The sequence below is a fragment of the Argopecten irradians genome, chromosome 16 (genome assembly GCF_041381155.1).
Source record: "Argopecten irradians isolate NY chromosome 16, Ai_NY, whole genome shotgun sequence".
Taxonomy (NCBI): domain Eukaryota; kingdom Metazoa; phylum Mollusca; class Bivalvia; order Pectinida; family Pectinidae; genus Argopecten; species Argopecten irradians.
Window position 1 is genome coordinate 17,198,690 of NC_091149.1, and position 59,059 is coordinate 17,257,748.

Genomic DNA, 59,059 nt, shown 5'->3' on the forward strand with positions numbered 1-59,059 from the left:
TTGAAACCAACTTTAAAATAGCCCCATGGATGTGTTTGTTTGATTAAGTGATGTCCTATAAATAGCCAGTGCCATATAAGGACGGCCTCCCATGAATGTGGTGTGTTGTGTGTTTGTAGTAAGAGGTGCGTGTTTAGGGAGACTGTATATAGAGGAACTGTTGCACTTTTATAGTGCTCTATCACTGAAGCATGCCGCCGAAGAAACCAAGCAACACAACCCACCCGGTCACATTATTCTGACAACGTGCGAACCAGTCGTCCAGTTACTCCCTGTATTCGGAGTGCTAAAATGGTTAGGGTTTAAAATTGGTTTTATTGTTCGTAAGCCCTTGGCCTAACAAGAGGCCCATGGGCCTTAACGGTCATCTGACTCATGGCACAAAACAACAAAGTCACAGTATAAAGTATTGGTTAACGATTAATATAAACAATACAAGGAACTCCTTAGTTGAATATGTAAGTTTCTGAAAAAGGTAAATGTCATTTGTTGAACAAACTTGGTAGCCCTTCATCCAAATATGGTCAAAACCCATTCAAGGATTAATATAAGGAGGAGTCAGATTTAAAAGCCAAATTTCAGCAAAGCTCCCATTTTGGACCTCGGCCATACTATCCCCATGGGTCTTACCTTGGTCCTTTATAAAATATGATTGTCCTTACCTAAAGTTCCCCCTTCTGAATCAACTAAAACCCCTATAGACCAATTTTCATTTTCATTGAGGTCGGGAGACTGAAACTTTAAAACAGGAAGTGGGCCAGCGGCCATCTTGGAATAACAAAATCTTTACAATTATGTTTGCATGTTGTTCGGGCATCAATTAAAACCCCTATAGACCAATTTTCATTGAGATCGGAGACTGAAACCTTAAAATAGGAAGTGGGCCAGTGGCCATCTTGGAATACCAAAATCTTTACGAAAATGTTTGCATGGTATTCGGCATCAATTAAAACCCCTATAGACTAATTTTCATTGAGATCGGAGACTGAAACCTTAAAACAGGAAGTGGGCCAGCGGCCATCTTGGAATACCAAAATCTTTACGAAAATGTTTGCATGTTGTTCGGCATCAATTAAAACCCCTATAGACCAATTTTCATTGAGATCGGAGACTGAAACCTTAAAACAGGAAGTGGGCCAGCTAAAATTAAGAAAATTTGCCCTTTTGGGGCCCCACCCCTCAGTTCCCAGGGTTCAGACCAGACTCATTTATATAAAATATAATTGTGTTTCCCCAATGATGTTTCACACCAAATATAGATAAAATTCATCCAAGGATGGAGGAGGAGTAGGATTTTAAAGCTAAAATTAAGAAAATTTGCCCATTTGGGGCCCCACCCTCAGCCCCTAGGGGTTGGACCATGCTCATGCATTTACATCAAATATGATTATCCTTCCGCAATAATGTTTTACACTAAATATAGATGAAATCCATCCAAGGATGAAGGAGGAGTAGGATTTTAAAGCTAACTTAAGCAAATATGCCCTTTGGGGGGCCCCACCCCTCAGCCCCTAGGGGTTGGACCACGCTCATTTATATAAAATATGATTGTCCGTCCCCAATGATGTTTCACACCAAATATGGATGAAATCAATCCAAGCATGAAGGAGGAGTAGGATTTCAAAGCTAAAATTAAGAAAATTTGCCTTTTTGGGGCCCCACCCCTCAGCCCCTAGGTGTCGGACCAGGCTCATTTATATAAAATATGATTACCCTTCCCAAATAATGTTTCACACTAAATATAGATGAAATCCATCCAAGGATGCAGAAGGAGTAGGATTTTAGAGCTAAAATTAAGAAAATTTGCCCTTTTGGGGCCCCGCCCCTCAGCCCCTAAGGGTCGGACCAGGCTCATTTATATAAAATATGATAACCCTTCCCAAATAATGTTTCACACTAAATATAGGTGAAATCCATCCAAGGATGAAGAAGGAGTAGGATTTAAGAGCTAAAATTAAGAAAATTTGCCCTTTTGGGGCCCCGCCCCTCTGACCCTAGGGGTCGGACCAAGCTCATTTATATAAAATATAATTGTCCTTCCCTAATGAAGCTTCACACCAAATATTGATGAAATCAACCCAAGGATGAAGGAGGAGTAGGATTTTAAATCTTAAATTAAGAAAATTTGCCTTTTGGGGCCCCACCTCTCAGCCACTAGGGGTCGGACCAGGCTCTTTTATATAAAATATGATTGTCCTTCCCAAATGATGTTTCAAACCAAATATGGATGAAATCCATCCAAGGATGAAGGAGGAGTAGGATTTTAAAGCTAAAATTAAGAAAATTTGCACATTTCGGGGCTCCACCCCTCAGCCCCTAGGGGTCGGACCAGGCTCATTTATATAAAATATGATTGCCTTTCCCAAATAATGTTTCACACTAAATATAGATGAAATCCATCCAAGGATGAAGAAGGAGTAGGATTTTAAAGATAAAATTAAGAAAATTTGCCCTTTTTGGGCCCCGCCCCTCTGACCCTAGGGGTCAGACCAAGCTCATTTATATAAAATATAATTGTCCTTCCCTAATGAAGCTTCACACCAAATATGGATGAAATCAACCCAAGGATGAAGGAGGAGTAGGATTTTAAAGCTTAAATTAAGAAAATTTGCCCTTTTGGGGCCCCACCCCTCAGCCCCTAGGGGTCGGACCAGGCTCATTTATATAAAATATGATTGTCCTTCCCCAATGATGTTTCAAACCAAATATGGATGAAATCCATCCAAGGATGAAGGAGGAGTAGGCTTTTGTATAAATAGTCTTACGCACGACGCACGGCGGACGGCGGACGGCGCACGGCGCACGGCGCACGGCGGACGGCGCACGACGACGGACAAAACACGATGACAATAGGTCATCCTGACCTTCGGTAAGCCCTTGGCCTAAAAATGTAATCCATGTTTTAGACTATTAGAGTAAAATTTAGGAAGTAATTTAGTGATGTAGATTCCTTTTAAGTGTGAACAAGAACATGGAAAGTTGTCTGTGGCATACCTGCTGTCTAGGTATCAATCATTAAACATGATATCTTACCAAACATAGAAAAATATTCCCTAGCTATTTGCAACATGATAAATAATTGGGTCTCTTTGATCATTTATCATTACGATCGGTTACACAATTGACATACACAGTATACCATTCTGAGCACATGTAAGCCAAGCTAATATTAATATTATATTATTAACACAATAACAGAGACTGAGACACCTTCCATAAAGGGTATCCCATCGAGAATGGAAATTCCATCAGCGAATGGTGTGTGAGCCTAAGAGCAAGTTTTTATGCATTGCAACATTTTAATATTACAGCACTTCACTATATGTATAGCATTGATATTGATAAGTCTATCTGGTGTATAACCGTATACATTTGAAATGTTACTCTTTGCGAGGTGGTAATGGATGATTTGGTTAGAATCTCGAAGTTTAAGAGCGTAAAATCCATATTTATATGTTATATTTTGACATTGGTTCTTCAATTAAATTTGGCCGTACTTACTGATAGTGAGTATAAAGTAGTTACAAAGACTATTATTCAGAATCATGCTAGATCTTTGATATCGACGTCGACTTTGAGTACGAAAATTGGGTGTGCATCGTCTTGCGGGCATACCTCGACATGCCTGTCGTTTTCGTACGAGCCAGCAAAAGGGGAATGTAAAATGTACAGTGATGAGGTGTGCTACCAAGATGATGGGGTGACTTCATCAACGATCACCTACAACACCAGAGTAGTCAACTTCTCCAGTAAGTATACATATTTATCTAATTTAAATGCTCGTAAATGTCAGATATGCTTTGAGTGTTATGATGCAATGTCTGTGTTTTAATTTCATTATTTACCTTCCGGTTACTGTCAATGTATATAAATATGGTGTCAAAACAAGGTGTGATGATATTTGAGTCAGTTGATTACAGTTCGAGTTCATGGTGATGACCTATTCATTTGATTTTTTTATCAAAACTTTCCGAATTGTAACCGTCCATCATTAATTCTGTTTAGTCTGATTTTCGATAATTTTATTGAAAAAAACCAGGTTATTCCGAAACCTAAACATTTTTAGGTCACCTGAGACGAAGTCTCAAGTGACGTATTCTAATCGCCTTCTGTCCGTCGTCATACGTCGTGCGTCGTATGGCCATAAACAATTTACATTTTCGATTTCTTCTCCAAAACTACTGAAGCAATTTCAATAAAATTTTGCACAAACCTTCTATGGCATAAGGCCAATCAAAATTGTGAATTATATGGCCCCATCCCCCAGGGAGCTATGGGAGGGGCCAAAAGGGGTGAAATTGACTAAAATTTCAAAAATCTTCTGCACTCACAGATGTGATGTAATTCAATACTCTTCATAGATAGAAAGGTCCTAAAGTACTTTACAATAATTGTGGATTATATTACCCTGGTGTCTCAGCTTTCCCCCTGGGGAGGGGGTTAAGTTAACTATAGTTAATAAAGGGAAAACAAATTTATGAGCATTTTTTGCTCAATTTTATAGTAAATGAGTCAAACTTGTTCAGTATTATTAGCCTGAGATAACACTTTTAATATCGTATGTATAGTGGTCCTGGTCAACCCCTTCGGGGCAGAGGGGCGGGGTTAAAGGGGGCAAATAGGGTTTGTTTGTTTGAATAATTAACGTCCTACCTGCAGGGCTACAGCTATGGTCATGTAAGGACGGCCTCCCATGCATGCGGTGTGCTGCGCGCATGCCGTGCGAGGTGCGTGTCTCGGGAGACCGCGGTAAATTCATGTTGTGTCTTCTTGTATAGTGGAACTTTTGCCCTTTTTATAGTGCTATATCACTGAAGCATAACAGGTTAAAACTTTAAAAATCTTAAATACTGGAAATGGTAGAATCAAAATGCTCTGCATAAATGGCAAGGTCTTAAAGTCCTTTACAAAAATTGTGAATTATATGACCTTGGGGAGGGGGTCATGTTTTCTTTAGCTAATATAGGAAAAACACATTTATAAACGTTATTTGCCTATTTTTCATAGAAAATATGTCAAACTGGGTTAGAATTATTATACTGAAATAACATTTAACAACATATCTATCCATATTGGTCCTTGTCGACCCCCAGGGGCCAGAGGGGCGGAGCCAAAAGGGGTCAAAATGGTAATTTCAAAAATTGTCTTTTTGAATTCACAGATTAGATGGAACCATGCAGATATTCTTGATAGATTGGAAGGTCTTAAGGCACTTTACAAAAAATGTGAATTTCGTGGCCCTGGGATCTCAGATTGTCCCCTAAATTTACTATAGTTTTCATAGGAAATTAGTCAATCTGGGTAGAATTATTAGCTTGAGATAGCATTTTAACATTATATCCATATTGGTCCTGGCGGACCCCCAGGGGCCAGAGGGGTGGTGCCAAAAGGGATCAAAATGGATAACATTTCGAAAACCTTTTTCTGAATTCACAGATTTGATGGAACCAAATAATCGTCATGGATTAAAAAGTCAAATTTATAAAATCACTGACTTACTTCAAGGGCCTGATGGGCAAATATATAAGTTTTATATGCATGTCTTTGTTTCATTCTGTATCTGAACTCAGGTGACCGTTAAGGCCCATGAACCTCTTGTTAGCTCACCTGGTCCGAAGGACCAAGGTGAGCTTATGCCATACCGTGGCGTCCGGCGTCCGTCGTCCGTCGTCCGTCGTCCGTCGTCCGTCCGTCCGTCCGTCCGTCAACAATCGACTTCTTCTCCATAACCGCTGGTCGGATTTCAACAAAATTTGACTGGTAGCATCCTTATGGGCTACTAACTGAAAATTGTACAAATGATGGGGCTGACCCCCGAGGGGCCTGAGGGCGGGGCCAAAAGGGGTCAATTTGGCTATTTCCATATAAACGACTTCTTCTCTGAAACCAAGCATGGGATAGCACCCATAATGCAATGGTAGCATCCTTATAGGGTGGGGATTCAAAATTGTACAAATGATGGGGCTGACCCCCCAGGGGCCTGAGGGGCGGGGCCAAAAAGGGGTCAATTTGGCTATTTCCATATAAACGACTTCTTCTCTGAAACCAAGCATGGGATAGCATCCATAATGCAATGGTAGCATCCTTATAGGGTGGGGATTCAAAATTGTACAAAATGATGGGGCTGACCCCCCAGGGGCCTGAGGGGCGGGGTCAAATGGGGTCAATTTGGCTATTTCCATATAAACGACTTCTTCTCTGAAACTAAGCATGAGATAGCACTCATAATGCAATGGTAGTATCGTTATAGGGTGGGGATTCAAAATTGTACAAATGATGTGGCTGACCCCCCGGGGGCCTGAGGGGCGGGGTCAAAAGGGGTCAATTTGGCTATTTCCATATAAACAACTTCTTCTCTGAAACCAAGCATGGGATAGCACCCATAATGCAATGGTAGCATCCTTATAGGGTGGGGATTCAAAATTGTACAAATGATGGGGCTGACCCCCCGGGGGCCTGAGGGGCGGGGTCAAATGGGGTCAATTTGGCTATTTCCATATAAACGACTTCTTCTCTGAAACTAAGCATGAGATAGCACTCATAATGCAATGGTAGTATCTTTATAGGTTGGGGATTCAAAATTGTACAAATGATGGGGCTGACCCCCGGGGGGCCTGAGGGGCGGGGTCAAAAGGGGCCAATTTGGCTATTTCCATATAAACGACTTCTTCTCTGAAACTAAGCATGGTATAGCACCCATAATGCAATGGTGGCATCTTTATAGGGTGGGGATTCAAAATTGTGCAAATGATGGGGCTGACCCCCAGGGGGCCTGAGGGGCGGGGTCGAAAGTGGCCAATTTGGCTATTTCCATTTAAACGACTTCTTCTCTGAAACTATGCACGGTATAGCACCCATAATACAATGGAAGTATCCTTATAGTGTGGGGATTCAAAATTGTGCAAATGATAGGGCTGACCCCCCGGGGGCCTGAGGGGCGGGGTCAAAAGTGGTCAATTTCCATATATATATGACTTTTTCTCTGCAACTTAACATGGGATTACGCTCATAATGCAATGGTTACATCCTTATAGGGTTTGGATTCAAAATTTTGCAAATGATGGGGCTGACCCCCCGGGGGCCTGAAGGGTGGGGTCAAAAGGGGTCAATTTAGCTATTTCCATATAAACGACTTCTTCTCTGCAACTAAGAATGGAAGAGCACTTATAGTGCAATGGTAGCATCCTTATAGGGTTGGGATTTGAAATTGTACAAATGATAGGGCTGACCCCCGGGGCCTTAGACGGCAATAGATGCGAGGTCAAAAGGTCAATTAGGCTTCTATTTTCATATAAATTACTTTGTCTCTGAACCTATGTATTGGATAGCATATTTGTATGGTATCAATAGCATCATTGTATGGTTGTGATTCAAAATTAAAACTTTGGGAGTCAATTTTGCTTATTTTTCTAATTGTCAGAGTCTTGTGATAATTACTAACAAAAAACTAGGTGAGCGATACAGGCCCTCTGGGCCTCTTGTTTTTAAATGTAAACGTTAAAGATGGTTGATGATATGTAAAATTTACACAATATTTGTATCATTTGATGAGAAATTTTCTTATTTGTTAAAATTATCGTCCTATAAACAGCCAGTGTTGTTACTGGATGGCTTCCCATATATGCCATAAATTGTGTGTGTACAATGCTTAATTAAACGCTTTTCACACTTTCAAATACTATGTTTTGGTTTCGTTTGTTTGATTAATTAACGTCCTATTAACAGCTATGGTCATGTAAAGACGGCCTTCCATGTATGTGGTGTGTTGCGTGAATGTTGAGCGAGGTGCGTGTTTTGAGAGACTGCGGTATATTCATGTTGTTTCTTCTTGTATAGTGGAACTTTTGTCCTTTTTAAAGTGCTATATCACTGAAGCATGCCGCCGAAGATACCAAGCAACACACCCCACCTGGTCACATTATACTGACAACGGGCGAACCAGTCGTCCCACTCCCTGTATGCTGAGCGTTAAGCAGGAGCAGAAACTACCCACTTTTATAGACTTTGGGTGTGTTCTCGGCCAGGGGACAGGACCCAGAGCCTTCCTCACAGGGGCGAACGCTCAACCCAACTAAATATTCTAGATACTACAAACAGACATTTTATCAGATTCGTTATTTTAGCGCTTTTTGCTCCGTACATTTGTTTGTTTGTTTGTTTGATTTATTAATGTCCTATTAACAGCTATGGTCATGTAAGGACGGCCTCCCATGTATGCGTAGTGTTGCGTGTATGTTGTGCGAGGTGCGTGTTTTGGGAGACTGCGGTATATTCGTGTTGTGTCTTCTTGTATAGTGGAACTATTGCCCTTTTTATAGTGCTATATCACTGAAGCATGCTGCCGAAGACACAAAGCAACACACCCCACCCGGTCACATTATACTGACAACGGGCGAACCAGTCGTCCTTCCTCACAGGGCCGAACGCTCAACTCAAGGCCAAAAGTGAGGCGATGCCAAGGACGGCATTAGGAAAGATAAAGTCAGTTAGGAAGAAGAGAAAAGATAAGATCCTAAATTTAGTCGCCTTTTACGATCATGCAATAGGGGCAGCAGGTACAATTCTAACGCCCTACCTGCAGGACTGGCTCCGTACATATTATTTTGTGCTAAATAAATTCTCTTTATATAGTTTACATACCTTTTATTCCACGATGGTTTTATATGACTCTTGCGCGTTTTTTATTGTGCCAAAATAAGTACAGTTACATTAGATTCCAACAAACACACTAAACGAATACTCCAGCAATGTTTTGATTATTACGTCGTGCCTAACCTCTAACAATCGACACAGGATTCACACGACGAAGAAATGGGCTCTATATAAATACAAAATTTCAGGTTGTGTTTACACTTACCTTTCACATACTGAAAGAATTATCCCAAATCATATTAATTCCGAAATACAAAAAGTCAGTATTGCACTTTTATACTGTCTTTAGACATTTCTTTGCCCCCAACAGTTTTTTAAGTCGAGCCGGTCGCCTTTTTTACTCGGTAGTTACAAATTACGGGATAGTGATGGAAAGTAAAAATATCATTATCTACAAAATATCTTACATATATATACATTAATTTATTTAAACATTTCCAGAATTAACCAGAATTGATAAAAAATACATATTTCCGTGCCTATAAACAACCTTGGTTATCACTGTTATCTTTTCGCTTGATACACCGTGCTTTAACTTCATAAACCGGAAATGACGAAAGTTTGAATATGATCTAACCTAGATTATTCAGTGACGTACATAATTACTATGGGTCACCTATAAAATGTGTGATTATTCCGTGGATTGATATTTTGTCATACCTATTCTTATATCAGGATGTGTTCATGGATAACTACTGATTCCTGCTATACATGTTTTTGACATTCTGGCAAGTTTTTCACTTCGTAATTAAGCGCTAAACTTATGTCCTAGTTCGAGGGCTGAAGTTGCGAAGACTCGTATAGGAGTCTGAAATTAGATATTGCTCCTCAGAAGTTTCCGTCGTCTAATGTTATTATATTAACTGAACGAAAAGTCGTTGAATCCAAATCAATCTATGACCAAATGAATACCAGTCTCAGGGCGTGTGTTGCTTGGTATCTTGGTCGATATGTTTCCATCTAAACATTCAAAATGCAATAAATCAAAAACGTTACAGTGCATAAAGTATGTTCTTGGTATCGTTTGTAAGGCATCAAACATATTTGTCTGACCATATGGGTTTTCAATAAATTACTCGATCTGATGCATATATAACTTCCAAAATTTACATCCGCGAACTTTCTGTTTCTTTTATAATATACTGAAAGATACTATGTAATGTCTAAGAACGTGTGTTTCACTGCTATTACTGTTATTGTTGCCTACATTCAGTATCTTCAATTTCATAGGTATGGTTATTTAAAGTAGGTCCAAGCAACATATTCTAGTGAAAAATCACTATAAAATGGTATTAATTTCTAAATATGCCTTCCAACGTATAGCTACACCCTCAAATCACAACATTTACCCTGACTGTTCATTGAAAGTTTAACAGAATAAACCTTACCTTGTTTGTTTGTTTGATTAATTAACGTCCTATTAACAGCTATGGTCATGTAAGGACGGCCTCCCATGTATGCGGTGTGTTGCGTGTATGTTGTGCGAGATGCGTGTTTTGGGAGACTGCGGTATATTCATGTTGTGTCTTCATGTTTAAAATCCATATTATTTTTTCACCCACAAAAACATGAATATATATAAGTTTGGAATTTTCTCTCAATCAAAACAGGAGAAATGTTTATTTTACATTAGTACCACCATTGAAAGGTTTAAGCTTAGGTTTAATGCTAATGCTTAGTTAAGTTTAGGCCAAAAGTGAGGCGGTGCCAAGGTAGGCATTAGGAAAGATAAAGTCATTAATTAACGTCCTATTAACAGCTATGGTCATGTAAGGACGGCCTCCCATGTATGCGGTGTGTTGCGTGTATGTTGTGCGAGGTGAGTGTACTGGGAGACTGCGGTATGTTCGTGTTGTGTCTTCTTGTATAGTGGAACTGTTGCCCTTTTTATAGTGCTATATCACTGAAGCATGCCGCCGAAGACACCAAGCAACACACCCCACCCGGTCACATTATACTGACAACGGGCGAACCAGTCGTCCCACTCCCTGTATGCTGAGCGCTAAGCAGGAGCAGAAACTACCACTTTTATATACTTTGGTGTGTCTCGGCCAGGGGACAGAACCCAGAGCCTTCCTCACAGGGGCGAACGCTCAACTCAAGGCCAAAAGTGAGGCGGTGCCAAGGGAGGCATTAGGAAAGATAAAGTCAGTTAGGAAGAAGAGAAAAGATAAGATCCTAAATTTAGTCGCCTTTTACGATCATGCAATAGGGGCAGCAGGTACAATTCTAACGCCCTACCTGCAGGCGGTGCCAAGGTAGGCATTAGGAAAGATAAAGTCATTAAGGAAGAAGAGAAAAGATAAGATCCTAAATTAACTTACCTTTTATGATCATGCAATAGGGGCAGCAGGTACATTTCTAACGCCCTACCTGCACGGAAATATCTCAAACGAGTCCGAAAATCAGCTTGATTCGACTATAGTTTTGGAGTTATTGCCCTTAGCACTAATGATTAATATTGGATCTTGTGAACGCGATAACTTGAGTAAATGTGAACTAAGTTTAATGAATTTTCGTGTGTAGACTTGAAAGATCTCAAACGGGTTTGAAAATCAGCTTAATTTGACGTTAAATTACGGAGTTAACTCCCTATGAACTAGTTATTATTAATGGACTTTTTGAACGCGATAATTGTAGTAAATATAAACCGTAAATATAAATGTTACAACACGTATATATTTAAAGTTGTACTTGAATAATTGTTACTTTGACCTTGATGTATTTGGGTTTTATTCCAACTGCGGGGCGTAGGGCATAATGCCATACTTTGCGGCTCCTAGTTCAATATTTATTATTTTGCTTAATATGTATTAATCAAATCATGAGTGGCGCCAATGTTTAGGAATGGCATGTCGCAGCCATACGATTGTTCTAGTTCATTGTTGTATAAACATCGATACATTATTAAAATACTAATAAGCAATAAATGAAAAGCTTCTTTGATTCATGATAAACTATATATTATAAGGGTTGAATGGGTGACTAAACTATCGTCCTATTTCTCGTCGACATGGTAATAACATCTTATCTAATCTAACATCATTTTTCCCGCTAACGTAGGCCAATTTACATAATTTACTACATTTACTTTAAATACGACATTCAGTGCAAATTTGCTATTCATCCATAACGACATTAGATAGTATCTTGTGTTTGCTCCTCGGGGAAATAATCACTTATCATTTCTTCCGTATCACTGTCATGTGTATGTCCCATGACCTGCATGTTTAGTACACCCTCACCTTGTCACCTAACTAGTCGGTTTTGTTCACTGTATGACTAATAATCGCGGTTCACTAATTTTCCCGTTTTACTGGTGACACGACTTATATTGCATTTTTCATTTTAAAAATATTTCAATAAATCAAACGATTCAATTTGGAATTGGCAGCGCGCTTTCCACATGATTACATGTGTGTATATGTTATTATTTGCACTTGACATGATCTTTAAAATACTATTTTACAATTATTTTTAGAATAGAATTGACACAAATGGTACATGTAGAAGCACAATTTGTTTGTTTGATTTATTAACGTCCTATTAACAGAGATTGTCATGTAAGGACGGCCTCCCGTGAATGTGGTGTGTTCTGTGTATGTTATGCAATGTGTGAGTTGTGGGAGACTGCGGTATATTCATGCGTGTCTTCTTGTATAGTGGAACTGTTGCCCTTTGTATAGTGATATATCACTGAGGCATGCCGCCGAAGACACAACGCAAGACACCGGTCACATTATTATACTGACAACGGGCTAACCAGGAGCAGAAACTACCACTTTTATAGACTTTGGCGTGTCACGGCCAGGAAAACATAACCCATAGCGTTCCTCACAGGGGAAAACGCTCATCTCAAAGCCAAAAGTGAGGCGGTGCCAAGGGAGGCATTAGGAAAGATAAAGTCGGTTAGGAAGAAAAGAAAAGATAAGAGCCTTAATTTGGTCGCCTTTTGCGATTATGTAATAAAGGCAGCAGGTACAATTCTAACGCCCTACCTGCAGGTGGAAGGTTTGTGGTATATGTCGAGACATCTTAACAACTCGGTCACTGCGGCCTCTGGGAATTATAGATTTGAATAAGGTTTAAATATTTCCATATCCATATACATGATGTACATGAATGATCTTTGAGTAACCCGACCAATCTATCCAATGCCTTTTTAGGTCACCTGAGACGAAGTCTCAAGTGACCTATTCTAATCGCCTTTTGTCAGTCGTTGTCCGTCGTATGTCCGTAAACAATTTACATTTTCGACTTCTCAAAAACTACCGAAGCAAATTCAATGAAATTTCGCACAAACCTTCTAAGGCATAAGGCAAATCAAAATTGTGAATTATATGGTCCCCACCCCCCAGGGAGCTATGGGAGGGGCCAAAAGGGGTAAAATTGACAAAAAATTCAAAAATCTTCTCGCTCACAGTGTGATGGAATCAAATACTCTTCACAGATAGAAAGGTCTAAAGGTCCTTTACAAAAATTGCGAATCATATGACCCTGGGGTCTCCGGTTTCCCCTTGGGGAGGGGTTAAGTTTTTTTGTTTTTGTTTTTATTTTATTTTCGAACATTTTACTAGTGGTGGGACATCGGTTTGGGATTCAAACCGATCCGATTATCGGATCGGTTAATGTTGCCGATGTCGTTTACCGATTATTTAATCGGTTACAAGAATATCTTCCACAACAAACTGCAGTGTTATTTGATTGCCCTCAAACTATTAAAAGTTGCTTAATTTGCTCTGTGTCCGTGTTTCTCACTTTTTTGCTATCATTTTTTCATATATAGCTTACATCAATCATTATTGATATTGTGTTACTCTGTTACTGTGTATAAACTGTATATCAATATTACTTCACTTTTGTTAATTTAAGTACCACCAGTACTTAAGAACACTTGCATGAACTAGCACACTATATTTGATATAATCCTATAGTACAGTAGTGTTGTGGTAGACTGGTAGTGTAGTACACCAATATCTTGCACATTGCTGTGGTCTCTATCACTGTCTCTGCGTAACTTGCACTAACTTTTAATTTCTATATATGCACCTTTTGGTTCTTAATTACCCTCTGCTTGATGCTAGTGGCTTTGTAACATAAAGCATGGTGAGTGGTGTAGTGCATTATTCATATGAACCATTAACCAGGCTCTGCAAGCACCATGTTAACCTGGGGGTTCCACTAGTATAGATATATTGAAATGTAATTCAAGTTTGGAAGAAAAAACAATGTTCAAATCACCTGAACTTAAGTAAATTTATTTAACAATAACTGATAATCATTAATAACACAGTAATTGATCATACTCTGTATCTCAGAGACAAAAAAATATGATGTAAAAAATACAGTGCAACAAAAATTAAGTATTTAACAACAGGTAAGTGATACAAATTCAATAATACTTGATCTGTTGATCATGACTAGAAGTGATTTCCTTATTACTAGGAAATTGGTAATAACTAATTAGCTTTCTTAAGCTAAAGCTACTGATTCTTCTAGTAGTCTGTCCTCCCTTTGCTCAGTAACTTTTCAGGTAAATATCTACTAATAGTAACTTAGTAAATAATACTATATATACTACTTACTAAATAATACTAATTATATAGTAATGTGCCTTATATATATTTCCAATGGAAATGGTAAAATTCAAATTTATTTCAGCCTTATATGGAGACTGAAATTAAATGAACTTTGACTAGAAATGAAGAGTAAAAATTAAACAAACAAGTTGAACAAGTGTAAACTTTTCACTACAAGCTACTTCTGTCTAGAAATGGAATTCTGAATCACTTATTGCATTAAAACATCTTTAATCTTACATAAACATATCATACTCAAACTTGATAAAAGAAAAAGCTTCACAACCATTGGTTGACTAATGACTAGAGTTAGTCTAATTCAGAGCATAATGCCATGAAAACTTAAATATTTCTAAAAGAACCTTATGTTCTTGTTTAGGAAAATGTACATGTCCACATTATCATGGCTCATTCTGCTGCGTTTCTTGGACACAAGTTCTCCAGCAAGTGAGAGAAAACGCGTTCTGAAGGCACACTGCTTGCCTGTACAGAGAGTATCGCTTTGGCTAGCTTTGAAATCCTTGGAAAGAACATTTCATTCTTTTGCCACCATTGTAGAGTGGTTAGGTTGCTGTCAGAATCATTAACTTGACAGTTCAAATAACTTTTAAATTCTGCTTGCATTTGGTCTTTAGATTCAGTTTTGCTTACCCCTGTGCAAACAACATCTTCCAGCCAATCTTCATAGTCTAAAGATTTAATCTTTTTTTTAGGTGGCTGATCAGTATCAGTAGACTGAGATTCAGTGACGTCAATCAGGTTATGAACCAAGTTTTCCTCTGACGGTTGATCGAGTTGAGGCTCCAGTTCGAGTCTAGGAAGATCAGGCAAAGGTTGTGGTTGTAGTTGTACTGAGTTATTTGGAAGCACCGCTGGGACATTTGTTTCATCAGTTTTTTCTTGTTTAATGCTAATTGTAATGCACTTTAAGTTTGATTTCAGTAACTCTTCTGCTTCTGCCTTTTTTGAAGGACAAAAATCAAAATCTTTTGTGTATGGACTCAAGATGCATCCTAAGAGAGCGATGCTTTGGTCTTCTACCTCGGTTCTGGCATTGAGCTGGTCAGACATTCTTTTCTTCATGGCCTTTATAACTGGTGGGTCATCATTGGCTTCTTCAAGAGACCGCTTTTAACTTTGTGATGGCAGGAAGTACTTTGTTGATAGTTGGGGTTTTCTCTGAACACACAATAGTAGTTACTTTTTGAAAAGGTCTTAACAAAGTAACTATCCTTTCTGCTAGGAGAGACTCCTCAAATGTGAACAAACAGTTCTGAACTGTGGTCTTAATATGCTTTGATGCTGACTCATCTGTTGCCACAGCCATGAGGGCAGGCATCTGCTCCAACAGCCTTTCCAACATGTCTAGGGTGGAATTCCACCGAGTAACCACATCAGTGATTAACTTGTGCCCTATTCCTTTCATTTGCAAAATTTTCTGCTTCTCCATAAGCTTGTCATTTGCACTGGTAGATGTATGGAAAAATGTTACTAGTTTGCGTCCTTTGCCTACTAATCTTCCAACTTCATTTACTTGCAATGCATTTTTTACAATGAGATTTAGTCTATGCCCATAACATCCAAAGCGTTGCCACTTGAGTATCCTAAATGCTTTCTGTTCGTTGGCAGCGTTATCGGTAGTTGCGATGCACACAGGCAAGGCCCACTTTGTCTTAACTTCTGTAAGAGAAGCGGCAATATTTTCAGCAGTGTGCGAACCTTCAACTTTAATTGTTCCCAGAACAGCAGACTGAAGTTCCCAATTATTGTCAATGAAGTGTACGGTTGTTGTGTTAAAACTTTCTGTGGCTAAACTAGTCCAACTGTCGTGAGTTATTGCTACCCCTTCGCAGTTCCTTATTTCCATTGACAGCTTTTGTTCAATTTCATCTTTCTTTTGCATTAGCCAACCCATTAGAGTTCTTCTACTAGGAAGCAAATATCTGAAAATGAAAATAATATTATTTAATGAAAATGAGCAACAATCTGTCAATTTGAATAACAAAATGGACAGAACTTTGAGGCTTTGAGCCCATAATTATTAACTTGAACATGCAATTAAGTGAATGAACTGACCAATGAGTTTTACTTAGAAACTATTCGAAGTTTTTTTAATGTATTATGGTCAGCCCTGGCCGCTCAACAGACTGCTAGGCTGATTTGTGAGTGTTACATTACAGTGATTAATGAATACAGAATTTAAAACACAAATTGAAATTGAAACACATGTACCTTGGTTCTAATGCATGAACAAAGTTTTTGAAGAAAACGTTGTCCACAAGGCTGAAGGGAAGTACTTTGCCTGCCATCATCTTCATTAGAGACTGATCTACTTCCTTTTTCCTTTCAGCTCCAAGCTTGTTGTTAGATTTCATTCCTACCATCTGATGCAAAGTTGTCTGGAATGTCTGCTTGGTTGAACCTGAAGCATCTCTATTGCCTAATTTTGTTAATTTATCTTTTTGTTTGCAGACTCGAGTGTCATGTAGTTTGTGTTCGTTGTCAATATGACTCTGGAAATTTGTTGTGTTTCCTGTAATAAAGAACAAATTTTTTACCGTTGTTTCTACTAATGAGATTTTATTAAAAATGTTTACAAAAATGCTAATAATCCACATTTTTTTTTCTATCACCATGGAACAACAGTGAATATTATGACATGTTAATAATGTATAAGTAGTACTTTTATTACATTATGTAGTATCATTACTGTACTTGATTCATTAGTTTTATGTTGTACAACAGACTAAAGTACCGACGTAATATAAACGCAGGCTAAAAACCCCGTACACGACTACACGTACAACTAGATTATGCCAGTAAATATGTAGGTTCCGTGTGAATAATGAATTCATGAGAGTTAAGTAGTTTCGATAAGTTGAAAGTCTACTATCAAACATTGAACCATATCTAAACCTACCTGTGTTCTTGTACACCTTCCTACAGAGCCGACATATTGCTTGGTTCATGTTGAGATTGCTTTTTGTCGGCGGCAAATTATCAGACATTTTAAGAAATCCGAAGTATTTCCATACTTCGCTTTTGGCTTTACTTCCGGGATGAGGGTATATTGTCTTGTTTTCCAACACTGACAGCAGTTCATTGTCAGCTTTAAGTGGTTTTGTATCATCCTTAGCGCAGTCACCATCCACATGCGCCGCCATTTGCAATGGTTTTAAATGCTTAGAGTAGTCCCCCTTCGGTCGCGTTCGAATAGTTATTCATGGGTGCGTTCGGTTGAACTTTATCCGATTAATCGGTTACGGGAAACAAGAACCGATCATCGACATCGGAAGGCTCTAACAAGTCGTCAATCGATTATATCCGATGATCGACCCACCACTACATTTTACACAGTATATATAAATGGACACTAACACACAAACACTTGCATATGCACTCATTCACAATACTTAAGAACATCAACTTGTACGTTATGAGACATCCATAAAAAACATATATTAACCATTAATAGCAAACCATAACGCACATATATGCATGCTCTCACTCTCTCTCTCACACACATATACACACACTCACATTGAGCGTTCGCCCCTGTGAGGAAGGCTCTGGGTTCTGTCCCCTGGCCGAGACACACCAAAGTCTATAAAAGTGGTAGTTTCTGCTCCTGCTTAGCGCTCAGCATACAGGGAGTGGGACGACTGGTTCGCCCGTTGTCAGTATAATGTGACCGGGTGGGGTGTGTTGCTTGGTGTCTTCGGCAGTATGCTCCAGTGATATAGCACTATAAAAAGGGCAAAAGTTCCACTATACAAGAAGACACAACATGAATATACAGCAGTCTCCCGAAACACGCACCTCGCACAACATACACGCAACACACCGCATACATGGGAGGCCGTCCTTACATGACCATAGCTGTTAATAGGACGTTAATTAATCAAACAAACAAACAAACACTCTATCATATTTGATATTGTTATATCGCAAATTTATCTTGATATCATAACCGACGACTTGCACACTTATCAAAATGTCGCTGTTAATATATTCTTTTTTCATTTTATTTAAGATCTAGCCAACTGTGGGGATATCCCGACAACTCACTGTTCTGGTGTCTACACCCTTTCCCTCAGTACTAACGTTGATGTTTACTGTGATATGGATACAGGCAATGAAACCTGGACGGTAACGTTTATCTATGTTTAGTTTACAATATACATGATCCGAAAAATCCTTTTGCTCTGACCTCTATGAGACAGGGGAGGCGGAGGCGAAGGCTCAATTTGGGAATATTTATGCAATTCCTTTAAATCGCTACTGGTCCAGTTGCTAACTAGCAATTTTTGCCCTTACCCTAAATTTTCTTTCTCTGTTGATTATTCATCTATAGGGTGTGTATAACAAGATCCAGGTGGGTATGGAGCTCTTACCCTTGGGCAATTCGGAACAATCCTTTAGTATTCTCATAGACGTGTGATTTTGGAGTCTAATCCCATGTTTCTGATGTCAAGGAATCCAAAGTGCACATCAATATTTTTGTTGAATGTCGAAATAAAGGTGAAATCCAAAATGGCCGCCAAAACCGAAAAAAGTCATATTTATCTCATTCATTGCAAATTTTATATGTTTTCATGCATATTATCATACCGTTATGTTGTAGAGAAGAAAAATATAATGTTTACAATGTTTTGAAGTCTATACAGGCATTATTGAACATAATACTATACTATGAATAATATATTTATATATATATATACATCTTAAATTCTGTCCAGAAACACTGAATCAAGTTGTGAGCTTCACGAAAAAAAATATGTTCCCCATTATGAATTACCCGAAACGACTAATTATTGAAATCATTAATTATACAGAAAGGAACTAGTGATATTCTGGGATATTAAACATGAATCATGGATAACGCGTCCCTATGTGTGTTTAATTTTCGCTTTGGAATTGATTGTATAGTGACAGATCATTCTGCTCTCAAAATGTCGGATCCACAAACTATAATAAAAGGCAGCAAGATTTACGTGGAACTTGAAAAGCAGTTATTGGATGATGAAAATCTGAAAATCCAATCTCATAAAAACTGTGTATATGGATTTACTTCAAAAACGAATCTATCAAAATATGAATCGGTTGAGAATACTAATGCTCTCAAACCACCAAAAAGGCTACGCCGATCGGACACAATGCCGTCGACTTCATGCATCACTATTTGTACTGTGGTGAATCATGTCAGGTCCACCAAGACCTCAAACACCCGGAAATATGGAGACCGACCTGCATACATGTGTCGCTCTACCTATTCCGAACGCAGTGATAAACCTTACAAGGAATACCTGTTGGACAAATGCGATGTTCGTGGAGATTGGTGGGCAAATAAATTCAGACATCGCATAGTATATACTTAGGAACTATCAGCGATCTTCATGCAGCAGAGGCCCGCTCCAATAAAGACTGTTTGAGCCTTTTTCCTTGCTAATCGTAACCTTGATCGCCAAACAGATCAGTCGGAGATACCTTTGGTCCACGACATGAATGACCAGGCTTTGTGGCATGCTATCAGTTTTATATATGAAGAAAAGAGTCGTATTTGGAATTCCATCGAACTTCACAAGGAATAAACCGATCAGATGCGTGCCAAATTATCCCATTCTCGTCTGCTTGAAGAGCTGTTAAGACACTTCTTTAGAGAACTTCTAGTGTTTTCATCTCCCGGCTACGCTAATATTGTCGTCTTCTGCAACAACGCTGCTGATACACTTAAATTTGTTAAGGATGATAAAGATACTAGCGATATTACCAGTTACATCAATATTTTGTCGAGACAGATTCTACAGGAGTGTAAGGGTATTAGATTGGATAAATCAACCTACGATCTTCACATTGATACGGCCGTGGCAACTGATGTTATACCCGAGACATTGGATGCACGTTTGACTGCGAAATCTACCAAGTTAGACAAATTGTTACCAGCATTATTGATTGGAAACATCGTCACAAGTATAGTGCGAAACCAGTTCACCGATCTTCAACTATCATCTGGAGTGTTACTTAAGACTCAAAGTCAATAGTCAATCATATGAGCGATTACCGTGTCACATTCACCTATGATAACCCCTAGGTTTTAAAAAGTCAGTTGCGGTAGCGGTCGCTACAGATCCTAGTCACCAAGGCATCTCCACTGCACAAGATGGACTTGTTCAAATCGTCTGTGACAATTCGATACTGATATAAGTTCCCCTAGTTGAAAATCATCGACGCATTCTCTCGCCATGATTGTGACACAACCCAATCACGAGCAAACAGCGGCAGAGGAAACCATCAGGAGACTGCACAAGAAGGAGGTACACAAACCAATTGTAGACTCTCCGGACATTAGTGTTGAATTTTCCCACACCCAGAAGAAGCCAGCTATACCACGTTTGCCAACTTCATCCACCACAGATCGTTTTCAGGAACTTAAAAGTGTTCAAGTGGTAATACTTCAAAATACATATCTAGATGATGTTGCAAGTAATATTTCAAAATGATCCAATTTTGTGGCCATCGTACACGGCATTGTACCTTTCTGTTGCGGATTTGTTCGGATTAAAAAAATCATAAAATCAACTAAATTGTTTTAAAGTTTTCTATTGATGACAAAATATCTGAACATTAGCAAAAAGAGTCAACAAAATATTCAGTTACTTTTGTGTATATAGCATTTTTGGTGATTTCGCGGCCATTTTGGACGCCATCTTGAGTATTTCGAATAGCCCAAATGTGAGAGCTCAACGCCCACATGGATATCTTCATATAGCCCAGCGGGAAATAATCAAAACAGACAAAACTATATAGAAGATTTTTGGGCTGCCCCCTGGACAACTGGACTAATAAGAATAGTTTAGCGGCCATCTTGAATGCTATTTCGGGTGCCATTTGGGATTTTATTCATATGGAATTTTCAATATACACCTGAAAACTATAATACTAAATGATACCATCAATTCAGATTATAACATCAGTCTTTTATGTTTAGAAATGGAAACATAATGACGTTTTCGCTATTTTGGCCGCCATTTTTGATTTCTCCTTTATTTAGGCACTCAACAATAGATTCCTTGACATCCAAAAAATGGGGTTAGAACTCAAATCAATTCAATTAAAGCAAAAATGGGGTTAGAACTCAAATCAATTCAATTAAAGCATTTGGCGGCCATCTTGAATTTCTCGAATTGCCCAAGAGAAAGAGCACCACACCCACCTGGATATCATTATACACGTCCTACAGATGAATAATCAGCAAAGAAAAAAACTATATCAGAAAATTTTGGGTCTTACCCCTCCGCGTCTGGACTATACTTGTCTACGTTTTTAATGGATTTAAAACAATTTTATTAAAATATAGATTCTTGTTATCACTACGTTTGATAAGAGGATCTGACAACACCCCATTAGGGGTCAAGTTCTGGTGACCTTGAGAACTAACCAATCACATCGATCGCTGCTGCCAGAATCTAGACTGGGGACGTAATGGTTTTTAAAAAGCTGTCAGAATTATTTTCGGGTATATAGTCATCTCGCCCAAGAGCACAATAAAGCTAAATGTATATATGTATATACTTAGACGAATTGGAGCTGACTATTGACGTAGCAATGTGTAGAAAATGACTTTGATCTTTAAGAGGTAAAAAGGTCATCCGAACATGACCCCATATGGGATGTGGATAGTATGCATGAAAACATCCTCTATTGAACGGAGTTGGCCTCGGTTTCTTTTTAAAACTTTCCAAGCTATATAATCCAAATACGAAACACGCCCTAGATAAAAGTGATTTCCATTGGACTGTACATACGGACGACCCATGTAGATCTAAAATTATATTTCATATTTTTACAGTGTTATTAGTTATTGTAAAGTTTTCTGCATGCTTGTTTCCATCTTAACCTACACGGGACATACAAAACAAGGGTTTTACAGTGCAGACAATCTGTAATGTAACTAACGTTGATAAGGCATTATACATGCCTTTTTCTGTCCATTAGAATGATTTTCACGGCCTCATTCAACATTTTTCAATTCAATACATTACCGAAGAAAACAAAACATTGAAATTTAAGGTTCTTTTTAATCGTATTTAAAACAAAGACGACTTTTTTATTATTAATTCATTTTGTATTATAAATATAAAAGAGTGAAAATCAGGCATACGGTGGTCTGTTTTTGAATTTCTTGCATTCGTTATACAATTCAATTTGACCTGAAGAGTCCTGATATATTTCTTGAAACACATTGTCTGGATGAAGAAGCTTCTTGCTTACGTTTAACTTATCCCATTTCTAGGTTTTCGCAAACAGATTTGACGGATCGGTGGATTTTTACAGAGGATGGAGTGAATACAAATATGGATTTGGAAATTTGACCGGCGAGTTTTGGCTAGGTATTTATGTAGCACATCGCCACACATATTAAAATCACTCTGATTTATATTTATATTTTAGATTAAATTAAATATTCATCTTGATTATGGTATTATACCCATAATATCTACAGAGATAAAATATTCTTAACGTCATAGAATCGAAAATAATGTTAAAAAACAACAATCTGAATAAAATACAGATCCTTATTATCACTACGTTTGATAAGAGGATCTGAGAAAATTCCACACTGGGTCATGTCAAGGTGACCTTTGGAAATGGCCAATCAAATTGCTTCTTGCAAAATTTTGACAGTGAGTTTCAGGGACGAAATAGTTTGAAAAACTGTCAGAATTATTTTGGTTTACGTAGTCATCTCGCCCAAAGAGCACAATAAAGCTAATTGTATAACTGGGACGAAATGTCGTTTTCAATGGATGTGACAAAGTGTAGAAAATGTGTCTGATATGAAGACCACGTGGTATAAAGGTCATCTGGACGTGACCCTCTATGGGATATTGTCAGATCCTTTATATAACGGAGTGGTTATAAGGTCCTGTATTTTAAGCAGAATGAAAAAACAATGAATTTCTGATATGAAGACCACGTGGTATAAAGGTCATCTGGACGTGACCCTCTATGGGATATTGTCAGATCCTTTATATAACGGAGTGGTTATAAGGTCCTGTATTTTAAGCAGAATGAAAAAACAATGAATTTGTTTCAATATACGAATTAAATTAAAAATACTAACCATGTCTTCGAAAAAAAGATAACGGTTTCTAAATAATTATTCACGTATTGCTATTTACAACCCCAATCTATCTCATTCCCATCTATTGTCACATTTCTAACTTCTTCTGAAGTTCTGCCAATGTAATATTTAGCTGGAACCTGCCTGAACTGAATCCGATATGATACGCAACTAAACCTTGTGTTATTTCTAAGGCCAATCCGAAATCCAAAATAGCCATCATCTTAAAATATGGTTTGATTTATTATATTTACGTCCTATGAACAGTCAGGGTCATTAAAGGACGACATCCCGTTTACATTGTATGTGATGTATGCTTTGGGAGAATGCGGTATATTCGTATTGCGTTGCTATCTTCGGTAGTGGCATATGCAAAAATATAACATGGGCGAACTGGATACAAGATCGATAAAAAAGGATGTACTCCTCCGAGAAGTCAAAATGTTCTTGTACACTGTATTAAACTTTTTTCCTCCTTCAAATAAATTTTTGGAAATGGGAGTTCGAACCATAAAAACCATAAAAATAAATGGAAGAAAAACCATATGTCTGTGTGGTCGTTTTTGAGCTATTGTCACTCAGATACCTAGTTGACAAAATCTTGGATTTTATGGGAATTTTGCCGTTTTGACCATAAACACGAGAGATTAAGGCCATAATTTCCTAATTAGGTGCTTTACCATTTTCAAGCATTTTTGCCAAAATTTACGGCTCAGCTTAAAGCGAAAAAAGACAGTTTCATAATGGCCGCCAAATAGGTCATTTCTTAACATCCCTGTATAAAAAATCCACTATGGATAGAAATGTAATTTTTGACAAAATTTGCCACTGACAACTTGCTACAGATATTGATAAATTGTATTTGAAAATCTCATAACTTCTTTGATGTTTTCGAAACGGGACTGAAACCTCAGAAGAATACATCCTTTATAAAATACAAAGTTCTATAGCAGAAAAAACCTTGTGGACAATTATTTATAATCTAACAAACTTGGTATGTTTCCCAATTTTTATTAGCTGTATTTACTACATCATTCAGGTTTTGACAATTTAAGAACTCTATTGGCTACTCAAACTATGAAGCTTCGGATAGCCATGGAAGGATATGACGGGACCTCGAGATATGCTGAATACAGTACATTTGCGATTGCAGAAGAGGCATTAAAATATAGACTAACAGTAGATAAATTCTACGCACCAGACGATCTGTGTAGGTATCAACTATTTGATTTCACTTTCAGTATTAAATGCTCTTAATATTCTGTCCATCTAATATTGTAACGTAATAATATAAAAACATTATGTTTAGGATATTAACAGATGCTTCACTGCCGACAGAGCGTCAACAGAACTCATCATTTGAACAATAATTGGTATAAATGTATGTCTTTTTAACATGAAAAATTAAAACAATTTGTTTTGCTTTTGATGGTTGCGCAATCAGTACTTATTCTGAATTTTAAAAACATACACATATTCATCAATCTGATTACAATACAGATCCTTATTATAAATACGTTTGATGAGAGGCTTTATATAACGGAGTGGTTATAAAGATCTGTATTTTAATCAGATTGCATATTCATTGTCATAATTTTTTGACTGAAAATGATTTATTTACAGATGGCCAGTCTGGTTTCAGACCCAAATATATTCTTGCGCCATCTGATTAAAATACGGATCCTTATAACCACTCTGTTCAATAGTGGATCTGACAACAATCTATAAGGGGTCATGTTCGAATGGGATGTTGTCAGATCCTCTTATCAAACGTAGTGGTTATAAGGATCTGTATTAGCACTTACCAACATTACAAATTCGTGGTTTGATGCAATTGATGAAGGAATGCTTTATCGTGTACTATTTTGAGACTTTTGTAAAGCTTCGATCTTTTTCTTAAAAAAAATAAATTGTGTTGTTCATCAAGGACAGCATCATTTTTCATAAGTTATCTTGGCGGAAGATTTCAAGTTTTAAACCTTAAAAATACACTAAGTGATTCTCTCCCTCTAACAGAGGATCTATGGATCGATATTGGAACCATTGATGCTTATTCTATATGTGAATTATCTCCCGTTAGTTACCAACCACAGTAATATGTATATGTATGCAGGCGATAATGCAGCTCGCTCTCATGCAAAATCTAGTGGTGTTGTAAATACAAACCAAAACGAAGTTGCTTAGTCAATATCCTCATGGTGTGATGTAAATAAAATGTACATCAATACCGAGAAAATCAATGCTTTGCTTGATTCCATCTTACAGAGGGAAAGTAAACTTAATGATTAATTATGTGTTGTCATTATTGACGTAAATATTGTTAATTAAAGATGCTCCACCGCTGACAAATGGTATTTTTTCACTATCAATAACAGGAGCAGACGATTTAGTATTTTTCTTCAGTTACAAAAGTTACTTACTTTACACCATTACCACCATTGAAAAGTTTGAGCTTCTAATTTTACTTCAAGTTAAAAATATGAAAAATAATTAATTGCATCCCGAAAAAATTCCGTGGCACTATATCCTGTATGGAATGAAGTACTGATTCGGCATGCACCAAAAGCAAAATAAATTATTATATATTAATTTGTGTGTTAATTAGACATATGTATACACGATTAAACACCTATTATTGTTCAAATGATGAATACCATTTATGCCATGTCGGCGATGGAGCATCTTTAAATAACTAAAAAACACTTTTAAGATGATTGTAAATTTTGGGATTACCAGTTCTCTCATACATGCAGATTTTTTTTTTCAAATGTAAAAATTTAAATCCATTTTTAAGTCAAACCTTTTGTATAATTTTTAGGTCACCTGAGACGAAGTCTCAAGTGACCTTTTCTAATTGCCTTTTGTCCGTCGTCGTGCGTCATCCGTTGTGCGTCCTCCGTCGTGCGTCATTTGTCCATAAACAATTTACTTTTTCGACTTCTCCAAAACCGCTGAAGCGATTTCAATCAAATTTTGAAAAAACTTTCAAAGGCAAAAGGCCAATCAAAATTGTGAATTATATGACCCCCACCAGCAGGGGGCTGTGGGAGGGGCCAAGAGGGGTACAATTGGCTAAAATTATAAAATCTCCTTCTCCACTTACAGATGTGGTAGAATCAAATGCTCTTCATAGATAGAAACGTCTCAAGACCCTCAACAAAATTGTAAATTATATGGCAAAGGGGTGTAGGGTTTTCCCCTGGGGAGGGGGTTGAATTTGTTATAGTTTGTATAGGGAAAACAATTATTTGAGCATTATTTGGTCATTTATAATAGGAAATTAGTCACATGTTTTCAGAATTATTCCCATGAGATGGCCATTGCGTCCTATTAACAAATTTTCCATGACTGACCCACAGGGGCCTTCGGGGCGGGGTCAAAAGGGGTCAAATAGGCTAAAACTTCAAAAATCTTCTTCTGAAATTCTGGAACTGGTATAATTAAATACTCTTCTTAGATTGGAAAGTCTTAAGGCCCTTTACAAAAGTTGTGAATTTTTTTTACAATCATCTTTTTATTCATGATTTTCATTCAGTACAATTAAATATACAAATACACTCAATAGACTCTCAAACACTTACATACTTACTTAAAAAAACATACACTCATATATTTAACACATGCATACAGTATACATTCACATTCATACAAATACGAAGCTTAAATTTCTAGTACATACGTAGAAAAAATTATACGAATTAGGAGTTTGGAGATGAGGGGGAAAATTATATTGTACAGAATATTAAGGAAAGGAATCAAAGACAGGATTAGAAGAAAAAGGAAAGAGTGATAGAGTTAGAAAGAAAGAAAAAGGAAAATGAAAAGAAAAAAAGTTAAAAGAGTCTAGGTAAGATGGAGACGGAGGAACAATTATAACTGTATAGAAAATCTTTAAACAAAAAAAAAAACAAACAAAAAAACAAAAAATGCAATTTCGGCTTTGTACAGGGAAAGGGGAAGGGGGGATAAAATGAAATAAAATAAATAAATAATAAATATGGATTTAAAAAGTTTAAGAAAGTAAATGTGTGACCAAGTGCAATTATAACTTGATAAGTTTTTTCACATTTTCTGCATTCATTTTCAAAATTTAAGTTTTACTTTTTCATCTTTACTATTTGAAATATATTTTTGAATTGTATAATGGTCTTTAATTGTGTTGATAAGAGCGTTGATGCTTAATGAGTTGTGTAAACATCTCATTCTGTAAATGTATTGCTTTATAATTATGATAATTTCATTTTCCACTCTATTACTATGGAGATAATTTTCATGCAAGAGTCCAAAAAGAAAGGATTTTTTATTAACAGAAAAGGGAATTAAGAGAGCTTGTAATAATGTGTCAAAACTTTCAAGTAATCCTTGCACTTCCTCACACTCCCATAACAAGTGTGTAATAGTTTTCAGGCTCAGTATTGCAGAGTACACAAAGAGGGGAGATAACTACTCTGATTTTAAACAAAAATGAATTTGTTGCCAAAATAAAATGGATTAATCTATATTGGAACCACTGTAGTTTAGTATTTGTTGTAACATTAAATGGAATTTTATATATTTTACACCAGGTTTCATAATCTATATTGTTAAAAATTGCATTCCATTTTCTAGGACAAGACGGTATTATATCGGACTTGTTTAAAAAGTTATAAAACAGTTTTGATCCTTTTCTATCTTTGAGAAAGAGTTGCAGATTAATAGGCATATATGGATAATGAATTTGTTTTCTTTGTAAATCATATGAAGAAATTAGTTTTTTGGTAGCTGAAACAAGACCTTGGTACTGTAAAAAATTTGTGTTAACTTGGTAAATCTGAATAAATTCTTGATATGTGTAAAATAAACTTCCTTCTACACTCTTAATGTCATTTATGATACACACACCTTTCTGATAATAGTTTTTATAGAAGATCCACCTTAATATCACTGTTATACCAAATAGGGGCCATCAAAATGTTTTCCCGACATATTTTCTCGTTATATTTTGAGCTTAACATATACCACGATTTAAAAACATCACTCCAGAATTTATTTTTACATTTATTTTCACACATCTTTATATATTCCGAACCACAATTTGAAAGAAGATCAATATTGATAAAAGTTTTTAGAATTGTCTGCCATTTCTCTTTAGTCTGATAAAGTCTTCTTACCCATGTAAGTTTTAAGAGAATTTATAAAAGCTATGGTATTTATCATTTTTAATCCTCCATTTGCATAATTTTGTGTGGTTGTCTCCCTTTTAATTTTGTCAGGTTTCCCATTCCATAAATACTCAAATAATACTGAATTGAGTTTGCTTATACATTTATTATCTGGATTGGGAAGAGATATAAAAAGATGGTTGTATTGTGAGATAAGTAGGGATTTGATAATGTTGAAATGTAGAAGTTCTGTAGGTTTGGTTGTATGTTCTGTAGTGGTGTGTATATGTAGGACTCAAACACGGGTTGGTAGCTTCTGGTGTTTATTCATGGAGTCCTTAAGAGCGACCCCGTTACCTTTCGAAATATTGGTTTATATAGAGATACATGGACATTCAACATCAATCAGTTTTATAATAAATGTCGGAGTACATTAGTAATCTGACCACTTCTTGTCACGAATATGCACTTAAGTAATAGTGTATCTCAACCTGATGACTTGGTCATGATAGCTACAAGGCATATACATGTATACAGAAGTTTTCCTATAGGTGTTAAAAATCGTCTTTTCCATACTTTTATCAAAGATTTTAGTCTGATTACTTTTTTTGTCAAAGTTAAGTTTTGGCATTTCATGGTGGATTTACACTAAAAACAATACCTAGCAATTCGAATTTTTCCTTCCCCCACTGTAATTTAAGTTCCGGTAAAAATCCAAATCACTTGCTTTTTATCAACATTCATTTTAAGTCCAGAATTTTTTGCAAATCTATTAAGTTCCATAATTGATTCTTTTAGAGATTTCTCCGAACCGTCGAGTATAAGTGAAGTATCATCTGCATACTGAGATAACAAAATAGGACAATTTTCAACATTTACTCCTTTTATATCTTTATTATTTCGCAGTTCAATAGCCAGAGAATCATTACAGCTATTAATGAATTATATACCATAAAATCAAACTCTCAAGTTTTTACTTTTAACTCCCCCTCCCAGTTTATGTCTATGATATCTACGTGCATTGAGCTATAAAATACATTTAACACAAATTCTTTTCGTTATGCTGGTTCTTGAAATCCATAGGGCTAGCGATTTTTTTTACACAGAAACATTTTCAAATTGATTATTACATGACAATCATTTTCCGAATTCGTTCCTTTAGATCACTTTATAAAAATTGAATATTCCCGAGGTGTAATGTTTTAGTAAGCTGTCAAAACAAAGATAAAATCGCTGGTTAAAAGTTTTTACACAAGGTGATACCTACCAGAAACATGTATATCTAATAGATGTTTCTGCTTATGCATATGTATTTAGCCTGATTTTAGTTGCAATATTTCCTAATATATAATTAAATCGTCATCATAACCCTCATAATTCTCGTAACCCTATTTCAGAAATACATATATGTATGTCCACCTTTGGGCAATAACTCCACTACTAAACACGTCACTGCCGTCGTCCTCGTGACGTCACATCCGGTTATTCCCCCAAATCAGCGTGAGCGGCCGATTCCCTGATTAGCAGTCGATATACAGGTAAAAATCGAGTACTTTGGAGGGCGGAATCTCGGTACTGAAGCGGCCGATTTTTATGCGGTTTTCAACATTCTTGTCAGGAGATCAAAGAGAATAACATGTCAAAATATGATTTTCCGTTCCGAGTACACTTTAAGGCCCATTACAAAATGTGTGAATTTCATGGCACTGGGATCTCCGATTTTCCCAAAGGGAGGTAGTCAAATTTACTATAGTTTATATAGAAAAACACATGTATGAACATTATTTGCTTAGTTTTAATAAAAATAGGAAATGAGTCAAACTGGGTTAGAATTATTAGCCTGAAATAGAATTTTAACACCATATCCATATTGGTCTTGGCTGACCCCCAGAGGCCAGAGGGGCGGGGTCAAAACGGCTAAAATTTTAAAAATCTTCTTCTGAATTCACAGGTTTGAAGGAACCAAATCATCTTCATAGGTTAAAAAAGTGAAATTTATAAAATCACTGACACTGACTGACTTCTAGTTTGGTTTTGTTGTTTAACGTTGGCAACGCAAATTGAAATTTTAAGACTAAGGTTTGGTAACATAATACACTAAATATCAAAATGAAATACAAAAAATAACAATTTTAATACGAAGGTTCAACTTAAAAGTTTATTCTAATTCGTAAATACTTTTCACAGATTTTAACAAACTTTGCAATGCTCTTTCTGTATCAGCACTCAGGTGACCGTCAATGTCTCTTGGGCCTCTTGTTTAATTGTTTTATTAATCTCCATATGGATTACTGTGCCACAGTCTTTGGTATTAAAACAAAGAAGAATGTTACTAACTTGGAGCGCCTTCCGAAGAGAGTTGACAGAATTATTTAAAAATTGTGATTTTTAACATCTTTGTCAGAAATGTTTCGAATTCTTAAATGTCTTCCTTATAGCAAACGAATGTTATACACCCAATCTATAAAATTTATGTACAAATTAAAGCAATCTAGCTCTACAAAATTTGAACTGCTTCATTTGTATATCTGATATTCACAACAGACGCACGAGATTTTCAAACTCATTTTTTTATTTACCAAATCATTGTACAAGTACATTTAAACAATCTTTTAAATATAAAGGCGCTTATGTTTGTTAACACTTTACCAAACAACATAAGCCATGAGTAAGACTAGCTGCTAAGCTCAACATGTAACCAAGTTTAAATAAATAAAATAGGGTTTTGTAATGTCGCATATGAATGGATGTAATACTATATTTGTGCAGCGGGGGAAGTAGTCGGCCACTCTGGCGACAGTTCTAGTTTCATATAGAGCAAAGTGTCGAGTTAAGTTTACTATAGTTTATATTTGGGAAAACACATTTTTGAGCATTATTTGGTCATTTGTAATAGGAAATGAGTCAAATGTTGTCAGAATTATCAGTATGAGATGGCCATTTAATCCTATTAACAAATTTTCTATGACTGACCCCCAGGGGCCTTAGGGGCGGGGTCAAAAGGGGTCAAATAGGCTAAAACTTCAAAAATCTTCTTCTGAAATTCTGGAAATGGTAGAATCAAATACTTTTCATAAATAGAAAGGTCTTAAGGTCCTTTACAAAAATTGTGAATTATATGACCCTGGGGTCTCACGTTTCCCCCTGGGGAGGGGGTCAAGTTTACTATAGTTTATATAGGGAAAACACATTTATGAGCATTTTTTGCTCAATTTTCATTGGAAACGAGTCAATCTTGGTTAGAATTATTAGCCTGAGATAGCATTTTAACATCATATCCATATTGGTCCAGGCCGACCCCCTGGGGGCAGAGGGGCGGGGCCAAAAAAGGTCAAATAGGCTAAAACTTCAAAAATATTCTTCTAAAATTCTGGATATGGTAGAATCAATTACACTTAACAAATGAAAAGGTCTTAAAGTTTGTTTTATAAAAATTGTTAATTATATGACCCTGGGGTCTCATGTTTTCCCTTGGGGAGGGGGTCAAGTTTACTATAGTTTATATAGAAAAAACACATTAATGAGCATTTTTTGCTCAATTTTCATAGGAAATGAGTCAAACTTGGTTAGAATTATTAGCCTGAGATAGCATTTTAATATCACATCCACATTGGTCCTGGCCAACCCCCTGGGGGCAGAGGGGCGGGGCTAAGAAAGGGTCAAATAGGCTAAAACTTCAAAAATCTTCTAAAATTCTGGAAATAGTAGAAACAAAAACAAATAATTATAGATGGAAAGGTCTTCAGGTGTTTTATAAAAATTGTGAATTATATGACCTTGGGGTCTCACGTTACCCCCTGGGGAGGGGGTCAAGTTTACTATAGTTTATATAGGAAAAACACATTAATGAGCATTTTTTGCTCAATTTTCATAGGAAATGAGTCAAACTTGGTTAGAATTATTAGCCTGAGATAGCATTTTAATATCACATCCACATTGGTCCTGGCCAACCCCCTGGGGGCAGAGGGGCGGGGCTAAGAAAGGGTCAAATAGGCTAAAACTTCAAAAATCTTCTAAAATTCTGGAAATAGTAGAAACAAAAACAAATAATTATAGATGGAAAGGTCTTCAGGTGTTTTATAAAAATTGTGAATTATATGACCTTGGGGTCTCACGTTACCCCCTGGGGAGGGGGTCAAGTTTACTTTAGTTTATATAGGAAAAACATATTTGTGAACATTATTTGCCCAATTTTCAAAGGAAATTAGTCAAACTTGATTAGAATTATTAGCCTAAGATATAGCATCTTAACATCCATATCCGTCCTCGATGACCCCTTAGGGGACCAGAGGGGCAGGACCAAACAGGGTCAAAATGATTAAAATTTCAAAAAATACCTCTAAGTTCACAGGTTTGATGGAAGCAAATACTCTTTATAGTCTAAAAGTCAAATTTATAAATCACTGACCAACCTCAAGGCCCAGCATATAGTGTTTATATGTCTTTAATTTGTTTCATTATTTGTTTCATTATATATTCTATCTCAGGTGACCGTTAAGGCCCATGGGCCTCTTGTTGGACAAAATTACTTTTTTTCTTACAAAGTTTTATCTTGAAGTAAAAAATAAGCTCGAATTTTACAATGGTGGTAATGATCTAAAGTATGTAACCGAAGAAAAACACGAAGTTGTCTGCTCTTGATCTTGATAGATAAAAAAGCATTATATATATGTTGTATCGATTTTTGTCAGTTGGGTAGGTTTCTTGTATTTTATTCACACACAAAATCAGCCGTATGCATTATTTCAAATTTAAATGCTTGTACAATGTACATATATTTTGTCGGTGTGTTGTGTCTCCGTGTGATTATGGAACTCCAGCATTTTTAGGTCACCTGAGACGAAGTCTCAAGTGACCTATTCTAATCGCCTTTTGTCCGTCGTCGTGCGTCGTCCGTCGTATGTCCGTAAACAATTTACTTTTTCGACTTCTTCTCCAAAACTGCTGAAGCAATTTCAATGAAATTTTGCACAAACCTTCTAAGGCATAAGGCCAATCAAAATTGTGAATTATATGGTCCCCACCCCCCAGGGGGCTGTGGGAGGGGCCAAAAGGGGTAAAATTGAGTAAAATTTCAAAAATCTTCTTCTCTACTCACAGATGTGGTAGAATCAAATACTCTTCATAGATAGAAAGGTCTTGAGGTCCTTTACAAAAATTGTGAATTATATGACCCTGGGGTCTCTAGTTTCCCCCTGGGGAGGGGGTTAAGTTTACTATACTTTATATTGAGAAAACACATTTTTGCGCATTATTTGGTCATTTGTAATAGGAAATGAGTCAAATGTTGTCAGAATTATCAGTATGAGATGGCCATTTAATCCTATTAACAAATTTTCTATGACTGACCCCCAGGGGCCTTAGGGGCGGGGTCAAAAGGGGTCAAATAGGCTAAAACTTCAAAAATCTTCTTCTGAAATTCTGGAAATGGTAGAATCAAATACTTTTCATAAATAGAATGGTCTTAAGGTCCTTTACAAAAATTGTGAATTATATGACCCTGGGGTCTCACGTTTCCTCCTGGGGAGGGGGTCAAGTTTACTATAGTTTATATAGGGAAAACACATTTATGAGCATTATTTGCTCAATTTTCATTGGAAACGAGTCAAACTTGGTCGTTAAGGTCGTTTACAAAAATTGTGAATTATATGACCCTAGGGTCTCATGTTTCCCCCTGGGGAGGGGGTCAAGTTTACTATAGTTTATATAGGGAAAACACATTTATGAGCATTTTTTGCTCAATTTTCATTGGAAAAGAGTCAAACTTGGTTAGTATTATTAGCCTGAGATAGCATTTTAATATCATATCCATATTGGTCCAGGCCGACCCCCTGGGGGCAGAGGGGCGGGGCCAAAAAAGGTCAAATGGGCTAAAACTTCAAAAATATTCGTTTAAAAGTCTGGAAATGGTATAATCAAATACACTTTATAGATGAAAAGGTCTTAAAGTTTCTTTATAAAAATTGTAAATTATATGACCCTGGGGTCTCCTGTTTCCCCTTGGGGAGGGGGTCAAGTTTACTATAGTTTATATAGGAAAAACACATTAATGAGCATATTTTGCTCAATTTTCATAGGAAATGAGTCAAACTTGGTTAGAATTATTAGCCTGAGATAGCATTTTAATATCATATCCACATTGGTCCTGGCCGACCCCCTGGGGGCAGAGGGACGGGACTAAAAAAGGGTCAAATAGGCTAAAACTTCAAAAATCTTCTAAAATTGTGGATATAGTAGAATCAAATAATTATGGATGGAAAGGTCTTCAGGTGTTTTATAAAAATTGTGAATTATATGACCTTGGGGTCTCACGTTACCCCCTGGGGAGGGCTCAAGTTTACTATAGTTTATATAGGAAAAACATATTTGTGAACATTATTTGCCCAATTTTCGTAGGAAATTAGTCAAACTTGATTAGAATTATAAGCCTAAGATATAGCATTTTAACATCCATATCCGCCCACGATGACCCCCTGGGGGACCAGAGGGGCAGGACCAAACAGGGTCAAATTGATTAAAATTTCAAAAAATACCTTGAAGTTCACAGGTTTGATGGAAGCAAATACTCTTCATAGTCTAAAAAGTCAAATTTATAAATCACTGACCAACTTCAAGGCCCAGCATATAGTGTTTATATGTCTTTAATTTGTTTCATTATTTGTTTCATTATATATTCTAACTCAGGTGACCGTTAAGGCCCATGAGCCTCTTGTTAAAATAGACAGTTGACTTCAAATTCTTAAATATTTCTATTGTAATGCAAGTCTGAATAAAGCAGTGGAACCTCATTAAGTCGAACAAAACATTTAACATGTTTAATTATTTAATATGTGAACTTAATTGGAATACTCGAATAACACGCAGTTATGACATTATTCTGCCAGAATGTTTTTTGTCTAATAAATTAACGTCCATATAACATGGTCATGTGAGGATGTAATCAAAATGATAGAAATAATATCAGAAAAAAATATAAACAAAACAATTGATTAAATGGAATAAAAATTACGGTGGAACTATATATTTGTTTGCTCTCTGAACTTGACGCCCCGTCCAAATACAACAAGCTGATAAATTCATCGGCCGTTACAACGTAACGTAAAACGTTATTTAATCGCAGCACTAAATTGAAAAGAAATGGTCGATTGGGATATAACTATTAATTGTTTTTGTTGTACTAAAATGCAGTTTAGACAAAAATAAAAACGAAATATAAATATTATCCATTATATATTCAGCTGTGCGGTGAACAAATGAAATATCAAGAACATAATTTATTTCAAGATATTACACAAATGTTTGATCATGCAATTTTAGGAATAAGCATTAAACTTTGTCATATAAGACAGGTATTAGAGAACATCAAATCACTGTTTTGACCCCTGAATCAATTTTTAATGCATCATGATAACATTAATTTTATATATGTTTTGGTATGATTACTTTTACGTCCATTTATCAGTCAAGATCATTTAAGGATGTGTCTAATTATGGGTGGAGGAAGAAAGACGGGAGTGCCAAAAAAAAACCACCATCGACTAGCGGTCAGTACCAACAACTATTGGATTCAGATTCGCGACTAATACATTGACGTTTTTATTTGTTCTGATTTGACCAGAGGTGGAAGGCTTTTTAAACAATTAACTAACCAAAAATACATTTTGCATTAATTGTTTATATTTCTTTTTAATCTTAGATGATGGTCTTGCCAAGCACAATGGACGGCGATTCTCAACCTTCGATAGCGATAATGACAATCATCCATCAAGCTGCGCCGAACTGGCACACGGGGCATGGTGGTATTATTTCTGTCAAGACTCTAACCTGTTCGGAAATTATACCTCAGAACCTGGTTATTCTTCGATGCTTTGGAAGTTCTATTTCTTGTCACCAAATAAATATACCCCTGTTGCGGCAATGAAAATGATGTTGACCAAACTGTAGGGGAAATTAGCGATGATGTTGACCAAAATATAAGGAAAGTGGCAATGATAAAGTTCTAACTATAGGATATTTGAAGATGTTGATCATCAAATTTGTTTGGTTGATTATTTAGCGTCCTTTTAACAGCAATGGTCATGTTAGCGGTGTGTAGCGAGTGTGACGTGCGAGGTGCTTGTTTGGGAGACTGCAGTATGTTCGTGTTAAGTATAACTCTTTCCCTTTTTAGGTCACCTGAGACGAAGTCTCAAGTGACCTATTCTAATCGCCTTTTGTCCGTCGTCGTGCGTCGTGCGTCGTCCGTCGTATGTCCGTAAACAATTTACATTTTCGTCTTCTTCTCCAAAACTGCTAAAGCAATTTCAATGAAATTTTGCACAAACCTTCTTAGGCATAAGGCCAATCAAAATTGTGAATTATATGGTCCCAACCCCCAGGGGGCTGTGGGAGGGGCCAAAAGGGGTAAAATTGAGTAAAATTTCAAAAATCTTCTTCTCTACTCACAGATGTGGTAGAATCAAATACTCTTCATAGATAGAAAGGTCTTAAGGTCCTTTACAAAAATTGTGAATTATATGACCCTGGGGTCTCTACTTTCCCCCTGGGGAGGGGGTCAAGTTTACTATAGTTTATATTGGGAAAACACATTTTTGCGGATTATTTGGTCATTTGTAATAGGAAATGAGTCAAATGTTGTCAGAATTATCAGTATGTGATGGCCATTTAATCCTATTAACAAATTTTCTATGACTGACCCGCAGGGACTTTAGGGGCGGGGTCAAATAGGCTAAAACTTCAAAACTTCTTCTGAAATTCTGGAAATGGTAGAATCAAATACTTTTCATAAATAGAAAGGTTTTAAGGTCCTTTACAAAAATTGTGAATTATATGACCCTGGGGTCTCGCGTTTCCCCCTGGGGAGGGGGTCAAGTTTACTATAGTTTATATAGGAAAAACACATTAATGAGCATTTTTTGCTCAATTTTCATAGGAAATGAGTCAAACTTGGTTAGAATTATTAGCCTGAGATAGCATTTTAATATCATATCCACATTGGTCCTGGCCGATCCCCTGGGGGCAGAGGGCGGGGCAAACAAAGGGTCAAATAGGCTAAAACTTCAAAAATCTTCTAAAATTCTGGATATAGTGGAATCAAATAATTATAGATGGAAAGGTCTTAAGGTGTTTTATAAAAATTGTGAATTATATGACCTTGGGGTCTCACGTTACCCTCTGGGGAGGGGTCAAGTTTACTTTAGTTTATATAGGAAAAACATATTTGTGAACATTATTGCCCAATTTTCGTAGGAAATTTTTATAGTTCTATATCACTGAAGTATGCCGCCGAAGACACCAAGCAACACACCCTACCTGGCCACATTATTATACTGAAAACGAGCGAACCAGTAGTCCCGCCCCCGGTATGCTGAGCGCTAAGCTGGAGCAGATACTACCACTTTTGCCGAGTTAGAGCCTTCCTCAGAGAAGCGCACAACCAAAGGCCAAAAGAAAGGTGGTCTCAAGGGAGACGTTAGGAAGAAGAGAGTTAATTAGGAAGAAAGAAAAGATAATATCCTTAATTTAGTCGCCTTTTATTATCATGCAAAAGGACAGCTGGTAAAATCACAATGCCCAACCTGCTGGGAGTTATTTCCTATGCAAATTGAGCAAACACTGTTCAGGAATATGCTTTTCCTACATGCTTATATACACTATAGTAAATTTGAGCCTCTCCACATTTTACTATTTACGATACATTTGGTTTTGATAGCTACCATATGTATCAATGTAAAAATTATGTCCATATATCATTGTACAATGTACACCAAGTTGCGATATCATTTATATTTGATGTTTGTGATTTTCAGTCTGAAATCAGTTTGAACAGAGATAGAGTTACGCCCCTTTGATTGAATTTTGCTATTGACATTCTTGACAGCTATTATCTATTGATATATCTCATCAATATGTCTATGTGGTTTTTGCCTTTTAATGAAATATGATCGTTGTTATTTTGTAAAATATTACAGAAAGGTCTCCATTTGCATTTGAATATTACCAAGCTATCTCTCAGGTGGGTAGGTATCTACTATGGAGTCATAACTTCGCTGGGAAGTATGGTGTCTGACGTTATCTAATATCATATTCAGCTTCAGGTTCATTTCATTAGTTGACAATATATTAAAGTGAATAGTCAGGCAAAGAAAACCAGTCTAAATGTTTTCATTGGCCTTCCAAAAATTCTCACATATTAATACGACGGCCAAGTTCTGCTTAGTTTCCCAGTTTTGACCATTAAAGTAAAGAAAAGTTGAAAGCATTGAAATCGATGCTGCGTGGAAATGTAACCACGGGCATAGTGAACCGGGAGGACGTTTTAGAATTCCCATACTTTAAATTAATTTCTTCGTACGCAGACAGATTTTGACGAGAGATTTTATTCACACCATTTTTACCGACTTTAGCCATCCTTGCCCGACTGTTCACTTTAAAGATGCTCCACCGCTGACAAATGGTATTTTTTCACTATCAAAAACAGGAGCAGACGATTTAATGAGTTACAAAAGTTACTTACTTTACACCATTACCACCATTGAAAAGTTCGAGCTTCTAATTTTTCTTCAAGTAAAAAATATGAAAAATAATTAATTGCATCCCGAACAAAATTCATGTCACTATATCCTATATGGAATAAAGTACTGATTGCGCAAGCACCAAAGGCGAAATGAATTATCTTATATTATTTTTTTAATTAATTATAAATATATATATATATACACTATTAAACACCAATTATTGTTCAAATGATGAATATCATGTATTCTCTGTCGGCGGTGGCGCACCTTTAAATATTATTGAAATACAAATACTTGTAATGATGTTCACGATGTGTTAAATCAATCAGTTTGCTGAAAGGCTATCATAATAGATCACTTAATTCAGCGTCTCATCTGACCTACAGTTGCATGTAAGCTAATCTTTGCACCCTAGTGCACTTGGAGTGTACTTCATTTAAACTAGTAGTGCACTACTTCCAGTCAGGTGTGACCATTAAAATCCGTATATAGGCAATAATGAGCAGTGCCATTGGAAACCTGTGTAAGATACCTGTTAGTGTAATTATTACCTATTGATATACATTGTCTTACCTATAATAACCATTGCTTTTTAGTCTTATATTAAAGGTGGGGTTGCAAAATCTGCCCACGCGCCGATTTTTTCAAATTTTGCAGTGTTAAAGGTCTAGGTACATAACTACTTTTTATGTGCTTTTTATTTATTTTGTATGTTTTAAAAAGGCATAAAGGGCCTAAAATGATGTTTTCTAAAATTACTTTGGGTATTTGGCAAGGGAACCCCTTGTGTCAATATTTTGAACATAATTCTATTTTTTAACTATTTGTGTTAATAAAAGATAGTTCATTCTTTATTTCATATCCATTTATTATGATATTTAATTATTTTCAAGACACATTGATTTTGAAGCAAAAAAATCTCAAATTTTTGTCAGGATAAAAATTGAGAATATTGGGTTTGCTCGAAATATTTGGTATGTTATCGATTTTGTCCACACTTTTGAACCATTTTAAAAACATGCCATATTTATAATCTTATAACAGATACTTTTTCAAAAAAATTGAAATCCGGGAAAATAGCATTTCATAGGCTTAAATGTAGCGAGGAGAATTTTCTGAAAAATCAATATTTGCCCTAGTTGACCATAAAATTAAAATTGATGATAAACACCATAATAAAACAACAGTTAGTGATATATTTTTTTGTTAACTTATTGCATTTCTATTCATGCATCTTCCAACAGTATAAAAAGCCTAACAACTAGATATGCTCTTGGGTGAAACAAATAGTTTCTCATTTTGTATCAGAAATCAAATAATTATTCGAAAGAAATGTATTTTCGTCAGCATCTTCAACTCAAAAGATACAAATTAAGATTATCCATGTCTCTTATGTAGATAGAAACTATCTTAAATTGAATTAAAAATGATTAAAGAGGGAAACAGAGTTACATTTTATTTTCAAATAAAATATGTATTATTTAAAAATAACACCAGCACCACAAAGACTAAAATATTAATTTTGAGCAATCAGACGGCTTTTATTTCGAAACAATGGCAACAATTTATTTAAAACTGTTACTATCTCATTCGGCATACCCTATAAACCATATGTACCAATTTTCACTAATATCTAATAATATATAAATTTCAACCATTCAGAGACCTCCATTTTGTTTCCATGGCAAACAATATTTTAAAAAGTGATTCTATGTAATTCAGCATATTTCATTACCCATATATACCAATTTTCACTTAAATCTGACAATATCTAAATTTCAACCAATCAGAGACCTCCATTTTGTTTCCATGGCAAACAATCTTTTAAAAAGTGATTCTATGTAATTCAGCATATTTCATTACCCAAATATTCCAATTTTCACTTAAATCTGACAATATCTAAATTTCAACCAATCAGAGGCCTCCATTTTGTTTCCATGGCAACCCATCTTTTTGAAAGTGTTACCATGTTATTCAGCATACCTTGTAACACATATATACCAATTTTCACTTAATTCTGACATCATTTAAATTTCAGCCAATCAGAGGCCTCCGTTTTGTTACCATGGCAACCAATATTTTAAAAGGTGTTACCATGATATTTAGCAATAAAAATTATTACTGTACACTGATTTTCACGTATATCAGACTCTGGAATCAGAAACAAGAAATGTATAACTAGGTATACTAATAAAGAAGTGGTCCGTTGCTACATGTACTCTATACTTTTAAGTCACTCAAAAACAGTTTTCCCGGATTTTAATTTTGAACCTAATTTACACATAGACAGAAAATGTCATGGGAGTATTTTCAATTGGAGGTAAAATTGTGGGCAAAGCCAGTAACAGGATGAAATGAGATGACAAAGAGCAATGTTTCGTTTTCATTTTTGCAAAAAGTGTTACTTTTTCGTAAAAAATATTATTTCAAACAAAATTTTCCGTTAAAAATAAAAAAGAAATGACTTAAATATAAAGTATACGATCTACTCAAATGATTTATGAATAAAAAATGTAGAATATTTAACAAAGGCTAACCTTTTTAGGCATGTTTGTGCAGGTAATTTTAATGAAAATGACTACAAAGAATTCAGGCCCTTCACAAAAGAAAAAAAGTTGTGCCATTTTAAAGGGACAACTAGAAGTACTTACAATATGCAAAGTTTCAAGAAAATTGGGCTGTGGGCAGTTTCTATGGGATTTTTAACATTAGCTTGAACACCACCTCTGTCTGATAGTATTTTTATACATCATTAAGATTTAGTGTCATATGTATATCCAGTAGTAGTAGTTCAGTTATAACTTGATATACAAATTACACTTATAAAATTGAATGATTTAATGAGATTAGCATCTATACTCATATGAACAATCTTAGTTACAAGCTTTGAAAAATAAACGTTGATGAGTGAGTCTTATATACATGTACTGTCATTTTAGTGATATTTAAACCAGAAACTTAATCTCTGTAAACTATAAATTTCTATACATGTATAATATCACAATATTTGAAAAATATATATATATATTCTGATTGATATAGATTTAATTATGATTTATTCATTGTATTTTCAGTTTGTGACATAAGTTATGTAAACATAAGATTTATATTGAAATCAAACAAAGGTTGTGTACATGTACATGTATTACAAGATAAACTTACGTGATGGCGCCCATTAAAATCACGCGGAGTGTCATAACAGTCATATACAATTTATGTTGATCTGGTAAAGTGTCAGCAGTTATCAAGGTATTCTATTGAAATACTGAAGTTGAGTTATTTATCTGTTGTATTGGGTTTTTTTCAAGCAGTAAATTGAGATCATATACTTCATATCATTATGGCATGCATGCACTAAAAAGATATATGTACATGTAGTTGTTGTATTGGATATAGCCAATGTAATTGGTAAGAAAGTCTGTCATATATTGAAATAACTGGCTGTAAACTCTAGGCACACAGGTCTGTCGTCATGGTAACCAGGCCTAGGGCCTCTCTTTCCCTATCTCGGTGTCACCTTACCAGAGATGGTCAGTAAGGAGTCACAGGTACATATGCTGCATATCCATTTTCTTTAACCTCGGGGAGTTCATTATAGCATTCAATTCAATTGAATAGCGTACTATGACAGCTAGTGTACCTGTATAACCTAAGTGTACAGTAAATGCTACCAGTCTATTTGACCCCATGTGTTTTTTTCTTTCAATAAATGATAATGATAAACCTACTTCATCAAAATGTGAGTATTCTACTTGAAAATGATTGTTATGATATTTGTTCTCAAAATGATGATAATGTATACACAATGCTGTGTGTCTTTTTTATATTTTATTTGTCTTCTATTTTAGGAGATAAATTTATCACATTATATGTTTTATATAGTTAAATATACGAAGGCTCTATATGTATATGTGCACATTATGTGTATTCTAATCATGCTTCAAGACAATACCCTCTGATCTCCCTTATCCCCAAGCCCCACCCCAGACCTATATAGCTACCTACATGTAGCTATATGTATGTTTATTTCGTAACTCCGATATAATTCTGCCATTTGGCCATATATTTTTTTACCTGTAATTTAACAACATTGTAACATACTAACATCCTCACTCAGGTATACATAGGAGTCCAATAGATCTAGTGAACGTACGTAAAACCAGAGATTTAGATGCTACAGCAATAAATTTAAATCCAAAACCTATAACTTTGCTATAATAAATGTACACTGTTTCCCTCAACATATTTTGTGCATAGTTATGTTTGAATATCAAAATGTAACACATGACAATAGTTTTAATTAATAATAAAGCTGTTCTGATTTTTAGCTCACCTGGGCCAAAGGGCTGGTGAGCTTATGTCATGACGCGGCGTCCGTTGTCCGTCAGTCCGTCAACATTTCCTTTAAATCGCTACTAATCATAGAGTTCTGCATAAATTGTAACCACATTTGGCCACAAACATCCTTGGTGGAAGGGGAATAAAACTTGGTTTAATTTTTGCTCAGAACCCCGGGGGCAGGAGGGTTGGGGCTCAGTAGGGGAAATAGAGGTAAATCCTTTAAATCGCTACTAGTCATAGAGTTCTGCATGGAATGTAACCAAATTTGGCCACAAACATCCTTGTGGAAAAGGGAACAGAACTTATATTCAGTTTGGCTTTGACCTCCCGGGAGCAGAAGGGGCGTGGCCCAATAGGGGAAATAGAGGTAAATCTTATAAATCACTACTTGTCCTGGAGTTCTGCATGAATTGTAACCAATTTGGCCACAAATATCCTTTGGGGAAGGGGAACAGAAGTTTTATACATTTTGGCTATGATCCCCTGGAGGCAGGAGGGGCGGGGCGCAATAGGGGAATTAGAGGTGAGTATTCAAATTCCTTCAGAAAAGAAACAATGAACCTGTATTAAGAACATAATTTGGCATTAAAAACTAGGTGAGCGATAGACCAATGCTACAGCAATAAATTTAAATCCAAAACCTATAACTTTGCTATAATAAATGTACACTGTTTCCCTCAACATATTTTGTGCATAGTTATGTTTGAATATCAAAATGTAACACATGACAATAGTTTTAATTAATAATAAAGCTGTTCTGATTTTTAGCTCACCTGGGCCAAAGGGCTGGTGAGCTTATGTCATGACGCGGCGTCCGTTGTCCGTCAGTCCGTCAACATTTCCTTTAAATCGCTACTAATCATAGAGTTCTGAATAAATTGTAACCACATTTGGCCTAAAACATCCTTGGTGGAAGGGGAATAGAACTTGGGTTTAATTTTTGCTCAGAACCCCGGGGGCAGGAGGGTTGGGGCCCAGTAGGGGAAATAGAGGTAAATCCTTTAAATCGCTACTAGTCATAGAGTTCTGCATGGAATGTAACCAAATTTGGCCACAAACATCCTTGTGGAAAAGGGAACAGAACTTATATTAAGTTTGGCTTTGACCTCCCGGGAGCAGAAGGGGCGTGGCCCAATAGGGATAATAGAGGTAAATCTTATAAATCACTACTTGTCCTGGAGTTCTGCATGAATTGTAACCAATTTGGCCACAAATATCCTTTGGGGAAGGGGAACAGAACTTTTACACATTTTGGCTATGATCCCCTGGAGGCAGGAGGGGCGGGGCGCAATAGGGGAATTAGAGGTGAGTATTCAAATTCCTTCAGAAAAGAAACAATGAACCTGTATTAAGAACATAATTTGGCATTAAAAACTAGGTGAGCGATAAAGGCCCTCTGTGCCTCTTGTTAAAATATTTTTACGATTTAATTAAGTTATTTTTATATGCAATCAAATTTAAAAACTGAAATATTGTTCACGTTTACATGAGAAAAGTATGAAGTTCGAATAGGTTTATCAAATATATAATAAATCAATAAAAAACCATGAAGTCTGCAGAAAAGCGTCGACTGATTCTGTGCCGCTACACCACCATCGCGAATTAAAACACAAACATTTCGTGTTATAATCACACACGAATATATCAACCGTATGAGGAACCCAGCGATCCTCGCAAAAAGTAAGACTGGACTCCCCAGTCATCACTGTCGCAGCATCTTACATCCAACTCCCAAGGGGCCCACTGAGTTTAACCCCCAACAGTGCCGCTCTACAAAACTCATTTATCCTAAATATTATGTCCTGCAAATCTGCTACCTGTCTGAGCAATGCTACATGCATTTTTGCTATCCATGACAAGCTTCACGTTCCTCCCTTTAACACTTAACACTACTCTTAACATAGAATACTACCCGTTTCGCGCCTTCTAACTCCCTCCGTGTAGCTACGCTTAGCCTCTGAGCTTCCCAAGAACCTATACCCCAATACACATTGCCCATTAACCTGCGTACCAACGCTAGTCACGGGAATGCCTACGAAAGCTTCTACGTTATACACACTCCCAACCGGAGTGTCCTCGGCACACACGTAGCCACCATAACCTACGTCAGAAGTATCTGAACACACAGTAACGGTACATGTCCCCGAGATGTGACCGTTATCACATCTGCCGCAATGCCAGGATGACTGTGTCCTCCTATTCCATCATCAAGATACTTAACCACGCGGCGACCCTTCGCTCGCCAGTGCTTGACACATTCCCTCGTAACCTTGGTAAAATTACACCCTGCCGTAGCAATTCCGAACGGTAGTCAAGAGTCAATTCTTCAGGTTGATGAAGTTTTAATACAACAGCAAAAGTCAGCTTAGACGAATGGCACTGTTAAGTAACCAACAAACTGGCTAGCATAGGGAATGAGCCGGTCTAGGAGAGATGTTGCGTGCTCCCGTCGATGGTAACAACCAGACTGAATTGGGGACAGTTCTGCTGCTCTATAAATCCTATATTTCTAAACTGTTGACATTTCACGTTAATATCTCCTAATAACATTACATATTAACTTTCCCTGATAATTACTTGTCATTGTCATAAATACTAGTACAGAGCGATGCAACCCGTCAGCTTTGTACTTTACATTTAATATTTAATTAGTACCAATATGTAGTTATCTCAAACATAGTATCAATATAAACAATTATCTTCATTTTCAACACGTGCCCATATGTTATTATCTAAGTTTATACAATTAATAGCTATATGTAATTATCAAAACTATGTCAACGCCTCATATTATTACACTCGCCCCAAACTTTTTAGAAAATTTTGAAATTTTCTAACAATAAGAAAACAAATTTACTAATACTATGAACAAACCTAAAATTGATCAAGACTAGTAAAAGAATATCATTGGGTACTTAAAGTGCCATCCATATTTCCATTTTATTAATACATAAGATAAAACGCATGCACTGCACATGCTTATTTCGAGTAAATACACATTAAACCGATACAATTCGGTTATTCTTAGCCCGCGATCGTATAGTGGTATTCCAGGTTCATAATAATAATTATTTTTCCAGTTAATTATTTCTTAACTTCATTTATCAAAGTTTGTTCACTTGTATTTACAGTTCACGCTTGACAACATCATGTAGTGCCGAATAATTTCCATGAAACTGTCCTGTTAACTAATTCACGAGAAACTTCCACTTCACATACTACACCGACACAGAAATTGTTCCATGTAAATTATGTTGTCCAAATTAAGTTGTAGCTATGGATAGTCCAGCATAATTTCCACCACACACTTCATCGTTCAGATATATATACGCTGAACAAATTGGTTTAATACAAAGTTTGTTTTCCCTGGCACGAAAGCGTTTTCTGGTTATTACAGTATAATTACGTAGATTACAGTGTTACACTAATGGTGCGTCCTTCACAGGATTGCGTCCATATAAAAAGCGTTATTATTTACACACAGTGAAAGGTCAATTCACCAACGTACCAAATATTATGTCTCTGTATTACAACCATTATTTCCTGATTGCGACCATAATGTTGCTAGACAACACAACAATGTCACTAATCCATGATACGTAAGCAGCAATATATTGATCCCTTCTTTGCTGGATTTCAGACTTTTATTTCGTTAGGGACGGAACATTTTCTCTAGTAATTGTACACCGCCCTTGCCTTGTGATGAATCCGGTACGCCGAATTGAGCGTGGACACCGCTCTCAACTTTCTTTGACATCACACTCTGTTGACCAACAGTATTTCTTGGTCCTGAGGAACTGTTCTCATGTGGACCTTCCGGCGCCATAGATGCTCTGACTTCGTCATTTGTGCAGATCTCTTGTTTTGCTGGCCCGGACAAACTACTCGACTCTCTGTTTTCCTTGTTTCCAAACCACTTACATGTTACACAATTTTGAAAGCATAGCCGAAGCCTTAATCGAGAATAATACACAATAATAATAATGCAAATCACTCCACAGAACCCACTAAAATAAATCCAAGTAGGGATATTCAAGGACATTGGGTCTACTGGTTCAATGTTCTGATTTAATTCATCTATTAATTTATCTACTGATATTTCTTTCATTGGTTTTAATTTTCTTGGAATATTTATTTCACTAAAATTGGGAAAAGCCTAAAGTACTGGGTGCCATAATTTACTCGAACCGACATCATAACTGTTTAAGAATTCTTGTAAGGCCATAGATAAGTTGTACTTACTTTCAAAATGATAATATACAGGAATAGTCATTAGACCACTAGTTGCTGAGCACCCGACGTCTAATGATAATACTCCTATAGGTTTATTAACAATTACCTTACTAATGGAATTCAGATCTTTATTACATCTAATGGTGAATGTTAGGTTTTCATTTGAAATTATTACCCAATGGCCATTAGATATGTATCTAGCATGAGGTAGGCGAATATCCGTGTGCATAACTGTACGACACACACTTTTGATCTTTGACCTTTCCTTCATAAATAGAGGTTACACAACGAGCAGCTATTGGATATTGAATTTATTTCACTCGAGTGAACTATTTTTTAAAAGTTACAAAAGACACGAGCTTTAGCGAGTGTCTTTTGTAACTTTTAAAAAAAATAATTCACGAGAGAGAAATTAATTCAATATCCAATAGTTGCGAGTGGTGTGACCTGTTTCTACCACAATGTTTTTCGTGACAATAGGCCCACGTTTTTTTACTAGAGTTCCGTATGCAAATTAGGCGTAGTGATATAACCTGTATGATACAGAAACTAATTAATATGCAAAACATTCAATTTCGTAATTATTTTTTATTACTTTAATAATTGATAATACACAAATATTTCTATAAAATAATGATAATTAAATGTATTTGATATCCGAAACCCAGTCATTTCATTCTCTTTAAATCATATTGACCGGGCACTATATGCGCGCAAATTTAACAGTTGTGTGGCCTTGGCATGTGACGTAATTTTCCCGCGCGGATTGTTCAACCCACTCTAGTCCGTGTCACTGTCGGAGTAAAGCACCCTTGGCCTTTGGCGTTTCCTACAAGTACACACGGACTTGTTGTTGATGTTTATTGTGAAAGATCCACCATTAATGGGTCCCGAAAACAATGACGGGAGCGTGTTTGGTAATGGTGGTCTGTTTGATACGTTTTGAAGTTGAACATCACCGTTTGATGACACTAGTGATGATGGCCGGGGGCCGGATGATGGATTGTTTGCTGGCTGACCGATCTGCTCTGAGTGCGCGTTCGACAATGTTCTTGAGATCGTCCTATGTATGTTGGTTTGAGTTTATTGTCGAATAGTTGTTAATACTCTGGATGTTCTTGTGTCCGGAAATCTGAAAGGATAAAAAAAATGCAAAAATATGCAAGTGATTCGTAAAAAAGTTACAGTAGCCCTACTGTACCGAAATATTTGTGATGGGATGTATTTTCTTAAATAAAGGTAAGTCTGCATTAAAAACATACATTTTGTTATTATTTAACGTACAAGAATATTTATTAATACCTGCATAATCTGATTGGGAGGCAACCCGTTATCATTCAACTTCTGTACAAGATACTTTCTTGCGCTATGGTTCGTGAGGCGCTTTCCATTTCCCCCTGTTTTGCTCGTCAAGCCTTAAACATTTTTATTGCAAATATTGAAAAATCCTGTATCACGGGTCATAATTCAGTAATCATTTAGTATTAAAGTGCAAATAACCAGGACAATCGACCTTGACCTGTTGTGTGAAATTTTGAAATGCAACATGACATCGTGTACTGTTTCAGTACACACTGTAATACATTGTATAGCCTGTGTACAATCTGAAAGGGGCGGGGCTTAGTTTTTGTTACTTTGTTGACAGCAGCTGTTTATTATAATGGAAGTTTAGGATGAATTCATAAAATAGTACCTGCATTTTCTGCCATTGTAGTCATGAATCTTCCCAGTTTATTTACGCCGACAGGCTGGCACTTAAACCACCTGCTAGATTTGTCCATGTTTGTATTAGTGGCGATATAATAGGGTGCATCATCATGGCAGTATGTTGGCGGACGGCGAGATTGGTAGACCTTATAAGTGGCGACAGGGCAGCGTGATGGGGTTTTAGGGGGGTAGCCCAGGCGCGCGGGGGGACGGCCCTTACATTCTTAGGATTTGATCCAGGCCTTGTTTTAGTTTGCCGTTCACGAAATTCAATGTACTCATTATTCTCTGAATCTTTACATAGCTTAATATCCCCCCCAACACATATCCCTGTGTTCAGTAACACCTCGCATGCCAAAATGCACAGTATTTAGAAACCAAACTGTTCTTAACAAACTGTCAGGGTTGTGTGAACCAAGTTGACCTACGTCATACAATTTATCTATGTCTTTGTCTGAAACAGCATCAGCCCTCTTTTCTAAATTTCCCTTTCCCTCTCGTTTTAGCTTTTTTTGCTTAGATTTGATAACCTCCATTACCTTAGAAAACTCTACATTTGTTGTTAGTTGTTTGCCGTAATCTTTCGATTTCAAATACCGATCAATGCTACATGCCATGTTTCTAATGGTAGCAGGTTCATATTCCTTTCCATGATTGTTTCTAACATTCATAAAAAAGATACAAAGTAACTTGTTCAGCTGAACTGGCGGAATCGATTCTAATGGCCTGTTTTCCTTGAGAACACACTGAAAAAAATCTCGTGCTTTTTTCATATCTAAATCAGTTTTTTTCTTAGTGTTTTTGTTGACCTCTGAAGCAATGAATCTGTCAACATCAAAATCTTCTAATGAATCTTTGTCTGACAAATATGGATCATGGGGCTTATCAACTGGGGGTGTTAATGTACTCTGAATGGTTTCCGATATCGTGACAGATCTAACGTTAGTTTGTGATATTGTAACGTCGCGACCTGGGCATGACGGTATGACGTCGAACCGATACCGGGCTTCAGTTGCTATTTTGCCTGAATCAAACTGAATTTCAAATCGGTCGAAACCATAATTAGTGTCTGCCTTTGAAATAGACTTGATTACTCCCCTTTCCCCGTCACATAGCTTCACTCTGTCGCCAATATTGACCAAATCTTCGTCCATCGCAGCCATGATGTTGACGTTGAAAGCAGACGACGTAAACATTGATCACGTGGGGTAGAAAAAGTAGTACCGGTCAAAGGTCAATTTCTCCACCAATCAAAACGCCGGAAGGTTATATTCCACTAGTGGAATATCAATATATATAATCAACGGTGTGTACATATAACCAATGGCCTGAGAGTTGAATAAATCGACACATTGTGGTAGAAACAAATTTATTACACACATGTTATTCGATCTAATAGTGTATATTGGACTCCGAAGTTGACAATACTTAATACTGGGATCACCACATCGTGATAATTCGTCTGATGACAAAGGTACAAACTTTGTTCTATCTTTGTTTATCGCTAAAGCATCAGTTTCTAGATAATACATAGCCAGTAGCTTTATGTTACTACTATCTGGAAGTGGAAGTGGCAGATTATGAATTTTGAATATTTCGAATTTGACCGATATGTCCAAAAGCGGTATGGCCAAAACAACTACTAACTCGTCATCGTGAATCAGAGTCGTACACGTCAGTGTCTTGTAATATGTCCAAAGGTCATTGTCTGGGTCAAATGGTAATGACAATTGTGGTAATAGGTGCCCTCTCACCTCCCATAATAACTCTCTCAATTGACTAGGATCAATAACTGTAGGAGATAAATGACCTAACGACAACATGTTAATTTGTGATTTCAGATTCTGTAAACTAGACCTAGCTATATTTAACAGTTCCGTTGTCTCTGCCAAAGTTCTATCTAAATCAGTGTACAAATATAAGAGACTTTGCATTTCTGTTAATTCTCCGGTTAATTGCTGACTCAAATTTCTAAACATATTAATTGCCCTAATAACTTCTCCTAATCCTTGCCTATTTTGTACTACTTGCGATCGAGTGGAGTTTAAAATAGTAAGACTTTGTTGGACCACGTGTTTAAGTACTTGTTGTCCATGACCTAACCTGTTAATGTTATTTCTAATTGAATCAACATCATCCTCACTTAATGTCCCAAATAAAAATGAAAGCGCCTTTCCAACTAATGGTATAACAGACCGCTTTGATTTTCCATGTTGCTTTTCAGACGTATGAATAGTTTCAAGACTCAAAAGTTCGTCTTGGAGGAACTTTATAACTGTCTTGCAAATTTATTACTTCATGTCTTAGAACTTTCAAAACACCACTAACACGATGTCCTGTCCTAGTTTCAATTCGTTTATCGTTTACCATAGAGTTACCATTTACATATTTTTCATCAATAGCCTGATTTACTTCGGACAAACTGACATTTAACTTCCTAAGTAAATCGTTATAAGGGCTTAAGTCCAGACAGAAAGATACTAGCCATCTAGAACGAGTTGGAGTGATCTCATTTACTTTTTCAAACAAAACATTTCCTTCTAATACCGAGGAATATGTTTGTTTCAAGAAAACAGAGAGAACGAGTAATGGAAAATACCTCATTTCCATCCTGAAACATATTAACATAAAATAGCCATTAGCACATATCGGCATAAATTACCTGTAAAAGTACCCATACTAAGGATTTCAGATTATCCAAACGAGTTATCTTTAATTCGTTAGATACAAACAGGCTGCCATTAAATTCTTCATTAATACTTTAGGGTCCTGAGACATACTTTGTGCGACTTTATATTCCTCATAATCTTTTCTGTTTTCGAGGATATCCCTTTTATGATGATTAACACTAGGATCTCTTTTTCCTTGTCTTTGTGTTACCTCATCGATATCCATTTTTGTCTCAGTACTTTCTGAGTCATGCTCGGTTGAATCACTACTCTGACTGCTGTCTTCAGATTCAAATGTCTTCTCTTTCTGACGATTTTTAGATCTAAGACGCTGTTGTAGCTCCATAAGTGGAATATTATCTTCTTCTTCCGAGTCTTCTCTCTCCTTCCTGGTCCTGTCAACTATTCGTTGAAGCGGCAGCGTGTCCTCTTCGGAATATTCCGAATCACTTGACTCAATTGGTACAACACATGCAGATTTCCTTAATGGCCTACCTATTAGCTGTCTTGGGATTTGCCACCCGTCTACATCAGCTAACCGCAGGTGTCTCGCATGAGCCTTTGTAATACTGCCATCCAACTGATTCTTTATAGTAAAACTTACTGGACCTGTTTGATTGATGATTCTGTAATACGGAGTCCATTTGTTGTCCAGCTTAGACTTCTTACGGTGATTTCTTAAATATACAGGGTCACCAATCTGGAAACCTTCATTTTTGCTTCCCTTATCCTTATGTTCCTTCTGTTGTTTCTTAACTTGTTTAAGTCGCCTGTGTACTGTAACAAACGACTTGTGTTGTTGTTCAAGAGCAATCTTGTGTAACGCTTCTCCAGTATAGCGTTGTCTTGGTTTGAGTATAGTATCCAATGGTAATACTACATCTCTGTTGTAAAGAAGGAAAAACGGTGAACACCTTGTTGACTCATTATTGTGAAACCTAATCGCTGCAAGAGTCTGATTAAGATAAAGATCCCATGTCTGTACATCATCTTCTAATTTCTTAGCCATTACATCATGCAGAGTTCGGTGAAACCGTTCAACCTTGCCATTGCCTTGAGGACAATAATAAGATGTTGTGATATGATGGATGTTCAATGTTTTTAGTGTATCTGCTACTGCCTTGTTAACATTTTCCTTCCCATTGTCCGTAGTAATCTCTAACGGACAACCATACCTGGGGAATATCTCCTCTATTATAAGATGTACAATATTGTCAGCCGATTTATCAGGCACACTAAACGCTTCAGGCCATCCAGAGTACAAATCAATGAATGATATTATGTATTTGTTGCCTGACAACGTGGTGGGATATGGACCAGACAGGTCTAAACCTATCTTCGCGAAGGGATACAGGGGTATTTCTGTATCCTGCATAGGGGGTCTGGGACGTTTGTTGCTTCTTGTCTGACACGTAACACATTTCTCAATGTAACCGTGCAGTTTTCTGTACATGTTTGGAAAGAAATACTTCAGTTTCATGGAGTCATAACTCTTATCAAGAGCCATGTGTCCAAGTAAGTCGTGATACTGCTTAATCAACAAGATTTCCAATTCTTTAGGAATATACAACCGTAATCGGGGATCATCTGTATCTTCATTGGACAGATAATACAGAAGTCCATCTAGGATCAAGTGACGTTTCTCCTCCGTCTTAGTAGCCTTCCCACTGTTTAAGCGTGACTTAAGACTTACAACATCTTCGTCCTTGTTTTGCTCCTTTTGTATATCCAATTCTCCTGGTATGTCCCACTGTGGCTTACTAAAGTCATCAGGTTCATCAATATGACGGCTTGCGTGCATCCTTGGATCAAACTTATTCGAATTTAATGCGCTTACTTCTAAGGCACGATCATCTATATCTGGTTCCTCAACTTTTCGTTGTGAGACTTCCTCGGTGTTTTGGGTGGTATCGCTTGGAATGCGCGACAACAAATCTGCGCAGAAGTTATGTTTCCCTTCTATATACTCTACTCTACAGTTGTAACCCGCTAAACTAAGCGCCCACATTTGTATCTTTTTATTCTGCATGGGAGAATCTAAGATGTATCTTAAGGGTTTGTGATCTGTTTTTATAACAAAATTAGCATTATGGAGATAGTGATCTAATTTTTGCAGGGAGTAATGGATTGCAAACGCCTCCTTTTCTATAACCGGCCATTTTGTTTGTGTAGGACTGAGTTTATGGGACAAATAATGTAGTGGCATCTCCATACCTTCTTCTGTCATCTGAGTGAGACAAGCTCCAATACAGGTGTCGCTTGCATCAGTGTACAAGGTATAAGGTTTACTGGTATCTGGTTTACGGTACCACGGTTAGGCTGTCCTTTAGGAAGTCAAAACCATTTTGACAGTCCACTGTCCACTGGAACCTTGCAAACTTCTTTGTAAGCTTAATTAATGGTTCAGCTATCTGTGAAAAGTTTGGAATAAACCGTCTATAATAACTTGCCATTCCGATAAAACCCCTTACTTCTCGGACATTGACTGGTGTTGGTAAGTCCCGGATTGCTTCCACTTTCTTGGGATCTGGTTTGATACCTTGATCACTTATAATGAATCCCAGGTACTTTGTCTCCTGCTGAAAGAAACTACATTTTCTAAGTTTAAGTTTTAAGCCGTGTTCTCTCATCTTCTGTAGAATTTCCTCGATATGATGTAGGTGTTCTGCTTCCGTTTTGGAAAAATATCAATACATCATCCAAGTATGCTGTTGCATAGTCTTCACATCCTTGTAAGACGATATTCATAAGACTCTGAAAAACCGATGGCGCATTGTTGAGGCCAAACGGCATTCTTCGGAACTGAAATAGTCCCCGGTGACATGTAAACGCTGTCTTTTCCTTGCTTTCATCGTCCATTTCTACTAGCCAATAACCACTTTTTTAGGTCAAGTGTCGTAAAATATTTTGAGCGACCTAGCAATGACAAGATGTCATCTATCAATGGCAGTGGTACACTCATGGGAGTGACTATCTTGTTAAGGGACCTGAAATCCACACACATTCTCTTTGTTTGATCCTTTTTATCAACGACAACCAATGGAAAAGACCAAGGAGATTGAGACCTTTCAATGATCTTAGCCTCTAACATCTCATCTACCGCCTTGCTAATTACCTGTCTCTTGTTAAGCGGTGTTCTATATGGGCGTTTCCGAATCGGTGCATGACTTCCGGTGTCAATCTTCATCTTCACAGTGCCTGTGTGTCCCAACTCTATATCTTTCCTTGCAAAGATATCCCTGTTTGCCTGGAGGATCTGTAGGATATTAGCTCTATTCTCTTCTGGGACATCTATCTTCTCAAACCGTTCTTCATCTACTGTGGTTTTCTTAGAATATACCTCTGATATTTCATTACGATCTAACGTCTGTACCTTGCCAACCACCCTACCTCGTCGCAATCGGTGATGTCTGTTAGTCTCATTAAAAATCAGGACTGGTATCCTTCGCTGATGTCGTAAATCAGACACTGTCTCATGTAAAAATACACCAGAGTCGTCCTGGAGACAACCTGGCGTTTGCGTTACTTAAAGTAACTGTGAGCTACCTGTGTTGAAGCCTTTATTCACACTAACATTACATATAGTTACAGATTGTGGTTTTAAAACCACTTTCCTATCTAATCTTATTAAAGCAGACACGTGTATGTCTTCCTCTAGCGGTACATATGTTTTGCCTATCTTAAGACAACCTAAATCAAATAATATTCTGACACCATTCTGGTGCAGCCAGTCTCTCCCTAAAATGAAATTTCTGTTCATACCATCAACAACTACAAATTTATGGGTCAATGTTTGACCTTTCATCCTAAATGTTAGCTCTGTGCAGCCTAATGCAGCGAGTTCATTTCAATTTACAGCCTGTAAATGCACTTTTTCTTTAATGAGTTTTTGTTTCATGGGAAGTTTATTAAATACACTTTTCTTTATTAAGCCCCGGAATCTACGAGACTGCGAAATTTTTGTTTTCCTATTGATAAAATACAAGAACAAGGATTACCTGCTAGTGATATACCAAAACTATGTGTTTTTTGAGTTTTATTCCTACTCCTTTCATCGGCTTCACTAAGAAAGGAGTGTTCTAGTTTAAAGGTTTCAAATGGGGGCAGTCACGCCTAATGTGCCCTATTCTATGACAATACCAGCATTCAGTGTCAGTCGTATGCTGAGATTGTATGGCAGAAATTTTTTTTTTCTTTCTGCCGCCTCTACAGTCCCTCGCAATGTGCCCTTGCTTCCCACATTGATAACATGACTTTTGTGGTCTCATGTGCCCTATCTCCATTGGTTGAATGTTTCTATTGTCCACCCCCGTCATGTCTGTCTGTCTAGCGTGTGTCGAATTGCCTTGTCGAGTCTGGTGATCATCTGATCGCCTTAAGTCTATTCTTTTTCTTAAATTATGTTCTCTCATTGCGATCTGTACTGCATCCTCTAAAGTTTTCGGTTCCCCCCTTAGAACTTTTTATCTTAAGATAGTCTAATTTCAACCCATCGCAAAAGGTATCAACAAGCTGTTGTTGAATAATGCCCTGACTAACTTCATTGGCATGAGGATAGGCATCCTCTGCCAACTGTAATAGTCTTTCTGAAAATATCTGTACGCTCTCAGAATCCTTTTGCTTTGTTTTCCTTAACAGGGCAAGTGCTTGCTGTACATCTGTTATTTCGCCAAATCTCCTTTTTAATAATAGTTTAAATCTATCCAGCTTGGTGCTGCCTTTACCCTTTCAGCCTCTACTAAATATCGCTTAATGTAATCTCCTATCGCCCCCGTACAAGTTTTATAAGCTATATTGGGAATGTCGGTGTTAAGCCAGTCGGTCAATTTTGCATATTTTTCAACGTCTTTTACCCACTGTTTGAACAGTTTTGGTTGTCCGTCATATGGTTTTATTGTTTGACTAATACCCTGCGTTGTCATGGCCGCGGCCAGTGTTTTAAAATTACGACCTATCTCCAGCAACATTTGTTGCCCGTCAACATCTACGTCTGCTTGACGAGTTACTGACCCTGTATCTGCTTGACGAGGTACAAAATTTATATTTATACTTCTATCTCCCCCCGTTGCCTGTCCTCTACCACTTCCAGTCTCCGAAAAGGAAGCAGCCATCTGCTGAGTAATGCTATCTATTTCCTTAGCCATATCCATTTTATTTTCACTTTTATTTTATTTAGTTTTTTATTTATTTACTTATTTTTAATTCCCTATGAGTTCTCTTGCTCTTACCCTAGTCAGTCTGTGTGTGTGCCACACTTTATCAAATTATTGATTACAAAACTGTGGTTGGATTAAGTACTAACTTATGAGAGCATAAGAAGTAGTTGTCCTACCTTGTTTCTGTTTCTGTTTTTTCTTCTGTCTGTCGCTCTTCCTTGTCTTTTCTCAAAATGTCCTGGTCACCTGCGCCAAATCGAGCTTGTAGCCGGACAGAAGTCAAGAGTCAATTCTTCAGGTTGATAAAGTTTAATACAACAGCAAAAGTCAGCTTAGACGAATGGCACTGTTAAGTAACCAACAAACTGGCTAGCATAGGGAATGAGCCGGTCTAGGAGAGATGTTGCGTGCTCCCGTCGATGGTAACAACCAGACTGATTTGGGGACAGTTCTGCTGCTCTATAAATCCTATATTTCTAAACTGTTGACATTTCACGTTAATATCTCCTAATAACATTACATATCAACTTTCCCCGATAATTACTTGTCACGGTCATAACTACTAGTACAGAGCGATGCAACCTGTCAGCTTTGTACTTTACATTTAATATTTAATTAGTACCAATATGTAGTTATCTCAAACATAGTATCAATATACAATTATCTTCATTTTCAACACGTGCCTATATGTTATTATCTAATTTTATACAATCAATAGCTATATGTAATTATCTAAACTATGTCAACGCCTCATAGTATTACACCCTGCCGTAGCAATTCCGAACGGTATCACATTGAACACGAAATGACAATTACTTGTATGGTAACTTATAACGTTGTTCAATTACCGGTAACACGACCTCACACGCACATGCGTGTACCCATGCGTCTAAACTATTCCTCACCCGGCCAATCAGTGAAGGGGGACGTGTCTCACAACCACGTATTGTACATATGCTTTCAATGTTTCCTACTAAATCTGAACCCTTTACTACAGACTCTACTAACAAACCCACCTCACCGTCCTTATTTACGTTCTTATCAAGTTATAAAAAGAGTACTTATCTTTTCATCAGCCCCTACCGTCAAGACTGGGATATTCCTCGCTGTCGCACATTCCCTCCTCCAGTGACCAGGGTTATCAACATCGGTGGCCTGTCTGTACCAACTCGCCCGCTAGTTGTTGTTCCACGTGGATCCGATACCCTGACTTCATGAAGATGGAAATGATCCTTCTGGAATTTCCTATATTTCTGTTTTTGTGTCTAGGCTTTTCTGTTGGCCCTGTCCATTCTTTTTTTCATCCTCAGAATCTGAGGCCATAGGGTTTGCCAAGTACTCTTCGACCGCTTTCCATCCTGCGTCAGGCGAGTCGGCCAATTTAATGAGTTGCTGTGTGTACGCCATTAAACTAATACCTTCCGTAATTTCTCGTTCGTGCCTTGTGCGTCGCCGGTCTGGTTTGACTGACGAGCCTCTTGTCGCTTTGACAAAACTTTGTTGTTGAATTTGTGCTGTTCATCACAACCTTTCATGTTAAATTTGTAGTTTTCTGCGCACAAAATACTTTGTTAAATTTTAATCAGCTGATTCTCGGAAATGCTTTTTTGCGTGTCCACAATTTGGGCGTCAAGACGAAAGATATTATTGTGTCCAATTGTACCAAGAGGTCATTCCTTGACACCAAAACGGCTTCTCAAAATTGCAACCTGCTCTTTTTCTCCGAACCGCGTGTAATTGTTAGTAAATTATATCATCGCACAGGACCATATTTACCAATGCTGTTATAATAGTTATACAGAGAAGAATTTCTCAGCATAAAGATGGATCTATTTATAAACATATCCTAAACAAGCTTACAGTAAGTGTTGCAAGCAACACACGTCCCCTGCCGTCAATTATCTTTACTAATCGATGTCAGGTTATAATTGAATGCGCGC

The 59,059-nt window shown here is 36.9% G+C and overlaps 2 protein-coding genes across 2 annotated transcripts; one reads left to right on the top strand and one right to left on the bottom strand.

Moving 5' to 3' along the window:
• Positions 1-3,400: 3,400 nt before the first annotated feature.
• Positions 3,401-36,440, top strand: LOC138310048 (microfibril-associated glycoprotein 4-like). Its single transcript, XM_069251196.1, has 5 exons — positions 3,401-3,749; positions 18,265-18,380; positions 22,525-22,621; positions 24,395-24,565; positions 36,193-36,440. The coding sequence occupies exons 1-5, from the start codon at positions 3,401-3,403 to the stop codon at positions 36,438-36,440; spliced, it is 981 nt and encodes a 326-aa protein (XP_069107297.1).
• On the bottom strand, positions 13,895-17,572 carry LOC138310593 (E3 SUMO-protein ligase ZBED1-like). Its single transcript, XM_069251861.1, has 3 exons — positions 17,152-17,572; positions 16,464-16,764; positions 13,895-16,174 (listed from the first exon to the last, which is right to left on the bottom strand). Exons 1-3 carry the CDS (start codon positions 17,393-17,395, stop codon positions 15,349-15,351), a joined length of 1,371 nt encoding a protein of 456 aa, XP_069107962.1. The 5' UTR covers positions 17,396-17,572; the 3' UTR covers positions 13,895-15,348.
• Positions 36,441-59,059: the final 22,619 nt, after the last annotated feature.

Excerpts from the sequence above, each read along its gene's own strand:
- LOC138310048 (XM_069251196.1), top strand. The coding sequence starts at position 3,401 with ATGGATGATTTGGTTAGAATCTCGAAGTTTAAGAGCGTAAAATCCATA. Across the intron at positions 3,750-18,264 it reads CAGAGTAGTCAACTTCTCCA|ATCTAGCCAACTGTGGGGAT; the intron begins GTAAGTATACAT and ends ATTTTATTTAAG. Across the intron at positions 24,566-36,192 it reads CTACGCACCAGACGATCTGT|ATGATGGTCTTGCCAAGCAC; the intron begins GTAGGTATCAAC and ends TTTTAATCTTAG.
- LOC138310593 (XM_069251861.1), bottom strand. The coding sequence starts at position 17,395 with ATGGCGGCGCATGTGGATGGTGACTGCGCTAAGGATGATACAAAACCA. Across the intron at positions 16,765-17,151 it reads GAAGGTGTACAAGAACACAG|GAAACACAACAAATTTCCAG; the intron begins GTAGGTTTAGAT and ends TCTTTATTACAG. Across the intron at positions 16,175-16,463 it reads GTTCATGCATTAGAACCAAG|ATATTTGCTTCCTAGTAGAA; the intron begins GTACATGTGTTT and ends TTTCATTTTCAG.